Raw genomic sequence first — 72,089 nt, 5'->3', positions numbered from 1 at the left:
GTAAAGAGCACCGGTAACAGCTAATATCAAGCATCTCAAGTGGGCTAGTGAGATAAAGAAGAGAGTCTGGAAAATAGAGGTTCGCTGAAGAGGACAAATAGTATTTGTCACCCAGCTAAATGAGGAAGCTTTCTCGGGAGGAAAAGGCCAGTGCAAAAATAAGCACAAGCCTCGAGCCTGTGAGACAGAAAGCTGAGAAGAGGGGCAGCTGGTCTGTTACTGGCTATCTCTCTGGACTTAGATTTTCCCTTAAGGAGTACCTCTCTTCAGTGTCAGCTTGGTGGCTCTGCCTCTCAAGAGACCCAGCCTCTAAAAGACACTAGGCTTCCAGTAAGAACTAATAACAAAAGAATGGAGAGATGGTTAGGACCTGGGTGCTAGATACCAAGTGGCTGACAAAAGAACTGTATAGGGGAGTGGGGAAAGTTTACCGGATGCAGGTGGTGGCCATAGCTTTAGCCTAGTGGGTGGCCAGGGCCCTGTCCCAAGGTGGCCTCAGGTGGTAGCGCTGAGCAGGCTGACTTCCTGGCAGGAGCTGCCCTGTGAGTGAGTAGCTGTGGGTGCGCTTAGCACTGCCAACATGCAGGTGGGTGCGGGCAGCGGAGACCCGAGGCGAAGGCGGCACTGCCCACGAGGCTGTGGTGGGCAGCGGGCTCACAGCCCTAGCGAGGCTGCCGGGGCAGTGGCAGGCGTCATCCTCGAGGATGCTGTCCCACAAGAAAACCAAAAATGAGGTGTCTAAGCCAGCTGAGGTGCAGGGCAAGTACGTGAAGAAGGAGACGTTGCCCCTGCTAGGGAATCTCATGCCTTCATTCATTCGGACGGTCCAACAATTCCAAGATGGACCCAGATTCAAGTGCTAGTACTTTCTCAGCTTCTGGAGATGGCATAGTTTCAAGAAACCAGAGTTTCCTGAGAACTCAAGTTCAAAGGATGCCTCATGAAGTAATGAGAAGAAAAAGCAACAGACTGTCTGCACCATCTTCTTACCTTGTCAAGAGCCTAGCAGATGTTCCTCAAGAACATGACTCATCAGAGTCATTTTTAACAGAAGTTAATTTTGATGTTGAAAATGGAGACTCCAGTTCTCGATATTTTTATTCAAATAACTTTTTTGATGGTCAGAGAAGGAGGCCACTTGGGGATCGTGCACAAGAAGACTACAGATATTATGAATACAACCATGATCTCTTCCAAAGAATGCCACAGAATCAGGGGAGGCATACTTCGGGTATTGCTACATCTTTAGGAAATTTAACTAACCATGGATCTGAAGATTTACCCCTTCCTTCTGGCTAGTCTGTGGACTGGACAATGAGAGGGAGAAAATACTACATAGTTCATAACACAAACACAACTCATTGGAGTCATCCTCTTGAGAAGGACTTCCTCTTGGGTGGGAGCGAGTGAAATCATCAGAATTTGGAACCTATTATGTGGGTCACACAAATAAAAGGGCTCAGTACAGGCACCCCTGTGCTCCCAGTGTGCCTCGGTATGATCAACCTCCACCCATCACGTATCAGCCACAGCAAACAGAAAGAAATCAGTCTCTCCTGGTCCCTGTGAACCCCTACCATACTGCAGAAATTCCTGACTGGCTTCAGGTTTATGCCCGAGCCCCTGTGAAACACAACCACATTCTGAAGCGGGAGCTCTTCCAGCTGGCTGACCTGGACACATACCAGGGAATGCTGAAGCTGCTCTTAATGAAGGAACTGGAGCAGATTGTTAAGTTGTATGAGGCCTACAGACAGGCTCTTGTCACTGAGCTGGAAAACCTCAAGCAGAGGCAGCAGTGGTTTGCCCAGCACCATGGCAAGAAGTTTTTAAGTTAACTTACCACAAGCCAGGTTTTGTAAGAGCTTTATAATATTTTCAGATAAATGACTGCAAACAAGTTCTTTGGTTAATAAAGGCAACTTGCGATTTGGAATTATAAAATTCTAGTTTTACATATATTATCAATTTTTTTCTTTATTGAACCAAGAAAGTTTTATCACTTAAAAAGCCAATATGGCATATACTACGAAATCCTGTTAGGAAACTGCTTTGGAGACTGTGAATGGAAAGGAGTACAGGAAGAGACTGTCATAAATGACATTAAATAGGAGTGGACACACCCTTCTTGTTCCGAAAAGGAAGCAGACAAGAGCACACTGTGAACAGCGGCTCCTTGTGGCGTCAGGTGTTTTCTGGATTGAGATGGTGCGACCACTGCCATGGGTATAGTTCAAAATAAAAACAGGGCATGGAGCCTTTATGGGGACCAAGGTGTATATGGTGTGTGTGGTCATCTACTCACACCTCCTCCCTATGTGAGGTACACCTTTGAAGGAGGGAGATAAAGCCTTTCAGGAATAGAGTCGGAGATACAGGCATATAATAAATACACGTCTCAGTCAGTGCGCAACTGTTGCTAATACTGCTTCCTTCCTTCCTTTGAGCCAGAGCACATGAGTACAGTCAGCAAGGCTGTGGTGAGACACAGCACGGGCTTCCTGACCACAGGGAATACCGTCTTCCATCAGGCTGGGCTACGTGCCAAAAGTGACAATCAGGGATCCAATGAGGAATCTTGGTGACTTAAGTAATTTCATATTGCCTTTTTTATCTTTGAGAAGTCTTTGTCATAAAGGTTTAGAAACAGGTCATTCCTTCCTATTTTTTCTTGCTTTGGGCTTAATAGTTGTTCATAACTAGTGCCGAACATTTGATTACAGATAAACTTATGGAACTTCCAGCTGTAAATCTAGAATTCTTGAGTTTCATCATAGCTCTTCAGTTGCGCTTACAAATGTTGTGACTATGTATATATTTTAGTTCTTTTCCTAAATATAAGGACCCTTTTTAGAAGTGACTTTGAATTATTGATAAAATTTTGTGTTTGATTTTATGCAACAAGTTATAAAATATATTTTTGTGGAAAGAAAAGAATTGTATGGCTCATCTGCTCCCTGGAACACCTTGGTGAGCTCGGAAGAAAAGCCAGATTTAGTGGGAGGGGGAGTTTCTTCCAGGGTGTCAGGCATGCCTGGTGACCTTGAGCCAAGAGACCAGGAGAGAAAAGCATTTGAGCCTCTAGAGTGTTGAAGGGAGGCTTGCCCAGGGGCATGTGATCTGACTGAAGCCTTGGGTATCAGAGTAATCTATAGTCAGGGATAACTGGGTCTATCAGTCACAGTTGAGCTGGGCTTCCTGCCTCTTACATCCAATAAAAAGATTGCTAACACTGGAGTTCTGATCTTCAGTAGAACTACAGCCCTTCCCATGATTCTGAATTCCAAGACTTCAGTAGCAGTCCCTCCCCCCAGCCCTTCACCAAGCTGTCTCACTTGGTTAAAGGCCCTTGGAAAAGAAAACATTGATCTTGACCTTTGCCACATCCTTCAGTTGGAGTAAGCTGAAGAGCCTGTGCCAAGACTTTCTCCTGATATCATCCTAGGGTAAACATAGTCAAAGCCTGTTCCAAATTCTGACTGGCAAAACAAAGTTCCTCTCAGTCTGTTGCAGACTCTCTCTTGACCTCTGGGGGCTCCCATCCCCCCCTAACCTGGGGTATTTTGACCACTGGGGCAGGAATTGGCTGCTGCGGGGATAGGATCAGAGGCACTCTTCATGTCAATGATAACTGACAGGGAAGGTGACTTAATGCTGGAGACCGACTCCTCTCTTGCAATAGGGCCAGCAGATAAGGAGAGGGAGGCAGGCTCCCTCAAAGAAAATATTTTTAATGAACGCTCTTCTTCTGTGAGCAAGCGATGAAGGTCTGGCCACTGAAGGCAGGGACTAGAATTTTTTGGGGGGCCAAAGGTCTCATAATAGTCTTTAAAACAATCACTAAATCCGTGCTACCTTTTTGCTGTCAAAGCATAAGTACCGGCAGGTGGCCCCATCTCCTTGAAACTACTCTCGCGCTGCTTGGGCCTAAGCTGCGCCACTGCCCGAGTACAGACTGTAGCTCGCTTGCTAGCAGGCTATGCACCTGCCACCCTCCTCTTCTCCTTGGGGAGGAGGCTCAAGAGAGAAAGACAAAACTCCCTGGCAGAAAACAATTTCTCTCAAGCAAATTATTTCCAAGTTATGCACCAAGAGGACCAAGTAAAATTCTTTGACAAACAAAACAAGCAGTTCCATGATCCCAAACACAATCAGCAGTACATGATTTCAAACACAGTCATCAGTCCAAGTGCAAAGAGGAAACAAAGCCAAAAAGACCCTACAATACCAAAGAAAACAAACAAGACAAACAAGACCAAGACAAGGCCTCATATACACGATTTCTACAAATGCCTGATACTTTAAATACCTGGCTGAAACTTTAGCTGCCTCCGGATTAGGTGGACTGTTTCTGATTCTACCTCCCAACGGGGTTCTAGAGTGTCCTCCAGATTCCCTCCCTCCTGGGCTTGTGGCCTGTGACAACTAGCATGTCTGCCTTTCATAGCCATAAGCCCCTCATGGGACCAACAGCGGCCACTAAGGGGACTCTAATTCCTCTCTGAAGGGACTCTAACCCCTCAGAAACATTTTGGTCTCACCTGGCCTGAGACCACCACGAGGGGACTCTAACCCCTCTCTGAAGGCACTCTAACCCCTCAGACAGTGGATGCAGACAACACAAGATAAATTCGAGAAAACATGACACAGAGACAAAACAGAAAGTAATACAGAACACCGGACACAGATTTGCTTGAGCTTACCTCTAATCTCTTCTCCAATTGTGGTCGGGGAGCACAGTTCCCGGCCAATGCACTAAATGTCGTAAGACCCACGAATTGGCCTTAACTCAGGAGCACAACCCCACAGAACACAACTTGAGAGAGTACTGCAATGGCAAGACGTTTAATGATCCACGTACATGGGGTTGCTCATGCACATGGGAAGAGGCAACCCCAAACCCAAAAAGCACACAACTTTTATTCATTACCGAGGGCAGACTTCAGCAACAGGGTCATCTGGCCCATTCTCATTGGTGGTACACAGGACAAAGGATCTGGTCAGGTATTGGTTGGCCTGCTCAAGGGTCTATTCATCACTCAGTTGGTCACTTTCCTCATCAAGCCCTACACCTGGCCTTGGGCTAAATTGGCAAGTCCCTTAGAAGGGGGAGGAACTGGTTGGTTGGACAGGGTCAGGATGACATCTTGTGGTTGTTATTGGGATTTACCACAGGCAAGGGGAGGGGGATCTGTCTGAGAACAGTTATTTTTGCTTTGTCTTAACTTTAGCTCAGTCAGAATAGCCTGGTCTTCTGACTCAATATTGTGATGAACAAAACGTTGTCATAACATTAGGCAACCTGACGTCAGATGTATTCCTCAAAACCTTGCTTTTACAACTTTGTTTCTCATATCTGTGAAACTATGAAACTTTAATTCTTCAGTAGCTCTCTACTACTGCTCTAGATCCTGCCTATATCCTGCCATACTACCTAACACATTGATATGGGACTAAGCCTCTGGAATAAGCCCCTGGATAAGCAATCCCCCAGTCAAAAGCCTCCTTTTCTAAGAGTTGTCTTAATCATGGTGTCTCTTCACAGTGAAATGAACATTGACTAAGACAGAGTCTGGGGTATTACTGTTACAAGCCTGACATGCTGTTTGTTGGATGAATGTGGAAAATTTGGGGACTCTGGGCTAGAATAGCAGTCAGATGCTTTAAGTGGAGCTAACTGGGCAATCCTAGAAGAACAAGGGAGGCAGTGCTGTGTGTGATTTGAACTAGGTAGCCCAGCTCAAGAAGTTTCAGGTGGGAAAAATATTAGTGAGAGCCCTAGAGACTGTTTTTGGGATACTTTAGTGAAGCATGAAGCTGCTTTCTGCCTTTGTCCTAAAATTTACCTGAGGTTGCATTGAAGACTTTTGGATTAGTGGCCTTGGCCAAGATTTCAAGAGAGCGTAGTATTGACATAGTTACTAGCTGATACTCTTATGCAGATATACAATAAAGAGGGATAAGTGGGATAAGTAGGAGAAATAACAGATGAAGAGTTTGAGAGAAAATGGAAACAGTAAATGTAATGGAGGTAAGTCCAGTGTTCAAGGAGATTAAAAAGTGTCAGGAAGAGGCCAATGCTAGATGGAATCGTGACATCAGGGCAAGACCTCACCAATGAAAGCTTCCAATGTGTGAAAGGTAATGTAGACAAGCTTAAGCAGTGAATAGCAGCATCAGCAACAGAAAGCTGAGGCAGATGTAATTTTAAAGGGGGTCAAATTCCAGCCTGATTAAGCAGCAGAATTGGGCAACATCAGTACATGGCTTTGTCTTTAGAATCAAAGATACAAGAAAGGATTTGTAGAATCTCCTGCTAAGAAAAGCCTCTGCACTTTGGCATGTGTAAGGGTTGTGGCCCTGCATGAAGGCTCAGAGAGTCCATTGCATGAAACTGTAAAGGTAAAGCCTATATTTCTAGAGACACCTGTTAGAGATATGAAATCCATTGGGGAAAAGATTACAGAGTTAATTAAAATTACCAATAAATGAATTTATTAGCAGGCCAACAGTCTTAAACCCAAATAGAAGGTGTGTTATGTAGAACCAGTTAGATGGTAAAGGGAGGCATCTCATTTGTGTGAGATGAGAAGCTGGGTGAGAAACTGCTTTTATGCCTCTCAGCTGTGAGGCTCTGTTTCTCTCCCCCTGAATCACCAATAGAGTGGTTATCTCACTCCCTGGTACACAGCAACATGTGGGTTTAAAAAGCAAAGGGATTGATTTATTACCTCATAGGAGTTTTACAAGTTTGGTGAGGATGGTCCAGTATTTCCTCACTAGGCTCTCTTTCCTCTTTTTGGAATGGTAATGTATATTCTATGACATTGTATGTTGGAATACGTAATGTGCCTTTTGATTTTGATTTTACATAGATGGCAGTTAAGAGATTGCCTCGAATGTCAAAAGAGACTTTGGACTTTTAAACACTGTAGAGACTACGAAAGATACAGAGATCTCTTCATTGTTGGTAGATGTAGGCCACTGGGGATAGGCTTTGAGGTTTCCAAAGTCCATACTAGGATCCGGTCCTCTGGCTCTCTGTCCATGGGTACGATGTCGAATTCACCTACTGCTCAAGCACCTGCCTGTGTGCTACCATGTTCCACAACATGATGATGAGAGGTTAAACCTCTGAAACTGTAGGGATGTTCTGATTAAGTGCTTTCCTTGATAAATGTTGCCTTGGTTTTGGTGTTTCTTACAGCAATATAACAATGACTAAGACTTTGAACCTTGATATCTGAACTGTTATATCCTATCTATCAAAACAACCACTCTAAGAACGTATCTCAGAATCAGAACCACTCCACCAAGCCTGAGTCTAAGGATGCTGTCTGTACATCTAATACCTGTAGATGTAAATTTCCCTACCTTGTTGTAACTGCCCATAAATGGTTGCTTTTATATATCTGGAAGACCATATTATTTTGGGGGGGATAAAAGAATATTACTTTTCTTATTAATCCTACAAGATACTTGACAAATTCAGTAGAAGCAGGGTTCATTTTATTTCACACTAAGGGCACAGTACATTAGCATCTACATCAATGGCTTTGTACCTGCAGTTGTCTGTTCCCTGTCATGGCTATCAGAGGTTCCTGGTATTACACTCTCGTGAGTCTCTAGCCAAATTATGTGATGCACTCTTGAGATGTGACAAGAGACAAATTCTTCTTGGAGTTTTTGTGTCTGTAGTGGTTTTGTTTCTAGGCTTTAAGGGTCTTCAGTCTGCAAATGATAATCATTGTTTTTTTTTTCCTCCCAACTCACAAAGAACTCAGGAACTTGTCATGGACCCAAAGATCTCGTGATGCCTGCTCTATTTCATGATTCAAAGGAACAACCTGGGTAAGAGCAACTTAACAGGAAAAATGGTGTCTTCTGAGTCACATCTCAAGAGTCCAGCACATTATGGTGGGGAAATCAAGGCAGCAGGAGAGTAAAGCAGATGGTCAAATGACCTCCACAATCAGGAAACAGAATAAATGCATGCATGCTTTATCGACATGTGAAGCAATGCATGCCATCTGTTCATGTGTAGACACACGTGAGACAAAATGGGAAGGAATGTACTGTATAATCACACTTGTTATGGGTATTAATCTCTGCTCCCGTGAGGTTGAGCTAAGCAGCTACGACATTAGGGAGGAACTGACACCAACAGGCATGAACTTAACATGGCCACAGACAAATATTTGAGAAGAATGCTAAAGGAAAAGGCAGCCTTCATTGTTTTGAAGCAGAAAAATCCAAACTTTCCTTTAATTTATGGACTTTCCAAGCGATAGAGTCAGGGCCGCCCAGACTGTATCTCTTTGGGTCACTTTTTAGGGAAATGATCAGTAAATCTACTACTTTGCAAATGGCCTTTACGATACCACCTAGATTCGTGTATAATGATGTGACTCCTGGATGTGTACAGGTGATACAGGGCGCTTCTGCCCACCTCCCCTGCTTCCCACCAGGGAGCAATCTTGATGCATGTTCCAGCGAGACACAGACATAGCAGGAAGGACATTCTAGAGTAGAGCTGAGCCACAGTGGTGAGCCCAGAGCCAGTTCCTGTGGGACGTGCAGCTTGGACCAAACGTGGTTTCCTTCCATATTGATTCGGGTTTGTGTTTTACATTTGCTTGTGAAATCACACTAATATATATATATATATATATATATATATATATATATATATATATATATATATGTGTGTGTGTGTGTGTGTGTGTGTATTGTATGTATATGTATATATACGTATATATATAACGTGTGTGTGTGCGTGACATGCATGTGTGTGTATGTGTGTGTATGTATATATGTATATATATGGAGGTCAGAGTACAGCTTGCAGGTATCAGTTTCCTCATGTGTTACAAGGATCCCTGACAGTGTTATAGCAGCATGGCAGTCAGGGAAGTGTACAGCAGTGAGGAGGTTAGAATGACATCTTGGGTCAGCTTGACTTTGTTAGGCCAGATCAAACTCCAGGAGTCTGGTTTGCAGCCTGCATATTTCAACACAGTACAGTTTGGAGACAAGTTTCCAGGCCACAATCTTTCCCATTCTAGGTCCCCAGACAATCAACATTCCAATTCCAAGGACACAATAAAGTGTAAGGTGTGACCACATAGAAACTTGCTTGCAGGTTTCATGTGACCAAGAAGGTGGGCTCTACAGCTGAAGCCCTAGAGTCTTCTATAGCCTCTCACTGTAATAGCAGAGAGGTCAGCAGGCTATCAAGTACATCTCCCCTAAAGATGGGTTCCATTCCCTGAGAACTAAACATAAAGGTCTGGAGACAAAGAGTCAAGGAAAAACATTGGTCACCAAGCATAGTGAACATGTGTGGATTTGTCTATAAACAAGTTGAATTAATAAAAATCCTCAAAGCAAACAAGAACAACCTACTAGAGGGCTGGAGAAAGACTCAACCATTAAGAGTTGAGACAATTCTTACAGAGAACATACGTTCAGTTCAAAGTATCTACATTAGGAAGCTCACGACTTACAACTTCTACTCAAGGAATCTGATGCCCTCTTCTGCCTTCTTCAGGCACTGCACACACACACACACACACACACACACACACACACACACACACACACACACACACACACACAGAGTACAGAACTATCCTCCCAGATAACTATAGCCACCATCTTCAGGAGTTCAACTGTGCTTGCTTGTAAAAGAGGATCCTAGAAAGCTTTCTTGAATGGATAACTTCCCTCACAGGAACAAGAGGCAAGAACCCTCATAGGAATCACTTGAATATTCAGTCACCCCTTCCAACCAGTTGTGTCCAATTCTGCCCCAACTACACCATTGACTTCAGGGTAGTTTTGTTCAGTTTTTCCCTAACTGCGCAGTTGACTTAAGGGTATTGATGGCCAGAGAGAGTTAGAGCATATAATCTGGGAAGGACTAGGGGAAGGGGCTTCATCTGCATAGCCTCTCTTTCAGGCCCTCAGACTCTGTCTCCTGCTTTTGACCCACGGTGAATGTCTCTTCCTCTTCCACATGAGAGAAGAATCACAGCACACTTGTGGTTCTGCATCTGGCTTACTGCACTCTCCACCATGACCGTCAGTTTTCCCCATCTTCCTGCAAGTCACCGGATTCCTCTTTCCTCTTTATTGGCAGAACAGCACTGGGTGATAGGGTGTGTGCATGTGCATGCATGTGCATGCATGTGCCTGCATGTGCATGTTTGAACATATGCGTTGTATTTTCTTTGTTTATGTGTGATAGACCCAGGCAAATTGTTTATCTTAAAACTTATTCACAGTGCAACATTTTGGCCTGGAGAAGTGGCTCAGGGCTTAAGAGCACTTGTTTCTCTTGTAAAGGACTCAAATTCAATACGAACACCCACATGGATATACTTTATCAGTCATGTACATGATTATAAATTTGTTATTTCCTCTACACCTTCTGGTTACTAGAGTTTAATCTTTTAAAGTAATTCCCGTTATCCCATCCCCACATCCCCATTAACCTTTACATTGACTAGAGGGCTACAGTGATGTTTTATGTCTACTGGAATTAATGTCCAGTTAATGCTAAAGTTGGTGTCCAGTTATTCTCTAAGGATCTAATTACTGCTTTCTTTTCAGTATGCATCTACCCTGATAAAAGTCCAAGGTCCTTTTAGGGAAGAAAGCATGACTGTGCATGGTGCCAGGGAGTGGGGAGGTTTCTCCTAGTAGAGGCCAACTTCCCTTCCATGTAAACTGGCTCAAGTCTGGGAATTGGTTTTGATGCTTTTCTAATTCAGTCTACAATTTCAGATATTTGACTTGGAAGTTTTCTGTTTATATAGATCAAGTGAGAGGAGTCAGTAGGCTCATCTGCTTTATTTGTGGCTGTGGTCTGAATTAGCCATTTCACTATTGTGGGTCTGTGTGAGTCACACTGTTCATTCTGTCACGTTGACCCTGCTGTTTATTGTGATAACAGAGTTGTCATGGACTCAATGGTCCTAACCCTTCAACATTTGCAAGTCGTGATTCCCAATATGGTGATATTCAGAGAAGGGGACCTTCGGGAAATTATTAGATTGTGAGAGTGGAGCTTTCACCCTCATAATTAGTGTCTTTCTAGGAAAAGCCCAGAGACCTAGTATGAAGTTTAATCAGTTTTACACTTCAGCAGATCCGTGCATCACCAAAAGCCACAGAGAACGGAGGATCATTTCCTGAAGCTCTGGAGCCTGACTCCTGTCCAGCAGTGCCCTGGGCTGGACTACTGCTCCAGTCTGGAATTTAATCCACATGGAAATGATTTGGAAGGTGGGACTGTGGCTTTGGTGGGTCAAAGAGAATGGAACATTGTGCTATTACGTTTCTCTTATATTTTATCATTTTAATTTTCCACAGTTATTCTCTGTTCCCGTGTCTCTCTTCCTTTTGTCCATTTTATTTATTCATTCTTTGATCATCTTGCCCACCTCATGTTCCTCTCCCTACTTCATCTTCTTTCTCTTCTTCCTCTTTTGTAATTCACTTACTCCAGTTAGAGCTGTCTGTCTGCATGTGGTGATGGGCCACCCATTGGTGTATTTTCTCAATTTCTTATTTTTCAAATGGTTTTAAAAATATGGCAGTACTTATATTCTTGACTTTTGCTGCCACCATGTGGTAATCTCGACACAAACATGTCTAGAACTTTATTTAGCTATTATCTCATTATTATCTACACAATGCTAATTATATATTTGTCTATTCATGTTTGTTATATTTTCATGGCAGAACTACATTTACTGTGCTAGATTTTTAACTACTATTTTGAAGTATACACCTACCTCAAACAAAAGCAAAATGCAGTGTAAAATTTGAGTCCTTCCTGTACCTGGGGGCAGGAGCAGGAGTTTTTCAGCTACTTCTGAGCAGGACAGGAACACACATAGGGAACACACAGTAAATAACAAACAGCAGCACAGACTATGACACATGCATCTAGCACGTGTCACTTGAAGTATAAATGAACAAAATGATAAGTAATAATTAAAAAAAGATACACATTGACTCTGGAAACACATTTTCCATCCTGTTTCCTTACCTAAATGGAGTCTAAAAATTTTTGGGGGCAGGAAGTTTAGCCTAATCTTCAGAAACGTTCCACTGTTAAAATCTCTTAGGAGACTTATTGTACTGGCTGAAATAATTTTTGCTATCCCTAAAAGTTAAATAACAAATGTTCTAAAGAGGTTGAATATATTTATAACCAGTCTGCCACAGTTTCCAGGAGACAGATCTGTTGTCCCCTTCCCACCACAGTGCTGTTCTTCATTCGTTGCCCTCCAAGGCCACCCGTGATTACACTACTGTGATAAAGACCCTCAGCCTCAACACATTTCTTCAGTCTCATGGTGAAATGAATAAACACTATCGTCTTGCTTCTGCTCGGACAGCCTTTTATTTACTGGACCATGCATCTGCCACAATCCACTTAGAAAAGGAAAGTTTCATCTTGATCCACTGATTGTCCCTGCCTCTTCAGGTTCCGTGCTGAGGGGGCAGAGAGGCTACAGAACACACAACCCAAATCAAAGCTAAATCAAGTTCTTACCTTATGGCCCCCAAAGCAAAACAGCAAGCCAGTGAGGAGTAGCCAGGTCTCACTAGCACTATGAAGACATCATCCAGCTCTTCAAGGTCCCATCACCTCCAAAAAGGTCACATCAACAACTATGGCCTTTACAGCTGGGTATTTGTGTTCAAGGTTTGACCCTCAGCCTGTGACATGCTGCTTTGCCACAGTCTCCAGAGCAACAGAATAACTAACTGTTAGGGTCTGAATCTCAAATAGTTCCAGAGGCTCATGTGTATAAACACCTGGTCATCAGCTAATGGTTCCCAGATTCAGAGGATGCCTGCCTGTTCTGGTGGGAGCGCATGTTTTGGTTCAAGGATGCAAAACTTGTGAAATGGATTCCTCAGACACCATAGGTCAAGAAGCAAACAGAACTTGGCTGGCCTAGAATTCTTAAGCTTCATCCCTACTGCCAGTTTTAACCTATATTCCAAAGATTTTTACACCCTTGCAGAAGAGCACCAGCTTGGGACCAACCGACTACTCAAACACCTCAACCTGTTGGAAAAATTTCTTATTCAATCTTTATGTCCTCTTTTACACAACTGAATCGATTTATCACTGTGGTCTTCAACATGTCTCCCTGCCCGTCACTCAGGATAGCCATTTTCCTGACACTAAAAGCCTCTTTTTTTGTCTTTGTAAAAAGTGTTTTTCCCAGGATGTATTATATCTCTTGCTTTCCTTCTGTGTTAGAAATTGAATCCACAGATTTGAAAATGGTCAGGTATTTTTTTTTACCATCAAACCATATTCCCTGCCTTTGGATTTTTTGAGAAATGATCTTGTTATGAAGTCCAGCTCACTTGGCACTTGCAAAAGGAGCATGGGTCACTCTTGAATTTGTGACTCTCCTGCCTCATCCTCCAGAAATGCTCTGAATGCAAGCTGGAATCCACATTTTGTGCTTGCAGTGTAGTCTTGTGTCACTAATACATCCATGGTGATTTTCCTATGGAGGCAAGGTTGCCACAGGGGTTATCCATGTCCGGAGCTCTGTTTTATTGAAGCAGTTGTAAAGTGTTCCCCATGCTCACAATATGTGTGCTTCTGTGTAGATGTCATCTCTGTTCATCCAAAATGTGGAGTATAGGGCAAAACACTGAGTACGGAGTAAATGTGGATTAAGTGGAGAAATAATCACAGATAGAAACTTGCTAGAATTATGTATTTATTTATCAAGCTTGTTCAGTATTTGTATTTCAGAGACAAACACAAATCACCTTCTTGAAGGTTCCCTGGTCTGGGGATTCCAGCAATGCCTTGTCCACAGATATGAGTTTCAAACATTTTGGTCGTCTGTGTATGGGGAGAAGAAAACAGCACGTGATGAGCATAATGTCACTGGGTACAGGCAACAAGGTTCTCTGGTGGAAAGCATTGTGGCCATGGAGGAGAATGGGATCCATCATATATTCTACCATAAACTACTATACATATTACTAAAGAAGTTACAGGAGTCTCCCAGGGTTAGTAGACAATCCAAAGGTGCACATTCCTGCATTTATGTTCAGTGAGAATTGTCTGAGCTCATCTAACAAAAGTTCAGGGTAGTTTTGAGAGGAAGGAGATCAAAGGAAAGCATGTTCGAGGAGTGCTAGGTGCTTACCTGAGCTGCAGGGGCTGCTGTATTCAGCAAAAGCCACTTCATCTGAAAGACATGGGGTTAGAACCTGAGAATGGGAGTTTTGAGAAAGGGGTGTGTGGAGGGAGGTGTGTGTGGAGGGCGGAGTGTGTGGAGGAAGAGGTGTGTTGAGGGAGGTGGGTCTTGAGGGAGGGGTGTGTGGAGGGTAGGTGATGTGTTGGACTGACCATTTTCCTCCATCAGGACCTGAATGATTGCTAAAAAGTCATCTCTCTGGGGATATCAGGCAAACCAAAGGAGGGAATTTCGCCCCTTGAAGCCACTGGTTGACATTTTTATCCTGGGTTGGCAAATGACTCAGTGGACAAAGGTGTTTGCTGCCAAGCCTGATGACCTTAGTGAGTTTAGCCTTCGGGATGTGCATGGCAGTAGAGAGCCCATTTCAGCAAATGGCCAGCTGATCTCCACAGGCAACGTGATGTGCCTACCTCTCACAAAATAAACAAACAAATACAACAACATTGGAGTAATTTACCCTGTGGAGAAAATCAAACACTTCTCCCACAGTGTTTGAGCAGAGTACTAGCTGCAATCCTTGCAGACCTAAGTCCTTTCAGATTGCATTCTATGTTTCTGTTTTCCTTTGCTATTTCTTGAATTCTTCTAGTCTGAAATGTTTGGTCTATATCTCTTCCCTTGACAGAAAGTCCTCCATTTAATTCCCCAGCTCTGGCATTGTGCTCTTTCTTTGATCACCACTGAGCACACGGGCTCCAATTCCCTCTCTCCTTTCTATTCCCACTCTAATTATTTGTGCAATTCTTCCACTTTCCATTGCTGTATTTCTAAGATTTGTGTGTCTTTCAACATTTAGATCCCACTTTGTAAAGTGTTTGGTCTCTTGGGTTACTTGGGCATGTTTGGTCCCACATGGTTGCCTGGACAAACAGGAACAAGTCATGAGTGGCTGAATAAACTGAAATTTTATAAATGGTTGTCTAGCCTACATAATATGTCAGGGTGTGAAAAACAATGGTTTTTACTAGTGGGTGTGATTGCATATGTCTGTAATATTAGCATTTGGGAGGTTGAGTCAAGAGGACTGAGAATTTGGGTCAGCCTGGGTTACATAGTGAGAAAGTGTTGTTTAAAAAAACCTCAAACAACAACCAAAACAACAAGTTTCTTCAGGGTCATCTCGCTCACCTGTCTCATAGTAGTCATACACTTTCACAATGGCAGGCTGCAGGTTCTTTACTGGGATGTCTTGTTGAATGATGAAGGAGAAGGACAGTGTCTGATTGGTTACCTGGGAAAGAGAGAAAAATGATCCAGACTCACAAAAGGGGCCAGTGTTTTTCCTCAGCCTGACTGACTTATGTGTTGGGTAGCATTTGCTCTCACACTCACTGTGTTCCTTAACTGCCCACCTACGTGGATGCTGAGATAGATTTTAGAGTGTAGGTGGGAGGAACTGAAGTACAGGTTCCTGGGACTATGTGAAGGTTTTCCAGTCTATTAAACCATCCCAAAAATCCATATTCCTCCTTAATGTATGATATTTGACTTTGTTCATTGTGAGGGTTAACCCTTTGACTTGCCAAATGCTAAGTCCCAGTGCTAAGTCCCTAATGAGGAAACAAGACTTAAAGATTTGTTTTACTACTACTACTACTACTACTACTACTACTACTACTACTACTACTACTACTATTACTGTTTTCTGTGTGTGTGTGTGTGTGTGTGTGTGTGTGTGTGTGTGTACTGATGGAGCCCAGAAGAGGGAATCAGATTCCCTGGAACTGGATTTAAAGGGAGTGTGAATTGGGTTGGCTTCAGGGAACTGAATTCTGATCTTCTGCAAGAGCAGTAAGTGCCCTTAACTGCTGAATCAGGTCTCCAGGCCAGAGAGAAAGAACTCACAGCATCATCTAGTAAGAGCGAACATGCCTCTAATTCTAATTACAATTGTTAATTCCTTTAGAATTACTTCTCTTCTGCTATGTGCCTCCCACATAGACTCACCAAGAAAGATTGCCCACCTGGGCATGTATAGGAAGGCGGGAAGGACCCTCACCTGACCCACATAGATCAAGGACTGCCATCTCGGCAGATCTAGGGAGGCAGGAAGGAATCGTACCTGGTCCAAATATAACAGGACGTTGTTGGTGGTCACTTCTGTTCTGCTCACATGCCCTAATCTTTCAAGCTGAAAATGAGAGAAAACAATGAGTTACTGCAAAAGCCAAGGCCTTGGGGGGTGAGAGAGGTAAATGAACTGTGGGGTAGTGGATGATAAAAAGGTGATGTTATTGAATTCACTTAAATAGATGAGAAAAATCTTTTTCAGTAAGAATGAAAATATATTTAGAAATTGTGACTGCTACTCTACTAAAGGCCTGACTGAATATGAACTCACTGAGTAATAGGCTTTTTTGACTTTTGTTCAAACATTAAAAGTAGTCACCCATCTGGCAGTTCTTACCCCATATTGCCTGTGCTCTCTGTTAATGATCTAAGCTTGTTGTTAATTTTCATAGTTCTTAAAACATCTGAAACTACACCTGCAATTTTGCCATTTATCATTTTCCCATGAATCATCATTGACCAGGTTCATCACACTTTAAAAGTTATCGTTAGATAGCTTGTGGACTCAGTGAACTCAGATCTCTTTCTTATGTTTCTTGTGCTGGCTGCTATCACAGTCCATACCGACACCAGCATTTTGACAAACCCAAGTGTGTTAAATTAACGGCTTTGACATGGGTTGACGTAATCATGACGGTATTGGTAGGCTCCTAGTCTGAGGATACAGGGAACACAAACATCTCGTCTCTGCCTACCTTCTTCACTGTTGGTTTCAATGGGATGAAACCAGAGAGCATCTTCACATCAGCAATCACCATGTTGGAGGCTGGACGGCTCCCCGTGTAACTACAGACCAAAGAAGTGCACAGGAGGAGTCATTTTAATAGTTTGAATCCTGCCTTCTTTGAGTTCCAGCAGTAATTCCTGATATAGCCTGTGTGATATTTTCCATATCTTAAAATATATGGCCTTTATCGTAAATATAAGTAGTTCTGAGAATAGATTGCATAAGACTATCATGTGCAGAGTGCATTAATGGCTGGGTCTTCCAGGCATGCTGGTAAGTCAGCAGTCTGCTTAGCTAGTAAGAGACCTAATGTCAAAAACAAGTATGTATGGAACCTGAGAGCTGATGGTTGAGGGCTGATATTGTCCTTTGTCACATGCACATGTACTCGTATGTGCTCATGCAGACACATACACACACACACACACACACACACACACACACACACACGGGCACACATGAAAATACAAATGCACAGGCACACACTGGTCCACACATACACACATACACACAGGCACATGTACATGCACATGTGCACACCAACACACACACACGCGTACACACACACACATGCCCATATGTATAATAAGTGTAACTATGAATGTATTCTCTCCATACAGGATCCCTTTTGTTTCTGCAGTTGAACCTCATTGATGGTTATATTTTGTACAAAGTTGTTGATGAGTGTCAGAGGAACTGACTATCTCTCTCCATCTAGAAAAATGGAATTATGAAAGACCAGGAAGGCTATTCTTTGTTGGTGAGGAAGAATAAACCATGTTAAGGGCTCCTGAAAAAGAATGATGTATTATTTTACAACAGTCGTGGACTAGAAAGGAACCCTAAATGCAGACTAATTAGAAATTATAATTTTACAATTCCCCATTGTTCACTTTGTTGAAGCACAGTATTTTCATTCATTTATTTTAACAGGCAAAGCAAAATGTTAATAAAGAGACCCACTTTAGGTATCTTTGAATGCGTCCCATGAAGAGTGTGAGGAAGACAGCCCTATAGTAGCTGAGAGACAGAGACAGAGATAGATGCTCATACAGAGACAGAGACACATGCCTATCTCATACCTGATTTCTAGTGAGATCTGGAAGCTGTTCTGGCCTTTGGGGTTGTTACAAGTCAGGGGTACTGTCTGCACCTTTAGAGCAAATGCAGGCTGCTGCTTCTCCAAGGGCACATTATATCTCAGCGTGGTCTGATAAGTAGTGAACAGAAATATATCACCTCCATTGCACTGTGTCCTTGGATCAATTTCCCCCAATTTGAGCATAGTGTGTGCAAAGTCAGACTTTCCATTTAGGGGAAAGAGGCTCACAGCTGCATACCCACAACTTCCCAGCATCTTACCTGAGCATACACACATCCTTCCCCTGACACACTGACGGTATAGTTCCCAGGAATGTATGGTAATGAGACCTGCTGCAGTAACAGACGATTACTCTTGTCTACTTGGAACTTTTGGGAAAATGACCCTGAAGATTGGACGGTCACCGAAGGAGTTTTCTGGCTTTTGGAAAAAGTAGCTGCTCCGTATTTGGACAGAGCATCGAGGGCCACCACAGTGTCCTGGCAGGAATGAATGAAAACGTTCAGGATAGCATCCATTTGGAAGGCCTTGAGCTCTTCCCAAAGTTTGCTCTAGCTGTGACAAACTGTCATGAAAATTCTATCTCTAATTATTTGAGCTCTAAACATTATTTCAGGCTTTAAAATAGAAACATTTGAGGGTCAAAAACCTCCACAATGTCTTCCTCCTTAGAGTATCTGTCATATGCAAATCCTCCCTAGCCAGAGGAAATAGATTAGATTTTCCTCCCAGCATTCATTGTTTTTCTCCTTTGTCCCCAACTCCCATGGTGATCAACTCCATCTCTCCACAAAACCACATCCTTGCTCTCATTGACAAACTTGTTTCTGCACTTCCTGAGGAATCAAGGACCCATAGCCAAGTGCCTGTCCTGGTTCAGTCTTATCACATAGAAAAAACTATGGTCTAGTGTTGTCCTTCACTGCCTTGTTCTTCAGTGGCATACTCTGTTCAAGTGACCTCCATGGTCCAGAAAGGATCTCTCTCACACGATCCTTTCTTATCCTAAGAGAACTTCAGCTGCTAACCTAAGAACAGGGTTCAGCAAGAGAGCAGAAACATTAAGCAAGGACTTTATGATCACAACAGGGACTGTCTAGTGAAAGGAAAGAAGAATAGAACTGAACTGCAGAGCAGGGTGGCTAGTATCACAGAAGTTTTCTTTCTAATACATTGTATTTATCCTTTAGAGGACCCTGCCATCTCACTATTAACTCTGCCATGGTGCCAGAATAACTGCAGCATGGATTATAGTCATTGTGGCAGATGTGTTTTGGAGGTGGAGATGTTATTACCTCAGGACAGCCCTGGTGGTTCCCAAGTATCAAGAGGTAGCAGAACCTCCTGCCAGCTTAGAGAGAAGCCGAGAGTGATCTATCCTACATAAGATTAGGAGAGCCTATCAGGAGAAGGGAAACAGCTGACCTAAGGTCAGTAGGGCAGCAGACATGTCGGTTTGGTCTTGGGTCTCCGTATGCTGTTCTAGGGTGAAGGAGCTATGTCTAGGGAGAGGGAACTATGCCTAGGATTCTGGATAATCCAGGATTTTGGCCACTGTTTTATATTAACGATTGGATCTGGGTTAGGAAGTTCTCAGAAACATAGGCCTGTTTCATCAATCCTGGTATCAAGAGAACTCCTGTGACTGGGTACAGGAACTAGGGCAATTTATTGTGGAATTCTATCATTACCTCACTTCCTACAGATGCAAAATATCCAAGAGTAACATTTCCTCGTTCTTCTCTTCTCTTCACTTTTTTATGGTTCCTGTGTCTCTTGTTCAAATCCCCTAACCCCATGTGGACTTTAAAGGAAAACCACCGACCTGTGTCGAGGAGAAGCCACCATAGGAATTCTGCTGCTTTGTGAGCCACTTGATGGTGCCCATTGACAAAGCCAGGTCTTCAGGGGATGGGGCTGGCTGGGCAGTGAGGCGAGCTAAGACGACATAGGCACTCATCTCTACTTCAGCAGAGGAAGCCTGGGGTGTGTACAGATAACCCTCTGATTTTGTGGGTTTCTGAGGTCTTTCCCAGTGGATGGAGTTGTCTTAGGGTAAAAATAGAGGAAAAAAATTAAAATTCTGAGTGGTGATTGAGTATAGGATTATATGTAGAAAGAAAGAACAGTAAAAGTTTGTAGAAGGTTTTAAAGTTTTCACTCACAATACACCCAGGTTTACTAATTTGCAGTAAAAATCTGCAGGTGGTGGGGATGGTTGTGACTGAGAAAGACCATGGACAGAAATATTGTGTTGTTAACTAAATTAAGTCCTCAATGGTTCTCTAGCACAGCTGTTGAAGAATCAATAGCAGACAGGACTCTTTTACTCATTAACTCCCTCACACCCAACAAAGGGTCACTTTTTCAGCGTTCAAACCAAATGACTTATTAAAGTTTGCCAATGGGTTCAGAGTTTCAGTTGAAATAGCAAAATCTCAAAGCATCTTTCCTCTGTGTGTTCTTCAGAGTCTTTGTTGCTCCAGATAGGAATGCATGTAGCAGAGAGAAATGCTAAGCTTTAACTATGCTCACCATTGTAACATAGTTATACTTGTGTGCATTCTACTGTGATATTACATTTGTTGGTTTTGGTCACACTATCAGGAAATGCCAAACAGAAGGCTTTTGTAGAGAAGGAAGACTCATTTTGAAATAGGGCAATCAAGGAGAAACTTCAGCGTGGCATAGAGCTGGGACTAAAATGTAATGCTATTTCCACTCTCCATGTGCTCCCCTGTTTTCCTTCAAGGGGGCTGGATGGAGATAAACTTGAGAACACACATTCTTACCTTCCTTTATAGCTTCCTTATCAAGGGATTTCAGGATTTCATTTCTCTTCTCCTGGTTCCCTGCCAGAGCGAAAGCATAGGCCATCAGTGCCTTGGTGTACACGAAGCTGCCATTTCCTCCTTGCTCTATGTTCTCCCAAGATGACTCTAGGCAGCTCAGGGCTTTGGAGACAACGGGATCCTGTTGGCAGAACAAGGTAAAATGAGCTATTTGGGAAAAAAAAGTGTCCTAGCAGATCCTGGGACAAATATGGAGGCTACTATGTTTACAGTTTTCAAATCAATCCTCCCTCTTCTCTCCTCCCATCCCCTCCCACTCCTCTCCTCCCTTCCTTCCACCTCCCCACTCTTCCTCTATCCCTCCCTTCCTTTTCCCTCCCCCTTCTTTCTCCTTCCATCTCCCTCCCTTCCTTTTTCCTTTCCTTCCCCCTTTATTTGCTCTACACCCCCTCTCTCCACTCTCCCCTTCCCTTCCTCCCTTCTTCCTCTCTATTCTTTCTTCCTCTCTCACCTTCCCACTACCTACCTCCCCTTCTTTCTCCCTCCCTTTCTCCTTCCCTCTCTCTCCACCCCTTCCTTTCTCCCTACCTTTCCTTCTTCCATTCTTTCTTTCCTATCTTCTTCCTGTCGTTGATTATCTGTCTACCTCTCTACTATGTTTTGGGAGCCATTCCTTTTTATAAACTATGTTTCATTTAAGATACAGATGAACAGGGACAGTACCAGAGGCTGTGATTTCAGGTTGATTTTTGTAACATATCCAGGATTTTGTTGAGCAAGTGGATGCTTATTGATGAAATCTGACAAGTGCAAAGCATTGTAAACAATAATAAAAATAAAAGCTTCCTCTTGGCTTCAGAAAGGATAGAAAGCCACAGACTTTACACCAGTTTGAATGCTGGAAAGCAATGTGGCACCTACTGTGTCTGGGAGTGAACTTTCCAGAAGGGCCATGGTTATATAGGCAGAGAGGGTGATTTCATCATCGACTCCCCCCTGCAAACATCAAACGAGTGTAGTCGGCAAAAAATACAGCAAGCAAGAAGTCTTCCCCGCTCATGGCCAATCCAGGTATTCAATGGAAGTTCCCATTTACATCCCCATTATGAGAAAATACATCCCAACCTATAGGATTATTCCTCCCCATGATAAGTAGTAGGACTTGACCTTGAGGAGTTACTAGGTCACCATGCTTATAAGCACTTCAGAAAAGATCACCTTCATGGCATTGTTGAGCAGTGATCCGGAGCTCCTGAAGCAGCCACTGTCCTTCTGCTGCTTGGAGAGCCAGGTGAAGGCGTCGGTGATGTGTGATTCGTCGATGAAGATGAAGGCTCGAGCTTGGGCAAAAGACTTGAGCACAAAGGCTGTGAGCCTGATGGGGGAGGGGGAGTGTGGAGATGAAGCCTTTGTTCTGAGGCAGCATCTCCACACATGGGTTTCCAGGGGCTAGGTTCACACTCATGAGCAATCAGTCTAAGCATCTTTGAGCAGGACAGCTGGACAGTGTCTCTGGCTACTCCCAAGTAGTCTAACATTCCTTGGTCCACTTGGATGGAGACGCACTAGGTGTGGTTTCAGGTGCTTCCTTCCTTCTTTCTCGTTGCTCCTATATTGTGCCCTCTGGTGTTTCTCTAACATATCTGCATGCTTATCCTAGGCTTCCCTTGACTTCCTATATTTCCTTTTGTAGAAAGAGGAATCTCCTTTCCTAAAAGCCAAAGGCATATGTTTTCTGCCTCAAAAAATTAGGTCCTTTTCTTGGTTTATCTCCCAGTCACTTTTTCCTTTGTCACCTGTTGGTTGGTTGTCTGTGTGTTTTATCTCACTAACACTGTCCTTTTGTTCTGTTCTGGTTTTTTGTTTTGTTTTTAAATGAGTAATTTTTTAAAAAAGATTTATTATTTCATGTGAGCACACTGTCACTGTCTTCAGACACACCAGAATAGGGCATCGGGTTCCATTACAGATGGTTGTGAGCCACCATATGGTTGGTTACTGGGAATTGAACTCCGGGCTTCTGGAAAAGTAGTCAGTGCTCTTAACCGCTGAGCCACCTCTCTAGTCATCAATAATACATTCTTATGTAATGTAAGGTTACATGAAGACTGGCAAGAGTTTTTCAAGTCTCAGTTATGAGCATCTTTGAAAGTTCAGTAAAATATAGCCAGGCATGGACTGATGAACGATCGTGGAGAGAAAAAGCCAGCTTACCAAAGCCATTAAAGCACATGGTGCAGAGTCAAAGGCTCAAAGGAATCTTAGTTCTTCAATTCATGATTTGCACTACCTCAAACATGTTCCTCTCAGGCCCAGGCATCCGCTAGATTTCAATGAAATTAGATGCATGTAGATCTGTCGTGAGGAAAGAGTTGAACAAGGCCAGGTACACAGTGGACTCCTCTTACCAAGTGTTTCCTTGACCCTGGCCATTGTGATCCCCAAAAGCACTGTAGGAGCCATCTTTGTGTTTGTAGTTCAGTTCTCTCTGATAACCTGGAAGAGAACGCTTTGGATGTATTCTAAGGAAACGATTACGGCAGAGACTTGCAGGTTGTAAATCTGAAGTCAGAGATACCCTCACATACCCTGGCTTATAGGACTGACCAAGAACACTGCTCAGCTCTCCCATCCAATGCTAAGCCCATTTGTAGAGAGAATGTTTACAAGAACAAGGCAGAGTTTCTGAGCCTTACTGACCAGCTCTGAGGTAACCAAGGGCCTTGGACTTGATCTTCTCTGTCAGCTGTTGAGTTTCATTCAGATATTTCAGAACATAGATGTTCGGAGCAAAAAGGACCATGTTCTGCTCCCCACAGCCATAAGGCATTTGGATAAGATTTTGTGTGTTTTTTATGGCTGAACTCAAGATATCACCTGGAATTGAGAGGGTGGGACATCAGAATAGCCATTATCTTTAAGAACAAAGTAATGTCTTTAATAGAATCCCTTCTCAGTGATGTGAAGGAGTTTAATGGGTGACATGTGCTGGATCCCAGTGTGTATTGAAGGGATCAAGTCAGAAGAAGGCTGTGAAAGAGATCAAGGGTTGTAGTTCGGAAGCTCTATTTGAAATCATGGTGGGGGCAGGGCAGTGGTAGTGAAGATTGTTCCAAGTCCCCCAGGGCTGGATTGACTCACCCATCACAGAGAAATGTGCTCTGGCTGAATCTTTCACTACTGTTGGTGGAAGCAGCAGAGACAATGTTTCCGATAGCTCAGCATCTTATATGCAAAACAGACAGGTAGATGATCATCTCTGTTCTCTGCATATCTAAAGTGCCCTAAGATCAGTGGCTTCAGAAGTGCACCCTAAGCTTTGATTTCTTGTCTCTCTCTTGAGGTTAAATATCACAAATCCACATTTCCTGGTACCACAGGCTTGTCAAGCTCCACTGCCTTCCCCTTTATCACCCATTGCTTTGAAGCACAGCATCTGTCCAAAACGAAATGTCTAAGCCTCTGTGACCTGTGTCCCTCTACTTCTATCAATGCCCTAATTAGTTATTTTGATAAACACATGAAAATATGTTATTTATTGAATTCAGGTTTAGGAAAACCCTGCTTATGTCCCTCTCCTATTACTCTACCTCTCCCTCTCCTGTCCCTCTCCCTCTCCTTCTCCCTTTCCCTATCCCCCTTCCCCTCCCCTCTCTCTCTCTCTCTCTCTCTCTCTCTCTCTCTCTCTCTCTCTCTCGTGTGTGTGTGTGTGTGTGTGTGTGTGTGTGTGTGTGTGAACTTTGACATAAGTTGTGTTTTCTGGGAATGGGGAAACTCAGTTGTGAAAATCCTCCATAACACTGGGCTATAAGCCAGTCTTGTAGCTTTTTTGTAAGTAATAGATGTGACAGGTCCTGGCCATGTGTGCACCATCTGTGGTACATAAGAAAGCAAACTGAGCCAGAGCCGAGCAAGCTAGGAAGTTGCATCCCTCCATAGCTTCTGCTTCCAGATCCCTGCCTGCCTTCACTTCATGATAGACAGTGATCCTTTAACCTGCTCAACAATCCAAGTTGCATTGGGTACTGGATTTTAGCACAAAGATGGAATTCTAAACAAAGCAATGTCTGAAGAATCATCCACCATGTCAGAATGAGTGAGTGAATAAATCCTGTGCTAGCTTTTGTTCTTTCTGGTTCCCTGAGGTGCTTGGGAGGCTCTCTGTTCTCTCCCTTGCACCTGTCATGAACGGCTTCCTACTGCCGTAGGTCAGTAGTGGGTAGATTACACTGTAATCAGTAACTGAGGGAACGCACAATTGACCAGTGGAAAGAATAGGACTTTTCTTATCCTATCTTTAGCTTTCTTTATGCTATTGACAAATGTGTTCTGAGTAGACACCACAAGCACTGGCTAAGAGAGGTGCTGGCCATAGAGCCATTATCGTGAGTAAACAGTCCCTGACCTTAGGTTTGTCCCTCATAGGGGATACTGAGCTTCCTCTTGTGTCAAGTGTTGCTATATTTCTTTTGCAATTGTTGGCTTCCAGTGAGGAGCAGGGATAAAAGAGCAAGGTATAAAAACAACTACTAGAGAACAATGTTATACTAAGTACACACCACGATTTAGCTTGGCTTATGTATGAATTTTTCAGTCATATAAATCTTTGTTTTTATTTATGATCTAACAAAAAAACAAATATGGTGTTTCCCAAGATATTCTCTATATTCACATCCCTCCCCCCTTTTAAAAGAAAATTTCAGTTGTGACCTCTTCTTAGTCTCTCCCTATCTATAACTTTCTAAGTATTGAGATTGAAGAAGAGGCTTCTGTATTCTAAAAGTAAAAAGGGCTACAGTGTGAACAATACTCTTGGGAACTGTATTGGGTAAGTGATGATCTTGATTTACAAGACTCAGTTTTGTTAGTTTTTTTAGGGTATGTAGATCCTGATTTTCTTGTAGGAATATTGCAAGATCTCTATGTAGGTGACTTAAGTTACTATCTCATTACTATTTTGAAACATTCTCACCTGATGCACAGAGCAGTGAGCTGAAGGTATGCTCTTTCTTGATTCCTTCAGGCTTGAACAAAAAGATAGGAAATTAAGACATGAGAAATCACTGAGTGTGTAAACACTGAGTGTGCAAACACAGAATTGCAGGATGCAATTTTTGTTTTGTTTTGTCTTTTGAAAGACAGTTTACTTGTGAGGCCATGGGCTGGAATGGCTTCAGCATGTGAGAATTTTGGCATGCCAGATCAAAATGAAGGTAATAGGGAAAGATAATAAAGAAAAAAGGGCGGAGCATAATCATTAGAAAGAGGTCTAGCTTTAGGAAGATTAACCAGTTTAGATTATCCCCCCTTACCCCATGCTTCAGTTAAAAGACTAGGAAGGGAAAAGAAGACAGAACACATATAGATTTAAAAGCAGGGTCTCGATAGCTATGAACTATGTCAAGGTCATATGTTAATATCTTTTATTTTCATGTAAATATAATCAACATTGCTCCCTTTTCTGGACTCTGAACACTCCTGACTGAAGAAGTTTACTCACCTCAACTATCAAGACCTTGACTACTGTGTCCTTTCTCCCGGTTTCAGGAACGGTGGCCACCTCAGAACCACAGGGCCCTGGTGACTGTCGTGCTTCCGCAGACACAGAGAAATTCACATTCCCTGAAACACATGGTCCAGAATGCTGAGTTCAGATCTGCCAGGTATTTGGCATCCACCAAAGGCCCATGATCTGCAGGGTATCTTCAGTTCTATGAGTGGGTCAAGAGCTTGTCTTGTATTGAAGAAGTTGCTAAGCATAGGCCAGAAGCAGCAATGACTGAGAGACTCTTGGGAACCCAGTGAGAAGACAATAACTGAAGGAACCTTGCTACACTCACCTCTTCTGGGTAGAGTCCACTTACAAAATGTTCACTCACCTAGAGATTTGGGAGTTACCAACCAGGATGAGGTGTGCCTCCCATTGGCACCAAGGCAGTAAGAATCTTGATTGTTCTCCACTGGGACAGCTGTGAAATCAGGAGAAGCTTCCAGCAGCACTGCCATCTGTGGCCCCACAGAGAAAAGAAATAGTAAACTAAATAAATGAAAAAAAAATGTTGCCATAGAAGGAGAGCATATCATGCATGGGGATATGTAGGCAAAAGAGTCCAGGAGGCAACAGAGGACATGCCTAAAATGTCATGTAAGTTACACAGAGGGCTTGCCTAGATTTCATCTGCAGATATATGTTTAGAACTTTATTTAGCTATCATCTATGTATTATCTACACAAACCATTGAGGAGATAATTACATATGTATCAATTCATATTTGTTTTATTTTGATGGCAGAACTACATTTACTGTACTAGATTGTTAGCTACTATTTTGAAGTATACACCTACCTCGAACAAAAGCAAAATGCACTGACAACAACCTCATATATCTATGTGAACCATGTCCTTTGATGGTATACAGAGGCTACATGGAATATCCTATCTCTGTCAGTAGAATAAGTGTTGTTTATTTAACTGGCCAAATCACCTAATTTTATGCAGTGTTCATATTGTTGAACAACCCTTTGCTCTCTCTCTCTATATGTGTGTGTGTGTGTGTGTGTGTGTGTGTGTGTGTGTGTGTGTGTAGCTAGACTCTGGGAATTGTATTAGCGTTTTGCTGACTGATCCAATACAATCTCTTCCTTCCTTTCTTTCTTCTTTTCATCTAAATCTTAGTTATAATTTACATACACTAATTGCTCTCCTCCTCTCTGGTCACACTTAATTCAGAAAGGTGTTTACCGGCAAGCTTGTAGGGAGGTAGTTCAGGACAGTGGCCTTGAGTGTGAAGGCTTCTCCACGGATCACAGAGTAGGGCATTGTGAGCTCCACAAAGAAGGGCTGGAAGGCTTGGAAAGATGCCACAGAAGAGAGGCCAAGACCAGTGTCATTGGACAGGCAGAGAGCTCCAGCCTTCCATTCAGTGATAGTGTCAGGGACTGTCATTTCCAGTTCAGTCACTCCTGAGGAGCTGGGAGAACGGAAGTGTGAAGCACAGAGAGAGAAACATGAGTTAGTTCTCTCTGAGATGATAACTGAGTGTGACGAGGCAGCATCCCATGAGCCCTTCAAAGGAGTGGTAGGAAGTGAACAGGGTAAATGCGGCTCCAGATGGAAGAATGAAATCTTGTTTCTCCAACTCTAGTTGGAACCGCCCAACATCTCCAAGATCATATGTTAGTGTAAAGCTGAGCAAAAATTTGAAAGTTTCTCTGAATTCCCATTTTCAAAATATTCAACAGTTTTATGATGTATATGGTCTGCTCCATGTATGACGGCCTCACCTACTACTCAACATGGTGATCCTGAATGGCTTTAACTATCAGAAAGTTCCATGATAATTTTTATGCACATTTTCTGGGAATGATGGAAATACATGTATTTTATAATTGGTGGGTTGATAAGCTATGGTTTTCTAAATGACTAATTTCCTTTGCTTATCATAAAAATTGTTGAATTAGAGAAATACAAGAAAATAAGGAAAAACATTTATACCCAACCCAAATCATACAAATGGAAATCACTTACTTTACTGTGACTAAATCCCAGATCCAGGTTTCAGGAAAATAATTCCTAATGGTCTCAATAACTGGATCTTTAGGTGGTGGATCTTTACGTGGTGGCTCTTGAGGCAGTGGGCTTTTCACTGCTACCACGGGCAAGCTCTCATACATTCCCCTGTCAGTTGAAGAATCCAAGGCCACAGCAGGTACTATTAAGTTACAATGGAAGAAATGAATACACAATGAGACACAATGGTACAGTGTTAATGTAGCTTAATCTTCAGTTTCTTCTTGACTGTTAGAAACTATTATGGTTACACAGGAAATGATGCCATGAATCACTCATTTTGGAGGAGACTAAGTAATATCTATGTCAAAAAGGTAAAACCTCGCCTAGAGCAGTTGGAGTTGGAAGGAACTATGAAACATATTTTCCTGGGTTGGAATTGGATGGTTAGTGAATGCTTAAAGATCTACGGTGCTCCGTAGGAGGAATGAATATCCCTAATGTGATCCTAGGTAACAGATCTCGTGGCTACAATGAGAATCACTCCAGACAAGAGCTGAATGATGTCTACATTGTCGTCAGAGATACTCTTGCCATCTTTTTTCTTTCTTAAGATCTGTAGGATTGACCCAATATTTTAATATGTTTTCCGTTTATATAAAAATTGAAATAGGTATAAGTACAAACTGTTGTGTTAGAAATAGAAAGTTTATTACCCAACAATCATAGCATTGGCTTGGGTTTGGACTGGCAAGAAATGTAGGAATTAAAGCTGGCGATTGAGGTTCTGTACTCTGCTTTTTCTCAAGAACGAGTATACATGCAGATTTAGTTAGGGCTTCACCTAAGTATTCCCTATTGACTTCTAAGCATGGAGTATCTCTCCCAATTTTTTAATTCATATACACACAGAGCTGCATTTCCATGGTCCTCCCCTGTGATCACCACAACCTGTACCCCGACCTCAGTCTTCATATTTGCCTTCAAGAACTATTTTCTAGTGTTTTACCTTCTTCACCCATCACCTTAACAGCTACAGGGATAGTTTCCCTATTATTCCACTGTTTAGAGTCCTCACAGTGCCTCAGGTTCTTTTGCTTTTAGAAACATGTGAAGACATTTCAATTTCCTTTCAAAACAGTATGAGGAAAATTAATACAGTCCAGTCAGAATAAGGTTTCATTTTATGTTAACAGTTATAATAATACATTTTAGTATTTAGAATATAAATGATAATAAAGATAAGGCTTCATGATTTCAAGTTATATTACAGAGGTAGAGTAATAAACCAGCGTGGTAAAGGTACAAAAATAGACATGTAGATCAATGGAACAAAATACAAGACCTAAACACACTCCTGTAACCACAGCCCTCTGATAATTGACAGAGATGCCAAAACGCACACCAGAGGAAAGACAGCATCTTCAACAAATGGTGCTGGGAAAACTGGATGTTCACATGTAGAAGAATGGAAGTCGACCTATATCTATGACCCTGCACAAAAATCAACTCCAAATGGATCAAGGACCTCAACATGAAACCTAAAACTGCCAGGGGAAGAACCATAGGCAGCAACCCTACAAAATGTATGTGTAAGACAGGACTCTCTGAAGGAGATCCATTCACTTAGAAATTAAGGAAAATACTTCACAAATGGAGACCTCACAAAACTGAAATGCTTTTGCACAACTAGGGAGCAAACAATTGAGTGAAGTGGAAGCCCAGAGAGTGGGAGAAAATCTTTTCTAGCTATACATCTGATAGGGAATAGATATCCCGACTATATAAAGAACTCAAAAAACAAAGCGTCAAGTAAACAAACAGCCCAAGATAAAAAGTGGGTTGTGTATCTGAAGAGTGGTTTTGAAACAATTTTAAAAGATTAAGACATATCTTTTAACAGTGTTTGCTATGCTAGCAACTAAGGAAACGCAAATTAAATCAACAGATTTCATCTCACCCCAATTGGGATGGCCAAGGTCAAAAGAATAACTGACAACAAGAGCTGGAGAAAATATGGGGAAAGGGAGCCCTCATTCACTCTTGGTGGGGTGCAAATGGTGCAGTCACTCTGAAAGAAACTCGGATGAGAGGAAGAGGGGAAGACTAAGTGATCAGTTGGTTAGTATATGAGTGTGATTTTTTTCTTCCTGTCCTCTCCTTTATTTGCAATGCCTGACTTTTCTGTCCCTTTCCTCTCTAATGCTTAGGGAACTCTCTTCACCTCTCACGACCCTTCTGCAAAAGTCCTTCCCACTTCACACAATGATCCTGTGTCACAATGACTATTGCATTTTTTGTCTTATTTTAACATTGACTTAAGGACCTCCAGCCTTTAACTTCCTTGTAGTAGCACCATACATCTGGGCACATTTTGTTCTGGTAAACTTGGGTTCTTTTCCTCTTACTCAGATGCTCTATGTGCACCACAATTTCATTTTTCCAGCTTCCATAAACAATTCACATTCATTTTGTTTTGAAAAGACTGATTTGTTATTTTACCTGCTAATGGAACCATGTCATAGTCAGTATTACAATATGTAGGAAGTTTGATCTTCAAGTTGGTGAATGCCATTAAACCCGTTTCCTAGAAAGAAAAGTACTAATCAAGCAAAATATATCAAAATTCTGAAAAAAAAAAACGTGTCTATAAAAATCTCAGTAACTATTTCACATACAGTTTTACATGTTCAAGTAGAATTCCTACTCAAATTGTGTGTCTCATACTCATGGAGTGCAGTGAGGAACATAGAGTTTACAGAGAGGCTCATGTGCAGGCCTTCTTTCTGCTACACTGCTGCTATTTTTAGAAGTTGTTCTCAGCCATGCATGGTGGCACATTCCTTTAATCCCAGCACTTGAGAGGCAGACAGATCTCTGTGACTTTGAGGCCAGCCTGGTCTACAGAGTGAGAACCAGGACAACCAGAGCTACATGAGAGCCTGTCTGTAAAACCATTAATAATAATGACAACAGTTAATAATAATAATAATGATAATAATGGCAACAATAATAATTATTATAACAACAATGTCAGTTCCTCTCTGTGTGCCAGTTTCCTCCATAAAGAGTAAAAACATAGTCTAGACTGTCCACTTTCCAAGGTGTAAATTTTGGAAGGCTTAGGAGTGAACCCGGGCACCACCACATGTTAGGTGGGGTGGTTGGCCAGTGACTCAGATCCTTGGCCTAAGCCTAAGATTCTTTACTAATACAGCTTTTCAATAAACCTAAATAATTCACAGAGCAGCATGGGCTCACCCTCACGTATCTGTAGACATCCTTTTCTCGGGCGATTGGTTGGTACATCAAACAATAGTCTTCGTCTTCAAATGGATCATTGGAACTTGCAATGAAGTTGCTGTCTTGCATACCTGGTAGATCATATATCTGTAAGAGACAGGAGATTAAGGGTGCATGTGGGGAACGTTTCTCCAGTTCGGTTCGGCTGACATTGTGGTTCCTGAGTTGACTAACTGGTTGGTTCCCACAGAGTCATCTTTCTTGGGCTTTCTTGGAAGATACTCAAAAAAAAAAAAATCACTGTGACCACCACAAATGTTCAAGAAATAGCTGTCCTCATCAAAAGTATGGGTACCCAAAGCAGGGAGAGGACAGAGTGGGCGGAGCAAGGAAACCCCACCCCTTTTAAACAACCCTTGCGCTTTAAAACTAATTTAAAACCGTATTTGTCAGCTAAACAACTGATCAAGAAATGTCTTTTTAAAAACAATTGGGGAAAGTAAAAATCAAAAAGAGAAACATTTTACCAGGATACTTTCCAAAGCATGTTCTGCACGTGCATCATAAAATCTCATCATTAAACTAATTAAATACTGGTGTAATTTATGTGTCAGTTTAGGACTGGTAAGTTCCCAGCATTATCGGAACTAAAGATTTCGGTTTTTAAATTTACAGATCTCCCTTACATTCTAAAACATGCTATTAGCCAGTGTCAATAATAATTTTTACACTATTAGTGATCATAAAATTATTCTTAATCAGTCCTGTTTTTAATTCAATATAAAGAAGAATTTTACTGTCGTTATCTTGAGTGTGACCCCTGTAAATAGTGCATGGTTTAATTTGTGCTTCTGAGAATTTTCAAAACAAGGTGAGAACCTTGCATTTTAAAATTTAAAATTTTAAACCACTATATATCCTTTTTTTCTTATTCTGGAGAACTCTTGAGACGTGCAAGATTCTATTTGTACAAACGGTTTCGTTTGGCTCCCACATGCAGTATGAGTCTGAAAAGCTCAGTCATGAACATCCAATGGGGACAAGCCACGTCTGGGGTAGGACAAGTCCAGTAAGAGCACAGAAGGCTTTGCAACTCAGAGAGCCTCATTTCCGTCTCTGTCTTCAGTTTATTGGCTAAAGTTTTTTTTTTCTGGTTCTTTTTTTCGGAGCTGGAGACCGAACCCAGGGCCTGGCTAAAGTTTTCTAATCTGTTCTCTGGGATTTTAGAGTGAAGAGCTCCCTTACAGACACTGTCAGCATGAAATGCAGTATTTTAGTGTTCAAGAGCTCTCGTGGCCGAACAAGCAATTTCATCAGAACTAGGGCCACTTCCGGAGCAGAGCCCACTCTGTTGAACAGAGGCTTAAGGTGACTCACCAAGGAAGGGGAGAGCTCAGCCTCAGGCTTCTGGAGCAGCACGCTTTGGTCCACAGCTCTCAGGCCACAGAGGGACTGAGGAGAAGCTGTAACCCGCATATGGGTTTGTGAGGCTGGAAGACTTTGGGATGGGCTGAAGCTCAGCTGCACCTGCGGGAAGGAAAATCAAGCTTTAGCAGGGGTTGGGTTCCTGCTTGCAGCCCTGAAACCTGCCACATGGAGTCACCCGGAAACTCTGCAGTCACATGTGTTTTTCCAGATTATGAATACTGTCAGAAACATAACTGAGGTTCATTGCTTCCTCTTTCTCCCCTGGGATTGATTTACGAAAACAGGAAATGTGTCAGTCAAACTCCAAAGCAACTAATGCAGATTTCGGATCCCTGAAATCTTGCTAATAGATCATTTTTGGTGTCTGTGCACATGTATGTGACTGAGATGCAATGCACACACGTGTGCAGGTGTATGTACCCATGCACCCAGCAGAGGCCAGAGGAGGGTGTGGGTGCCCTGCTCCCACACAGTGCCTTATTCTCTTGAGAATGTCCCTGGAACTAAACTGGCAGCAGGCAAGTCCCAGCAATTCTCCTGCCTCTAACCTCCACATCACTGGGGTTATAGGACCCTTTGGTCACGCCTGGCTTTTACGTGAGTGCTGGAATCAGAATTCAGTGCCAGCAGTGCTATTTCCTACTAAGCCATCTCTGCAGCCCTGAAGTTACACTTCCTCACTCTCTCTCCACCTCCCCTTTTTTCCTCTTCCCCCTATCTTCTCCTCAACATCTCCCCCTCCCTTTATTTTCCATCTCTGACTCTGTCTCTGTCCCTGCCCCTCTCCCTATCCCTGTCCTTCCCTCCTTCTCACCCTGCTTCCCTCCCTCCTTCCCCCCACTCCTCCCATCTTTCTGTGTGTCTCTTTCCAGTGAGGTTTTTTTGACAATTGTGTGTGTGTGTGTGTGTGTGTGTGTGTGTGTGTGTGTGTGTGTGTGTGCGCGCGCGCGCGCGCAGCCCTGGCTGTCCTGGAACTCTCTTTGTAGACCAGGCTGGCCTCAAACTCAAAGATCTGCCTGCCTCCTGAGAGCTGGAATAAATGGCTCACAACAAAAACCACCAACAAAATTACTCATTTTAAAGGACTTTTTTTTACAAAGAGTCTTATACATGGGGTAGAAAAATCAGTATTCTAACTGGAAATATGTCTACTTCTGCCTTTCTGTCTGTCTACCGATCATCTATCATTCATCTTCATCTCTCAATGCTTCCTATTTCATTTCAGTGAGTGAAGCAAATTGGTTTGCAGTGAAAGGGGCCGAGAAAGCAGATCAGAGGCAACGTTAACTACTCTAGACCAAGCAAAGCATAGATGCTCACCAGCAGACATAGTTTCAACGCCTAATGTGAACAGGTACTGAAGATCTATGATGCTGCACACATTCAATAGCAAAGGCCTTAGGTTCTTATCACACGTATAGAAAAATCATAATGAAACACTGGAGGGCAATAAAGGCACCAACAATTAATTGATAGGCCTGGGTCCTCTGACTGGATTATGTGACTGAGATCATGTGACATTAAGGGTCTATGAGATGACTCAGTGGGTAAGGCACCTGCCGGCAAGTCTGTTGACCTGAGCATGACCTCTATGACTCACGAATAAGGAGAACATGGACTTCTAAAACTTCTCTTTCTGCCACAAGTGTTCATTCACATGTGCATGTGCATACACAGATAAATACAGCACAAAGTAAGCTTCACAATGTTAAAGTAGGTACTAAGGAGTCCTTCTCCTCTCCTGCTGTCCATCTCCTTGTTTCCTTTCTCGTAACCTCTGACCATGTGTGTGGCTTGTGAACTCAAATCTGGCACTCTGGAACCGTTCTCATCTTTGCCAATAGGCACACGCAATGACTGGGTTTAGCATATTGATCTGAAATCTGTGTCTTTAAGACTCCCTCATTTTAAATAGAAATTTTAGGTAATAAATCCCTTACTTTGTTGCGAAGACATTTTTCAACTTGAAACTTTACAGAATCTGCAATCACTTCTCCATCAGGCAAGATGGTGTAGATGAGCATTTTAGCCACGGGAACCATGCTGAACTCCACAGGGATCTCCAAGGCGAAGTTGCCTTGTACTTGAGCTGGAGGGAATGGGAAGAGATGGTTGTGGGTCAGAATACTGACAGGAAAACACAAATAACTAGACACAGGGATTTGGAGGACTGTCCAGATGTGGGAGGCGTCTTCCTGTCCTGCGGTTAGTTGTTTGCTAATGATCTCAGGAGGGTATCTCAAAGAAAATCTCCCACCAGGATGTTAACTGTCAAAGTTATATTGGTTATTGATAGCCAATCATATACTAAACTCATATCTCTTTTATACCTCGGCATCCCAAACACCATGTTAGATCTTCCTGTTATAAAAAGGATGAGACAATCTTGGCTTATGTCCCTTTTATTATTCAGATAAAAGGAAGAATGATAAGAGAAAATCCTGGTACTCGGGGAGCTGAAAATTAATAATCACCTAGAGGAGCCAGACACGTTTGATAGAACAGGCATTGCTTTGTACTGAACTGGTTTTCAATGCAATGTTCACAGTATTCACATCTCTTCAGAGAACTTTGTGCGTTTTGAAGTCTCACTTATTGTTTCTGGTGACCCTGAGGGGACTCATAAAACTTCTCAAGATCGATGCTCTGATTCCCTCTTAGTGTTTGTTGAAGAACTGACTGCATATCTTATTGAACAGCTGAATAGTTTTTATAATTGATCAATGACAAGGAAGCCCCCTTTCGGTGAATTTGTTGAGTATCCACTGAGTGAGTATCAACCACTTCTAGAAATTACTTGAAAGTTATCTCTGACTGCATGGAGCACACAGGTTTACATCTAGAACATGCTATTAGTCAGTGTCAATAATAATTTTGAAGCTATTAGAGTGATCATATAACTATTCCTAACCAGTCCTGGTTTTAATTCAATATGAAGAAGAGTTTTACTGTCATTATCTTGGGTGAGACGCCTGTAAATAGTGCATGGTTTCAATTACGCTCCCAGCAGTTGATATGGCCATGAAGGGAGATGAATAATAGAAGCTAAATTATAGAAAATGTGTTTGCATGTGGTAAGTGCTCTTTGGGAAGGGAAGGATGACCAGAACAGAGCATCAAGATTACCAGGATTCAGTGGTGACTTGGGATTTTAAGGAGTGGGTGGAAGAGGCCCGATTAAGGGAGTGACAAGTGAGTCAAGTTTCAGTAGAACTGAGCAAATATCAGGAGATGACAGGGTGACTTCACTCAGAAGTCACAGCAGCTATGGTTTCCTGCCCAAGACCTTCACAAATGCTAACTCATCAATATTCCAGCACGGAAGGGGAGTGATTTGCAAAGACACATTATTAGCTGAGGAGCTAACACAGTTGATGGCTGCTGAGGGGAGAAGGAGTCAGATCTCTTCAGTGATGCGGCTCCTGGTAGACTGCCCATGTTTCAGGGACTGGCCCAATACTGTCATGTATGGGTAGCACTAACAGAATTCAATGGGTTAGGGAAAAATCACATAAAATAGGCAAGGGGCCTGGTGAGGTAGGCAGAGAGGAGTCGAGAGAGGGGGGATTAGTGCAGAGAGTGTATGATTAAAATACATTGGATAAATATATGTAACTTTCAAAGAATAAATAAAATGTCTTTAAAAGTTAAAATAAAGGACTGGAGAGAGAGTTCAGAACTGAAGATCACTTAATGCTCTTCAAGTTTGATTCCCACCACCCACACCAGGGTGCTCAGATCTCTGTAATTCTAGGTCCAGGATATCTAGGGGTTCTGATGCCTCTGGCTTTCATAGTACCTGTATTGACATGCTCATAGTTACCCACAAGCACCTCACACATAATTTAAAAATAATAAAAACGAATCAAATATATGTAAATCATTGTATCTAGAATGGGAAGGACCAAAGCTGACGTCTTCCAGATTATTACTATTTTTTTGGACAGACACTAAGATAACTCCTTTGCCATGTTGAGGATAATCTGCATGTGAGAGCACAGTTTCTGCACATGTGTCATATCTCACAGTACATTGTGTACTCAGGTGTTACTTATTCACAATAGATATTTCACCATGTCGAAGGATACTCAGTTTGGGACTCTGGGACTTTTCCCCTGAAGGTCATGGTATGAGTAATAACTCACATTATAGGGCAGAGCCATGAGATCCTACTGTGGAGAATGTTTACGGAGACACACAAACATGATGGCACTGCTAGTTGCTCAGTCATGAGATTCCATGGTGAGTATGTGGACACTCAGTTGGAGAAATGTTTCGGTGTGAGGAAACACTTACATTCTCCTGGCTCCACTTGATGAGTGTGGTTTCCAGTCTGGAGGATGCTGCCCTGGGCCATGACCTACAATGGAAAGTATTTTCCAAACTTACATCTGTGTTTTGCAAGGCTTTCTTCTAACTGTGCTAGAAGAAATAGAAGAATTTATTGTATTCCAGGCAGAAATACCCAGCCTAGATCTCAATGAGTCAGGAGAAACATGGTCTTTTCTTTTCTCTTTTTCTTTCTTTTCTTTTCTTTTTTTTCCAATTTGGAACCAGAACTCACCAGGTAGTGGAAAACAATCTGTTGCAGCACTCCCAAGACCTGCCCCTTCAGAATAAAATGCGCCTGAACTGTGTGGATCTGGTTGCAGGGCAAGACGCCAGCTTCTGTGTCGAGGTAGATGTAGCTCTTGCTGAGGGAGTAAACAGCATAGGCCGTATGATGTGCCTCTGCGTGTCTTTCTGCTGTGCAAGAGGAATGGATACATGAACTTTCCTCCTTGTGGTAGACCTGGAGAAACAAGAAAATACTATGCCATAGACTGCCTAGGCAGAATCTCTCCTCTGTGATGAATCAGCAGATTTTCCCATCTCTTTTAATGATTAAATATTTTGTATATCTTAATAAAAAGGGAGGGGAATTTCATTAAATGAATTGATGTCTAACACCCTGAATTTTCAGAATTGAGGCAAATATTTACACCAGGGAAGAGTGAAAAGGGAAGTAAATTTTTTATGAAACAAAGGAAGCATTTTTGTGTATCTAATACATAATGAAAAATGTTTACATATATAAATTTTAAGGCATAATGAATGTATGAATTAATGGGCTGATGAGAACCTTTTCATATATTAATGTAAAGTACTCTGAGTATACTCAGCCGCCTTACTACCCAATCCTATGTTTCGTGCTGACTTCCTTCTTCCTTAATAGACCCTCTCTACTTTCATTACTGTTCTTTCCCTAGATTCCACATATGGAAACAATTTCACCTAGTCTTATAATTTTTTCTTAAATTTGCAATTTATAAATCCATGCATCTCTCTATAGACAGGATAACCTTCTTATAATTATCTGAGTAAAAGTCCAATGTACATGTATTTCCAATTTTCTCTATCCACTCATGTAATGGTTGGCTATTCAAACCATGCCCAAGTTGACGAATTAATGATTCTGAGACTGAATTATTATAAATAATTGTCTAGTCCAAAACCTTGGCTCCTCCCGTTAGGTCATATTTAATTATCCTGTTTGTTCTATTCTGTTGGTTACCTTTTCTCAGTTTGGGGTTAAGCCCCCATGCTTGACTTTATCCCAGAAATCTTCTCTGTACCAGAATTTCTACCTCCCTGTTTCCTGCCTAAGGTAATAGGCCAACAGCATTTTATTGACAGGTGATGCTTCTATACATTGCATAAGAGAGTCTCTGTAAACACTCATCCATCACTAGGCATTAAAGTTGGCTCCATTGCCCAACTGTGTTGAGAACTGCTGAAATTGCCATGGGGATGTAGATCTCTATTATATGTTACCTTTGACTCATATGGACATGCATATGGCTGTGGCATGTCTGCACTATACACTGCTTTCATTTTGGATTTTTGTAGAAGCTCTGAGTTTCATGGTCACATTAATTTACCTTCTTACCAGCTGTGCATATAGGTTCTCATAACCTTGCTTTCCTAATGATAGCCATTTTGATGGGTGAGATGAACTTTCAACATAGTGTTAGCTTTCATTTTATTGAGAGCCAAGTGTGGTGAGCATCTTTGCATGTGTTTCCTGACCATTTGTATTTAGTGTCTTGAAAATAGATGATTTGTTGGGTCTACTGAGATGACCGTGTGATTTTTAACTCTTGATTCTGTTCATATGCTGTTTCACAGTTCTCAGCTTACAAATGTGAAACCACCCATGCATTCTTGGTAAGAAATCAATTTGATCATGGTACATATGATTTGTTTAATGTGTAGTTGAATTTGGCATGAAAGAATTTCATGCAGACTTTCCTTTAAAGTCCATTGAGTAAATTAGTCTGAAGGTTTCTTGTCACCATTTCCTCATCTAGTTGTGGTCTCTGGGTTGTTCTAGATTCATAGAATGGGTTAGGAGGCATTCCTTATTTTGAGTCTTTATGCAATAATATTTCTTTTTTGAAGTTTGGTTCAATTCAGCAATGAGTTCTTCCCAGTCTCAGCTCTAATTTTTATGGGTCCTTTTAATTATTTCTTCAGTTCTATTTCTCATTGCTGATCCATTTAGGTTCTTTTTAACATCCCTTTGGCTCAGTTTTGGTACAATATAAATATCCAGAAACTCACTTGTCTCTACTGGATTTTCTAATTTATTGGAATGAAAGCTTTCAGATTATTCTCTAAGAACCCCATGGATTTCACAGTATGTTCTGTGGTAGTTACCTCTAATTTGCTAATTTGGGTTTTAACTCTCTTTGGGTTAGGATAAAGTCTACTCAATTTCTTTTATCTTTGTGATTTCAGAATCATTGTTGGTTTCAGTGGACGTCTTTACTGTTCCCTTTTGTCCCCATCATTACTTTCAGCCATACTTATTATTTTATTCCTTTCACTAATTTTGTATTTGTCCTGTTCTAGGTAACACTTTGAGATACAGCGTAACACTATTTATTTGATAGGGATCTGATTATTTAGTGTAGGGGTTTACTATACACACACCTCTTAGAATTTAAATCCCTGTAGACTGTACAAATTCTGATGTGATTTTTTTAAATCTGGAAATAAAAAAAATCACCCTTCTGATATTGTCAATGTTCCAATGATCACTGTCAAGAGTATTATTTAGTATAAATACCTGTGTATGCTCTCTAGTTTGTCTCATTATTTATTTGTAATTATAGTGTTTTGTATCATGATAACATGATTTAAAATATTTGAACTGGTTTACATTTACTCAATGATCTAAAATGAGATCTATCTTAAAGAAACAACCATCAGTTGCTGATGGGAATGTGTATCTCATCACTATTAGATATTGTGCTCTGTAGGCAGATGCTAAGGCTGTGTGATGCAAGGTGCAGTTTAATCTGAGATTTCTTTGTACAATGATACATCTATCAATACACACTATATATGAAGTTACTTACATAATAATTTGCAGTTATACCTATTTGTTCTTTTGCTCTAGTCGTGTTTGTTTTTTATGAAAATCATTGAACCAACTTTTGGGCGATATACATTTATATGTGTATCTTCCTGATGCATTATTTCATTTTTAAAATGCTTGAAATCTACTTGTCATATATGGGCATAGTAATTAATTCTTATTTTAGAGTTTCATTTAGCTGAACTATAATTTTTCTTTCATTCAATTCAGTCTCTGTGCTATCATTTTTATGAGGTGAGTTTCTTGTACACAGCAAATAGTTGGATGTTGTTTTAAAATCTATTATGCTCATTTCTATTTTGTATGCAGAGATGTAAATTGGTATTTACTAACAGTACTGAATGTTACAGTACTATGTTTATATTTTTTTGATGGTTACATTAAGTTTATCTAGAAGAACAAAGCTGACAGAATGAAGATAAACTAATGATGATTAACTTACAGTGTGGTCTGGGTAGTTCAACAATAGTTGTCTTAGACTGTTGGAGAGGCTGGGAGGCAGGTAAGCATCCCTAGACTACAAGGCTGTGTGTCTTAGCAGTCCCAATCTGGTGTCAAAGGCCTTGAGGATGCCTGGATAGCCACTGGTCTCTAGAGCACATTGAACATCCAAAGCCAGCAAGCAAGCAAACAACCACAACAAAACTGGTTCAGATGTCTGCAAATGGTTGCAATAGCAATAGCAGTAGCACTGATAGTGAGAGGTGGAGGTGAGCATGGCCGTGCTAAAAGTGAGATCCATATTTATGGTGGGTCTTTGTATTTAAATTAACCCATGAATTTATTCACAGCATGACTAGAGGCTGACCTAATCTCTCCCTCAGAGGCTCGCTGCAGAGGTGGAGGTGATTCCACATCTTGCCAAGTTTAAGTAAATATTACCATCATATTGGTTTTGGATGCTCTCTGATATTTTCTTCCTCCTTTGTTCAGCTTAAAAGTTTCTTAGCTTAATGAATTGATAATGTTTTTTTTCCATTTTATCTTTCTATGATAGATTATTCTTTCATTTTTTTAAACTTTATTTATTTATTATATGTAAGTACACTGTCACTATCTTCAGACGCACTAGAAGAGGGCATTAGATCTCATTACAGATGGTTGTGAGCCACCATGTGGTTGCTGGGATTTGAACTCAGGACCTCTGGAAGGGCAGTCAGTGCTCCTAACCACTGAGACATTTCTCCAGCCCCTAGATTATTCTTTCTAACTTCTGATGATTGCATATTTTCTTGTTTTTCTTTGAGTAGTATTTCTCAAAGTATCTTTCACAATGCTAGTATGGTAGTCATGAGTGCCATTAATTTACTCAACTTTTTAAAAATATTATTTAGTTTAGTTTAAATGAATGCTTCTTCTGCGTGCATGTGTGTGCAACATTTATATGCCAGATGCCTGAAGAGGTCAGAAGAGGACATTGTAGCCCCTGAGACTGGAGTGATGGATGGTTGCAAGCTACCTGTGGGTTCTGGAAACTGAACCTAGGTCCTCTCAAAGTTATCAAGAGCTCAGAAATTTTGAAGTACTTCTGCAGGTCTGTATTGGGTCACATCTCATCCTTTGCCCTTCAATTTTCAGGACAACTTCATCTGAATATTAAAGTTGGTTACCAACTTTTTTTTTCTGTTTTATCTATTTATTTACTTATTTTCGACTTTAATTGTATCTTCCCAGGGTCCTAGCCTCTAGAGTTTCTGTGGCTAAGGACTGTTGTTACTTTGAAAGGTTTCTTTTTGTATGTTAGCTGGATCTTCTATCTTGCAGCATTTAGTAATCTTTTTATTTTTCTTTCTGTATTCTTGGCATTTTAGTTAAGAAGTTCTTTTCTAGTTGTCTGTCATTCTAAATGTGTCCTGTACTATCATGTCTGTATCTTTTCTCAGCTTGGGGAATGTTCTGTTCATCCACTGAGTGGGTTTCCATGACACTTGCTTGCATGTTACACTCTGTGCAATGCCAGCACCTTCAGGCCCTGTCTCCTAACTCAGTTCTAGAGGCCTTAAGAGTTGGGGCCATGGTTTTTTAGTTTTTCTTCACCACTCATTAAATGTAATAATTATTTTTCATTATCTCTATGCCCTGCTATTTTTCTACCATTATATCTAGTCTATCAGTGAAAACTTCTACTTACTTTTTTTTATTTAGGTTATTTTATATATTTCCATTTTTTAAAAAAAAGCCTTCAGAATTTTTGTTTGTTGACTTCTTTGGCAAAATCTATAATCTCTTCTTTATTCTATTGGGCAGTATTTGTGTGTGTGTGTGTGTGTGTGTGTGTGTGTGTGTGTGTGTGTGTAAGGTGTTGCACATGTGTCCAATTTTGTCATAAATAATTTTAAAAATCAGAACTGTAAAATTATTTATATAAATTTTCATTTGCTTCAATAGCTTTGAGTTCAGTTATTGAAAAATTAAGAACTTTGGGGTAAGTTTTTTTCATATTTCTTCTATTTTGATGCTTCAATTTAAACATCTCTTATGATGGCTATAGAACACCTACTATTATAAGGTCATTTTCATCATGAGTAGCCCTCTTTCAAAGGCTTGGTCTCCAACAAACCCAAGGGACATGGAGGACATTTCAGTAAATTCATCAACAACAAAACAAATCAGATGTATTGATGTAATTAAAAAACAATTAAGAATAGCCCCAAATTCCAATGCATAGAAAGTGGAAAAAACAATATAAGTTAAATGTTAAGTCAGAAAATAGAGGTAAACGTTATTACTCAAGCAGCAGTAAGGAAGTCTGAGAAAAAGAAAAAAAGGATTAAGATCAGAGAGAAAGGAAACAAGAACAAAGAATGAGAAAGAAAATCAGGGAAGAACAGAAGAGGAGTCTGCACTCCGTTATGAGGACTTGGAAGGAAGACTCTTGCAACTTGGGGGGCTGGAGGGATAATCAGGAGAGGAGGATTAAGTGACAAAATGTATGAAATTCCAGAATAAAGCCTGATACTTTCTATCCTCAGTAAAGAACAAAACAAAACAAAAACATAAAATTCAAAGGAGGAGAGGGAGAAGGATGAAAACCTGAAATAAGATCACGAAGGAAAGAGGAAAACCAATTTTCTTGACTTAGGAAGACACGGCGCTTTCCCTCAGGCTTCATTTCTAGGGTCACCAGGAGTCCCAGGAGAAGAATAGACAGTAGTGAGCCTTGTCCTATCTGAGATCCAGACAAGCCGATCAAGGCAGATGGTCAATCAGAAAGATGAGCACACCTGCCTCAGCCATTAACTGAGCTAAGATAATGTGTGCCGCTCTGCAGGGCTGACTTATGGTCACTGAGTCTATGTACGTATTTGTGTAGGGAGATGTTAAATAATGACGATGGGAGCTACGTGTGATCCAATCAGGCCAGCTAAACCAATTCTGATGGAGTTTCTCCTTACAACCAAGGAACCCTATCAGTCCACATGTGCGTGTGTGACTGCATGGACGGGTGTTGTGGTGGAGGACTAGAGTTAATTAAGTTTGACATCTTATCCTGTATGTGACTCTGAGCCTCTGGGTTTGGAGAAAACATCCAAAGCAAAGCTTTCTGAGTAATGTGACACTGACTGGCCACCTAGTAAGTGTCACACTACTCTTTCCCTCCTCCATCGAAATCCACACTCCACCCTATCTCTAGGTCCATCTGCAAAGGGACATGCTTTTCAGCTTCTTTCTATAAGAACTCATATAGCTTATGAGTTCCACCATTTAAATTTGCAGCCAGAGATGTGTGTAAGTCACCCCTGGCATTGCTGTCCTCACAGGGGTTCTCAGAGAGGGGCCTGCTGAGACAGCTGGGGAAAAGGCTATTGGGATTAGAGATGTAAGGCCGCAGGGTCTTCAGAGACCTCTCCTGGAAAGTCAGATAGTGAGCTTCTCTTCAAATGGCTCCCCTTTGTGACATATCTGACTAAGCTATGATATACAGGGGGGACTCTGTCAAATTCCAGCTGACTGCAGATTGCAGATCTCTAGAGTTTTTGTATTTCCAAATTGCATTTCTAGAAAGTGTTGAATCTCTCTCTATCCTCTCCCCACCCCCCACCCCAAATGTGCATCTCAAGTAGGAACTAGTGTAATGTCAGTCACATTCAGTTACACAACAAGTATCTCTTGTTTGAGAAAATGGGCACAACATATTTGGGTAATGAATTTGAGGATACACAACAAATATCCTTGACTAAGTAGATGAAAATGAACTTTAATCATTTTTTTTGCTTCAAGGTCCTAACTTGAGATATTTCAAACATAAATAAAGTAAAAGAGACTATGGAAAATAATTGTATTTAAAATGTGTTCACAATATATGCTGATACTTCTATGAGTGCTCAGAAACTTTTTGTGTTTTGCCTAAAAATAAGAGTTTGGCATGAAACTTTTTTTTCATTAAGCTACACATTGAGCTCAAGCTGTTGCAAAGTCTCACCTTGTATCTTATGTCCTCCTCATTTCTGACTTACTTTGATATTGAGGGAATAGTCTGAGATGCCGCTGGTATCTATGGAGAACTTTGCCAAGCCATGCTGATCAGTGGTAGTAGCATTGGTGTAGCCAGCGTCTCGTGCTTTGATGAGGACCTGCTCATTTGGAATAGGATCTCCCTTGATATCCACTAGGCGGACCTAAATTGAACAAGGAAGGAAAGTATAGTCTAGGCATGGGTATATGACACGGAAGAGAAACCCCTGTTTCAGTATTATACAAAGACTCCAAAGATGCAGTCACTAATTCACTAATTTTCTGAAAATCTATACCTGCAGAACGAGCTATGCTGTGAAAGTACAGAGACTGAAGGTATCATACTCTTAATTTCATAACAGATGCTTTTATATGCTTCCTATTTTCCTATTATTCACAAGGGACCATCAATGAGCCCATCCTGTAAAACACTGCAAGTACATGCTCTGACACCATCACAAGAACAGCTTGTGAGGGAGCAGAGGCTACCAGCAAGCATGGGTGTGTTATGAATATGTAGCTCATGTTGCTTCACCATTGAAACACAGTGATACTCTGGGGTTTAAGGTTTTCAGGCGCAGCAGTTATAAACAAAAACTCTGCTGCATAGGTTTGAGATTTGGAGCCTCTCGATAAATTTTCCTAATCTTCACTTTAGTTCTGGGAATTGAACTCGTGTGCTTGGCCATGTGAAATACAAACTCCACCACTAAGCTGTGCTTCTAGTCTTGCAACCCATGATGTCAGAAATGCTTAACATCAGCAGAACAGCCTTGAAGCACCTTTTACAGTTCTGCCACCTATGAAGCACAAAGCACCTTACTTTCACAAAGAATGGGATCCCGTGTCTGAAGTGTGAATCTGCTTTCAAAAATAGGAATTTGTTTCTGGTTCTTTCGACTTCAATTCTTCCAGATCCACTGAACTCTGACCCTGAGGAAGAAAGTAGTGATGACATTGAAGGCCCAAGCTGGTTAGAGAGTTGCTTGCTTTCTGCATCCTCTGAACTACCATCGATGTGAAAAGGTGTCAGTTTTCACAGCGCCATCTTCTATATTCTTACTCACATACCTGTCCCTTCTTCTGTAACAGTTGCATTCACATGGAAAGCCTGGTGCATTTTGAGGTAATTTTCCTTTAATTGGAACTCAGTGATGTTCACTTCTTGTGTGCTGCAGCCGTTGTTGTCTAGCTGATATTTAAGATAAAAGCAAGGTGACAAGGCACACTGGTCAGGTTGATGGTCTACTGAAACCCACACACGAGGGCTTCTATCAGAAAGAGAGTGCTTAGTGCATAGTCTTCTGGTTCTAAGCCTGGGACTCAGCCTAAACGCTGTGCTGCTGTGTGAGCATGACCAGTCCCAATGCTGTCTTGGCTTGGTCATCCATAAACACAGTGATTATATTCTAAGTATCCACTTAGTACTTAATCCATCTATTAAGGAATATTAAGTGTAATACAATATCAAAATTATAATATACAGAACACTTAACTTGCATGCCATTAGAACTTAATAATTATTTTCTATTATTAAAATATCAAACACAGGCATGGATGTAACTCAATGGTACTTTTTACTAGCAGACGTGAACCTGCTGGCTTGATACCTAGTGGCAGCAAGTAAAGTGTAATCCATTTTTAGAGTGAAATGGTACTCAGAACCTGCCGTTCCTTCGATGAATGAGAATAGCCTTCATAGGAAATAATTGACATTATTCTGAACTGTGAAAGATAAGAGTCACCAGGACCATTATTTTGTTCCAAATTAAAGTTTAGCTAAACGGCTTACTCTTTTTTTTGCCATTTTCATTGTTACAATTATTGTCAGTATAGTAGTAAACTTTACATCATTTAAATTGCATTGCTCTAACAACTTTGGTTTTCTGCTGTTGTGGCAGTTTATCTGGATCCCTTTCTCCTTTCTGGGCTGCCTTGTTGATGTAGCCTCAATAGAAGATGTGCCTAGTCTTACTGCAACTTGGTATGCCAAGGCTGGTTGATCTCTTTGGGAGGCCATTCCTTTTCTGAGGAGAAAGGAAGGAGGAGTGAAAGGAAGTGAGAAGGTGGGACTGGGAGGTGAGGAAGGAGGGGAAGCTGTGAAAAGGATGTAGAGTAAATAAATTATTTAATAAAAAAATGAAATACAGGAAACAGGAAGAATCAGGGAAACATGATATGTACAAAGGGGCACAGCTCTTCACTAACTGAATCCTAGGATATGCAAATTGTCATAATGCTGGACAAGTAATAGTGTAGTCTTGGAAATGACTGGTGATCTCACAAAGGATTTACGCCTGCAGAGAAAGTTCTGAGTGCTATCTATTCAGAACAAGACTGAGAAAATCAGCAACAGATGTGATGCTTAATAAAAGATAAATAACGTCCAATAGTCATAGGAATGAACACATAATTATCAACAGTAACTCCAAGTATAAATGATTTTAAGTCTTTAATTAAGAGACACAAGCTAGATCCTTTTCTGCAGAAATGTGAGTGGGAGGAACTGGAACACAAGATCAGAGAGAGAGAGAGAGAGAGAGAGAGTTGTAAGAAAATGGCAGGCAAGCCATCCATGAAGAAAATTGCAAGCTTCATTAAGGCCAAGCTGGAGAAAACCAAAGAGCATGAGAAGAACACCAGCCAACCAAAGAGACCACTCAACAAGAAAAGAGGAGTAAAATTTCCTAGAAGCCTAGGAGGATTTTCCACCTCGCCTCATCATTTCTGAGACCCGTTTCTGATGGGGAAGATGGACAGACACAAGCCACAAGCTGTACTGTGAACCCACCCAGGCACTCCGTTTTCCCTGTGATATAGAAAATTATTTGTATGATTGATGAAAATAAAATGCACCTCGTGGCAAAAGAAAAAAAGCTAACTAATTAGACTCTAAAGAACACACACACACACACACACACACACACACACACACACACACACACACACACACATCAAAAATGAAAGGCTAGGAAGGGATAGATCAAGAAAATCCAAGTTGAGAAAAAGAGAAATATCAATACTTATATATGATAGAATTGACTAGTCCAAATTTAGTTACAAGAAATAAAATAGTCACTACCTATTAGTGAAAGGAATACCTACCCCCAATTACTGAGTAAACATGTCAGTGCATTACAGTTCATAAAAGAAACACTACTAAACAAAGGATAGATGGGTCCCAGTACAATAATAATGGGTGATTTTACCACTACACACTCATTAAATTGATCATCTGGCCAAAAAAAAAATAATTGTTAGGGTGTTACACAGAAATTTCATCTGAATTTAATCTTTCCATCTGGAGGTAGGCTACTGAGACTCAGGACATAAACAAGACTTATAAAGCTCAGGACATAGAAACTGACAAGGCTCAAGAAGTTCCTAAACTGAAAAAAATTGTAAGGCTATAAATAGGCTAACAGAATTCATGTCCACCAAACCAGCTCTACTGAGAATTTTGAAAGGAGAGGAGAATAAGCAAAGCTAACAGACTTCAGAAAGAAAACAAATGAAACTATAATTACTGAAACATAAAATAGGATTAAACATAAATAGCACCAAAAGTAAACTGACAGCAATCAACACGCACCTTTCAGTGATAACTTTAAATATTAATGGCCTCAATTCTCCAATCAAAAGGCATAGGATGGTTGGATGGATTAAGAAACAAAATCAGTCTTGTTGTTGTTTTCAAGAAACTTACTTTATCTTCAAAGGTAAACACCACTATGAGTGAAGGGATTGGAAAAGTATTCAAAGCAAATAACCAGAAATCAAGCAGAATTACTATTATAATATCTGACCAGTCTAATTTCAAGCAACAATTAATTAGATGAGATGGAGTGGGACACTTTATTCTGATAAACTGAAAAATTAACTGAAAGACACTACAACTATAAACATAGATGAACCAAGGTCTAGCACACACGCTTTCATAAAAAGCATACCATGTGATTTCAAGACACAGATGAAACACAATTCAGTGGTTATAGTTGATTTCTGCACCCTAATTTCTCCAATAGGGCATCTGGACAAAAAAATAAGGGCAGAATCATCAGAATTAAATAAAACCAATTTATCATTTTGCCCTAACAGATATTTATAGAACTTTCCACCGAAACACTAAAGTATAATTATTCTTTGAAGTAGTGAAAGGAATTTTCTCCACAATAGATGATGCAGTGAGAAACAAAGAAAGTCCGAAAAATACAGAAAAGTTAAAATGACCCAGTGCACCCTATCTAACCACAATGCAATAAAGCTTATAATCAATAGCACAAAGAATTAAAGAAATTGCATGAATTCATGAAAATCAAACATCACACTACCTAATAATGAGGGAATCAAAGAACTCAAGAAAAAGAGTTTTAAATCCTGGAATTAAATGAAAATAAAAACATGACACAAAAGTCTCTTGAAGATATTCAAAGCAAGAGAGATATAACTAGTTCTGAGTGCTGCTTAAAATAAGGGAAAGATTTAACACAAATAAATGACTTGATAATATACATCAAGGATTCATTAAAAAAAGAAAGATCAATCCAAACTCTGTATTAGCAAATAGGAAGAAATAATAAAAACCAGAGCAGAAACTAGTAGAACAGAAAGAAGGAATACAAAAAGTGAGACAGTTATTTAAGAAGATAAGATCAAGACTAATCTTTGGCACAATTAACCAATGAAAGAAAGAAAATGACCCAAATTAATAGAATAAAAATATGCAGGGTAATATTATACAGACATTGAAGAGATTTGGACTGTTGTTGTTCAAAAACCTATACCGAATTAATTTAGAAAACTTAAAAGAAGTGGACAGATTTCTACATTCATCCAAAATACAAATGTTAAACTAAGAAGAAATGGATAACTTCAACAGTCAAAAGCACTCTATAGACAGCAGCCTACTACTGTCATTTTCCTTAATCAATATAGTCCTTTACTAAAGTCTTGTCCTTACAGATGCATGTGGGTCTCACCTCATCAAAGAACCTTATTTTTCCAGAGATGGAGACCTTCATGAAGATGTACAACCCATCAAAATGCAGAATTGCCTAGGATTACCCATCCCCAACAATGCATCTCCAACATAACCCTACATTGAAGGATCATGGAAAATCATAGAACAAGAGTCAGAAGATTATAAAAGACCAGAATGCCTGTTGCAAAAATAGTGTCCTTCAGACACAACAGGGAAAGACACCCATAAAAATCTCAACAATGTGCTTGCCAGAAGAAGATTTAAATAATGGTAAAACAAGTTAACCTGCCAATGCGGTGGAAAGGGGAAATTCCACAAACCCCACACCTAGATCAAGAGCTATAGGTAGCCAATAACTGCTGAGAATGACTAAGATAAATGTAAAAGTCTGTGGGAGTCAGGAGTCACTTGGCTCTACAGAAAACATGTCGGTAAATTACAAATGGCATCTCCCATAACAGTGGGTTTTATTGACCAAGAAACTGCTCAGGATAAAAGTCTAGAAAGGCAGAGTCTGTAATAGTTCAGGTGTGGTCTTGTGTCCTTTGTTGAGGAGACAAGCTTGTGTTTAACATTCCTGTTTTCTCTAATGCTTACAGTGAGCAGAAGAGCCTCATGCCCTACCCATCTCGTACATTGTGGGTGAGGCTACAACCTAGTACAGCCAAGTCAGTCTAGAAGATCCTCAGAAAATGAGAGGTCAAGGTACCATATGATCCACTGTCAGGAATCTACAAAAGGAATCTATATCAGTATACTAAAACATGCTCCCATGCATGGCTTGCCATTTAAATGAGTCATAGACAAGAGAGTCCACCAGATAAACTGATAATCAAAACCAAATAGGAGAACATTAGGGATATGGAGATGACCACCTTTTACAAAATATTCCAGACTCTGACACACAACAGGGCATGCTTTCTGTCCTATGGAAGGTAAAACAGAACAGAACCAAAAGACAGCAAAACAGTGGTTCTACTTGGGAAGAGCAGGGGTCTGGCAGGAGGACAGATGGAAAGAATGGGGTAGGGATTAAGGGAGGTAATCAAGGACATGACATGAGTGAATGAATATATCATAAAGAAGCCTGTTGATTTGAACATCTATTTATATTTTATATGTGCTAATGAAAATGCACCTTCAAAGAATAGTCTACAAGGCACAAAAGTAGTGGAGGTTACCTAGGAAGAGAAGAGGACACAGAAGAATGAGGACCCAAGAGAACAGAGGTGGCAATGGGACAAAGGAATATAGTTAAAATACATGACACTCATGTATAGAAATGACGTAAACATACTATTTCATATAATGAATATGTGCTCAAAATAAATTTGGTGTCCAAGTAAACTTGTTGAAATGTGCCTTTAACAGTGGTGGGTCTGAGGATTGTCACTTCTGTCAGTGTGGTCTTCTGGGCATTGCACACATGCCTGGGCTACTGTTCCATCCCTGCGCTACAGTCCAAGGTCCCAGAACATCCTCTATCAACATCTGGCTATGTGTTTCCTCTCATCTTTGCTGTGTGCTTTTCTGTTGGTTAACCTTGGATATTTAAAAAAAAAAAGGCCTTTGAACAGATTCACTCACCCTGGAGTCCTCTTCTTTGCATGCAGACTTTGTCTCAGAGCTAAAGGTTGGATTTCCATGGCAAAGACTTATCTTTACATGTCCTGGGACAGGCTTCCCATAGGTATATCTGTCACAAGATAAATTCACAGAGACCCAGGGTCTTTCTAAAGAAGAGACCCACTGTCTTCTCACTGAGTCTGTGTGGTTTCATAATGGGCACAAACGTGGACCACCATTGCCTCCTCACACATTCTAAGTGTATATGCTAAGAATTAGCAGTGTAAATAAATGTATTAATAAACAATAAAACATAGGTTCTTGGCTCTATTAAGAACCTAGGAAGACCTGGTTTTCTCCTTTTTGTGGTTTGAAAAGATTAAGTAACCAAACCAGGATCCTCAGCTACTAGATGATGGGGCTGAAATGAGTGGGGAGGATGGGAAATGACTCAGAACTTAACGCACCTCCTCAGTCCTTGGCCTTTGTCCTATGGTTTAGTTTTTGAGCTGGTTCACTGGAATGACAAGCCAATGTAGGCTGGGGTGTGGGCCTTCTGTTTGATTCAGGCACATACTGCAAGTTCCTTCTTTATGGTTCTAGACTTAAATAGAACTTTTATTGGTTGTAGTGCAAGGTCCTCATTTATCAAGTCCAGAAATTCAAGCAGAAGGCTGAGATGCCTAAAGGTTAAACTTGGGTGGCAGTGGTTTGGGGTGGAGGCAGACAGAAAGCTCTTGTCTCTCTGTTCTTTCTGTCACACCATAAGAAGGCAGGGAGATGCCTTGACTTAGTGCTTATGTTCTCTTCACATGGGTCAGTGGATCTTATTATGTCCCTTCCTGTCTCCAAAGGCAGGAAGTCTTTACTGCCTCAAACAATTGATTTTATCCACTGATATCAGCAATGCACGCAGCGAATGATTGCACTGCGATTGATGCAGAGCAGTAAAGGACACAAACGAACACCACAGGGGAAATGTGGGGGAAGGACACAAGTGTAGCATTTCTACATATTCTAAAATGAGGCATTATTCCAGGGATCTTCTGTGTCCGAGTACATTCTTAAGGAAAGGACAGAAGCAGGTAACTCACGTTGCACAGGCAGTCACATTGATTATTTCATCGTACACAGAGATGGCGTTTGGGACCTTCACGTCGACACCAAATCTGGGAAGCACTAATGTGGGAGAGAGAGAGAGGAGATGCTCAGAGAAGAGATGTGAAATGTGTTGTCTTGTTGCCTAAATGATCATTCTCTGTCCAGAAATGGAGATTTCACATTATTAAGGCAATGTCCTCACCCCCAATAAAGTTAGAATGTTGAGTGGTTATGTGCTATATCACTTCTTGCAAACCACAGGGATATCTACTTGATTAACAAACAAACAAGAACACAAGTAATTTGCTTCTGAAAAATCCCAGAACTTTCTGGAAGTTGGAGATGGATAGCCTTAGCTAGAGTCAGAAGAAACCGAGCCTAAAACCCAAAGTAGTTCATTCTATGATAACCAGAAACCTATGACACCCACTTTCTCCTTTTGGTTTTCCCAATCCATACCGAATTCCATTACAGTGAAGGAATGCTCTTCCTTCACTCCTGACTGTTTGAGAATCACTATCTTGTAGGGGCCCTGAATGGGCTCTGCTGACAGGCTGAAGGACAGTTGCTTAAGCCCATTCTCAGTCTTAACGTCTTGCCACTGCATAATTCGGTTCATTTTCGGATCCTGTAAATGAGGGTGTAAATTTCCCAAGTCAGTAAAGTTTTAAGTATTACAATGCTTTTAAGATCACTGTGTTGGGGGGCTGGGGATTTAGCTCAGTGGTAGAGCGCTTGCCTAGGAAGCGCAAGGCCCTGGGTTCGGTCCCCAGCTCTGAAAAAAAAGAACCAAAAAAAAAAAAAAAAAAAAGATCACTGTGTTGGTGATGGAAGCATTTGGGACCTTGGTTATATTTCTTTGGGGAAAAAGAAATAACAGTGAAGTGGGAAATAGCAAACTCATTATCTCGAATGGCAGAGGGCTGCTGACCCAACAACATTCAACAACGTTCCACCATCAGGTTACTTTCATCAGATTGATTTCTCTCTGATTATGAAACATTTAAATTTCTTACCTCAATGTAAGCCAGAGGAAACTGAAACACAAGGAAAACAACGTTAGTTTAGAACAGCAGGTCACAACCCCTTTGGCAAAACTGTTTTCAAAAATGTTTACGTTACCATTCATAACCGTATCAAAATTGTGTTTATGAAGTAGCAACAAAAATAACAAAAAAATGTGTTTGGGGTTCCCACAACATGAGGAACTGGATTAAAAGGTGGCAGTATTAGGAAGGCTAAGAACCACTGATTTAAAAATGTCACCCACACAGCAAATCCAATAGATTTATAGCATAAGCCCTAGAATAGGGTTTTCAGCCAAAATTTGATGAACATAATATCCAGTTAGAAAGTCAATTGTAAGCCTATTCACCACCATAGAGAACTTTTCATTATATTTTCTAGAACTCTTTGAGTCATATGAATCACTCAATAGATTGGAACTCACAAACAGAAATTTGAGGGACATCATCAGTAAGATTTCTCTGATGTTCTGGGAGGCCCACCCTGAGCCTTTATGGTATGGAGATTACAAAATGCATGTCCAAAGCAGGAATATTTTGAGGGGAGAGGGGAGGGTGTGAGAAGGGAGAGAGGAAAGTTAACCAATACTAAGGATCTGTGAAAAAGCCAAGTGGAAATTCACTGCTGTATACAGGAATTAAGAAACATAAGTTAGAAGGAGAGGTAGAAGGAGGAAGCATTGCATGTCTAGATGATGCTGTACCTCAGGGTCAAGGGTCACTAAACAAAGGACTCAGTACTAGGCATGAGGTATTACTCAATGACATGTTTGTCAGGAAGGCCCTAGAGATGCCCCCAAAATCTTGTTACTCTTCTTGATTGCCTGCAGTAACTAGTTGATAATATTCTATTGTGGAAGACACCACACACCTTAGATAAATGGTGGAGAGAAATGAAGCTGATACTGTGGCTTCCTCCCTGCTTAGCAGCTTTCTCAGTGCTACAAGGTACTGTAGAGATTGCTGCAGGAGAGCAGACATCTATGGTCTCATCCAGCTGAGAACCCTATGATATATAACACCAACCTGCCAGGTAAGATGTGCCCATGCAATAGGGACACTGTAACGCCCACCTCAGCCGGCAAGGAAGACACAACATAGTCGGATTCTTCTCAACAGCCTTTATTGCAGGAACGCCTCATTGTTGATATGGGGACCCCGAGCAACAAAGGCACTAGCCTTATATACAAAACAGGCTATGGCTGTAATTTTGTCCTCTAGGGATTGGTGGAGCATGAAATACCTCATTAGCATGAATATCACCCCAGCCTTGTTGATGCTGGAGGTATGCCAACACATGCGCTGTAAGGTTGTTTACCACAAATGACCACCTGATGTCAGCGCCATCTTTTTATCTATATGTGCTGCTCCCTACAGGACACAACTTTAATGGTGGCAACCAACCGAGCTCTGATTAGGTTTGAATTTTGTTCTGCAAGATGGAGTTCATATCAGGTACTGAAAACCCAGTCAACAACCCATGACTGAGGAAGTCTTAAGTCTAAGGGTTCAGAGGTTGGGGATGATACTTTGGTTTAGCTTAATTGTCATGGTGCTAAGCTGCCTTCTTAATAACTTATGCTTATATTCATAGACAAATACTACATTCAGCTGGAATGAGAAAAGTTTCACTGCAGTGTAACCTGGCTTCAGGACACTAGATACCCTCTATTTTCTGTGTGCCTTATTTCCTGACCTTCTGAAATAATTTGTACGTAGGACAGACACCTTCCCTTTCCTGTTCTAACTTTCACCTTTAAGTACTGAGGAAGAGGAAGAGGAGGGGAGGAGGAAGAGGAAGAGGAGGAAGAAGAGGAATAGGAGGAAGAAAGGAGGAAGAGGAGCAGGAGGAGAAGGTGAGGAGGAGGAAGAGGAGGAGGAGGAATGTGCAAATTGTACTTTGAATTTTATAAGTTTAGGATGAAACAAGGGGGGGAAAAGAGGTACTTGTTGACTTAATACACTTTAAGAACATTACTTGATCCAGACAGGCATGAGGGCATATGCATTAACAGTAGCAACCTTGGCAGAGGCAGAGGCAGAGGCAGAGGCAGAGGCAGAGGCAGAGGCAGAGGCAGAGGCAGAGGCAGAGGCAGAGGCAGAGGCAGAGGCAGAGGCAGAGGCAGAGGCAGAGGCAGAGGCAGAGAGGCAGAAGCAGAGGCAGAGGCAGAGAGGCAGAGGCAGGTGAATATCTATGAATTCCAGGCCATCCTGGTCTACATAGAATATTCCAGGTCAGCCAGAATTACATGGTGAAACAAAACAAAATAAAACAATAGACACAGCAAAGTAATTAAATTTGTGAAGCAAAAAACTATTCACAGAAGTCCTACATATGATATCTTTTAATCTCATCCTTGAGGCCCCGGACTATGTGGCCAGCAAAGAAAACTAAGGTATAAAAACTGTGAGTGAAGGAGTAAAACTGCTACTATCAGACTGAGGGACGAAAAATTAGACCAGTTCCTGGCAAGTTCACAGATTGAAAGAGGAACCACAAACAGATAATAAAAATGGTGAAATTCTGGCTTCCTCCCCACACTCCTGATCTCAGAAAAATGCCTTAGGGCTCTACCTCCTACTACTAGGGCAACTCTGTAGTAGACCAGTCTGACACAAGGCTAAGACCAGGACACATTTACCCTAAAGTTTCTGTCTTTGATCAAACTGATCAACCATAAATTAAAGAAAGAAGACCTCTCAAAGATCTTTAAAGGCCTCAGTCTTAGAGAGAGACAGGACTTGCCAGTCCCCTTCTACAGAGTCTTCTCACCCATGTGCCTGCTCTGTGTGTGTGTGTGTGTGTGTGTGTGTGTGTGTGTGTGTGTGTGTGTGTATGTGTGTCTTGACCTCTGGTAAAAGCCTTTCTTCAGTGGCTGATTTTGTCTGCTCTGTGCTCAAGATTTTTCCTTCCTTTTAATTTTTCAGTGGCAAAGAAATGAACCTAAACAGTAGTAGGGAGACCACTTTATAACCATCACACAAAACCTATCCGAATCCAAGGTCAGTAATTTTTACTAGTGAATTCAGAAAGATCAGCATGATAAAAAGTAATGGGACACTTTGAAAAATTTTAATTCCACTGAAAATGTAGGTAACAAATTATAAATTCTATAAACTCCATTCTTTTATGAAAAGTATGGTTTAGGGACTGAATTAATTTCAGTTAAGAAATCCAGTAGACCTAAGAATAACATTGTAAACCATAAGGAATATATTTTAAAAGTCTAAAATAATGGGTAGATATATATGTATTAGACAGAAAAGTTTAGTATTCATTCTCTTTCCAAATCAATATATATGTTATAAATATGTCAATCAAATCTCCAAGGCTGATTGTAGAAGTGCAACCTGATAGTAAAATTTATATGAAACATCCAGGAGCAGTTGATGAAATTCTGAAGAAAAGATTAATTCATGGAAGAGAATTTACCCTAAATAAAAATGGAAGTGCTCTCCTCTGAGAGGCTCCACATAGCATCTCAGTGAAGCAGATGCAGGTACCGACAACATTGGATGGAGGTCAGGAACACTTATGGAAGAGTTGGGGGAAGGATTGAAGGTCACAAAGGAAGTACAAACCCCATGTAAAGACCAACAGAACCAACAAACCCCAACCGTGGGAGCTCTCAGAGTCTGAGCCATCAGACAAAGAGCATACATAAGCTAGAATGAGCCTCCATCCCCTCACATCCCCAACTCCATGTGTAGCAGATTGGCAGCTCAGTCCTCATGGCTACCTTGTCTGGCCTCAGTGGGAGAGGATGAGATTAATCTGGCAGACTTGATGTGCCATGGTGGGGGAGATACACAGGGGAGGCCTCACCCTTTCAGAGAAGAAGGGGAAAGGAAGGGGGAAGGGACTCTGAGGGAGGGACTGGGGGGTGGAAACAGTGTTTGGGCTGTAAATTAACTAATTAAAAAGGAAGAGTTGAAACTATGATGTCCACTCCCCTTTGGGGAGGTGAACAAAGGAAGGGAGACACAGTTGGCAATGTTCTGGCTGCCAGTATAAGAACTTGGGTTTCATCCTAGAATCCACATAAAAAGCAGGCACAAGTATTTTCTGTAATCCCAGCTGGAGAAGCAAGCAGAACAGATAGATCTTGAGGGGTCACTGGCCAGGCAGCCTAACCTGACCATCAAGTCTCAGGGCAGGCAGAGGCTGTGACTCAGAGCCCAGGTTCTATGGTACCCTAAATCAGACACCTGAGACTGTCAGATTGTCTTCTGGCTAGCACACATATACAGATACAAACACACACACACACACACACACACACACAGACATAGACACAGACACACACACACATACACATACACACAAACACACAACTAAACAGTACTACACAGCCACACAAAGTACTAGAAAGTGAGTCAACAACTGGGGTGGTTTGAGTAGGAGTGACTTCCAAAGATTTATGTGATTAAATGTTTGGCCCATAGGGAGTGGGATTATTAGAGGGTGTGGCCTTGACAAAGTACATGTGATCTTGTTGGTAGAAATGTGTGGGTGGTCTTTGAGGTCTCAAATGCTCAAGCTACGCAGTGTGCTGTCTGCAGATTAAGATGTAGAAGTCTCAGTGCCTAAAGTACCATGTCTACCTGCTTCAAGCCATGATGATAGTGGACTAAACCTCTGAAATATTTTTGGTTTTTGTCTTTTTTTGTTTTTTATAAGAGATGCCATAGTCATGGTGTTTCAGCAGAATAATAAAACCCAAAACAACATATACTGGAAAGTTTACAGCGTCATAAGCCTACAGAGGTAGGCAAGGGGATTGAGGGATTGTCCAGCAGAATCATGCACACACACACACACACACAAATGAAGGATGGAACTAGATGTAATGATCTAAGTTGAGGCAATCCAGACATAGAAAGACAAACATGATGTCTCTTATAAGCAGACATTAGCTGTAAAGTAAAAGGTAATCATACTTCAATCCACAGTCCCAGACAGGTTAAGTAATGAGGAGGGCTTTAGGGGATGCGTGGATCTCCCTGGAAAGAGAAAACATAATAGATTTTGCAGGTGGACTCAGGGAGGGTGGGGATGGAAACAGAAGGGATCCGGTCAGGAAGGGAGAGAAGGAGGGGGAGAGTATGGGGCGAGATGAATGGAATAGGAGACATTTAGAGGGTGGTGTGGAAACTTCCTGGAATCTATGAGGGTGACCTTTGTGAGGACTCTAAGTAATGGAGGATAGGGAGCCATCTTCTATGACCAGACAAGGCTCCCAGTGGTGGGGTTGGGACACCAACCCAGCCACAAAGCCTTTGACCCACCCCTGTCCTACCAGCAAGAGGTGCTGAGGCAATGGGGGCTCAGAGCTCGTGGGAGCGGCCAACCAATGACTGGCCTAACTTGAAGCCCAATCCATGAGAGGAACCCTATGCCCCATACTGCTTAGAAGGCTAGGAACGGAGAAACCGCCGGAACCTGAAGGAAACAGACCGGATAAACAGTTCTCTGCACCCAAATCCCATGGGAGGGAGAGCTAAACCTTCAGAGAGGCAGACATGCCTGGGAAACCAGAAGAGACTGCACTCTGCACACATCTCGGACGCCAGAGGAAAACACCAAATGCCATCTGGAACCCTGGTGCACTGAAGTTCCCGGAAACGGTGGCGCAGATCTTCCTGGTTGCTGCTGCCGCAGAGAGCTCGTGGGCAGCACCCCGCGAGCAAACTTGAGCCTCGAGACCACAGGTAAGACCAAATTTCTGCTGCAAGTGACCTGCCTGGTGAACTCAAGACACAGGCCCACAGGAACAGCTGAAGACCTGTAGAGAGGAAAAACTACACGCCCGAAAGCAGAACACTCTGTCCCCATAACTGGCTGAAAGAAAAGAGGAAAACAGGTCTACAGCACTCCTGACACACAGGCTTATAGGACAGTCTAGCCACTGTCAGAAATAGCAGAACAAAGTAACACTAGAGATAATCTGATGGCGAGAGGCAAGCGGAGGAACCCAAGCAACAGAAACCAAGACTACATGGCACCATCGGAGCCCAATTCTCCCATCAAAACAAACATGGAATATCCAAACGCACCAGAAAAGCAAGATCTAGTTTCAAAATCATATTTGATCATGATGCTGGAGGACTTCAAGAAAGACGTGAAGAACTCCCTTAGAGAAACACAGGAAAACATTAATAAACAAGTAGAAGCCTACAGAGAGGAATCACAAAAATCCCTGAAAGAATTCCAGGAAAACACAATCAAACAGTTGAAGGAATTAAAAATGGAAATAGAAGCAACCAAGAAAGAACACATGGAAACAACCCTGGATATAGAAAACCAAAAGAAGAGACAAGGAGCTGTAGATACAAGCTTCATCAACAGAATACAAGGGATGGAAGAGAGAATCTCAGGAGCAGAAGATTCCATAGAAATCATTGAATCAACTGTCAAAGATAATGTAAAGCGGAAAAAGCTACTGGTCCAAAACATACAGGAAATCCAGGACTCAATGAGAAGATCAAACCTAAGGATAATAGGTATAGAAGAAAGTGAAGACTCCCAGCTCAAAGGACCAGTAAATATCTTCAACAAAATCATAGAAGAAAACTTCCCTAACCTGAAAAAAGAGATACCCATAGGCATACAAGAAGCCTACAGAACTCCAAATAGATTGGACCAGAAAAGAAACACCTCCCGTCACATAATAGTCAAAACACCAAACGCACAAAATAAAGAAAGAATATTAAAAGCAGTAAGGGAAAAAGGTCAAGTAACATATAAAGGCAGACCTATCAGAATCACACCAGACTTCTCGCCAGAAGCTATGAAGGCCAGATGATCCTGGACTGATGTCATACAGACCCAAAGAGAACACAAATGCCAGCCCAGGTTACTGTATCCTGCAAAACTCTCAATTAACATAGATGGAGAAACCAAGATATTCCATGACAAAACCAAATTTACACAATATCTTTCTACAAATCCAGCACTACAAAGGATAATAAATGGTAAAGCCCAACATAGGGAGGCAAGCTATAACCTAGAAGAAGCAAGAAACTAATCGTCTTGGCAACAAAACAAAGAGAATGAAAGCACACAAACATAACCTCACATCCAAATATGAATATAACGGGAAGCAATAATCACTATTCCTTAATATCTCTCAACATCAATGGCCTCAACTCCCCAATAAAAAGACATAGATTAACAAACTGGATACGCAACGAGGACCCTGCATTCTGCTGCCTACAGGAAACACACCTCAGAGACAAAGACAGACATTACCTCAGAGTGAAAGGCTGGAAAACAATTTTCCAAGCAAATGGTCAGAAGAAGCAAGCTGGAGTAGCCATTCTAATATCAAATAAAATCAATTTTCAATTAAAAGTCATCAAAAAAGATAAGGAAGGACACTTCATATTCATCGAAGGAAAAATCCACCAAGATGAACTCTCAATCCTAAATATCTATGCCCCAAATACAAGGGCACCTACATACATAAAAGAAACCTTACTAAAGCTCAAAACACACATTGCACCTCACACAATAATAGTGGGAGATTTCAACACCCCACTCTCATCAATGGACAGATCATGGAAACAGAAATTGAACAGAGATGTAGACAGACTAAGAGAAGTCATGAGCCAAATGGACTTAACGGATATTTATAGAACATTCTATCCTAAAGCAAAAGGATATACCTTCTTCTCAGCTCCTCATGGTACTTTCTCCAAAATTGACCATATAATTGGTCAAAAAACGGGCCTCAACAGGTACAGAAAGATAGAAATAATCCCATGCGTGCTATCGGACCACCACGGCCTAAAACTGGTCTTCAATAACAATCAAGGAAGAATGCCCACATATACTTGGAAATTGAACAATGCTCTACTCAATGATAACCTGGTCAAGGAAGAAATAAAGAAAGAAATTAAAAACTTTTTAGAATTTAATGAAAATGAAGGTACAACATACCCAAACTTATGGGACACAATGAAAGCTGTGCTAAGAGGAAAACTCATAGCGCTGAGTGCCTGCAGAAAGAAACAGGAAAGAGCATATGTCAGCAGCTTGACAGCACACCTAAAAGCTCTAGAACAAAAAGAAGCACATACACCCAGGAGGAGTAGAAGGCAGGAAATAATCAAACTCAGAGCGGGAATCAACCAAGTAGAAACAAAAAGGACCATAGAAAGAATCAACAGAACCAAAAGTTGGTTCTTTGAGAAAATCAACAAGATAGATAAACCCTTAGCCAGACTAACGAGAGGACACAGAGAGTGCGTCCAAATTAACAAAATCAGAAATGAAAAGGGAGACATAACAACAGATTCAGAGGAAATTCAAAAAATCATCAGATCTTACTATAAAAACCTATATTCAACAAAACTTGAAAATCTTCAGGAAATGGATAATTTCCTAGACAGATACCAGGTACCAAAGTTAAATCAGGAACAGATAAACCAGTTAAACAACCCCATAACTCCTAAGGAAATAGAAGCAGTCATTAAAGGTCTCCCAACCAAAAAGAGCCCAGGTCTAGACGGGTTTAGTGCAGAATTCTACCAAACCTTCATAGAAGACCTCATACCAATATTATCCAAACTATTCCACAAAATTGAAACAGATGGATCACTACCGAATACCTTCTACGAAGCCACAATTACTCTTATACCTAAACCACACAAAGACACAACAAAGAAAGAGAACTTCAGACCAATTTCCCTTATGAATATCGATGCAAAAATACTCAACAAAATTCTGGCAAACCGAATCCAAGAGCACATCAAAACAATCATTCACCATGACCAAGTAGGCTTCATCCCAGGCATGCAGGGATGGTTTAATATACGGAAAACCATCAACGTGATCCATTATATAAACAAACTGAAAGAACAAAACCACATGATCATTTCATTAGATGCTGAGAAAGCATTTGACAAAATTCGACACCCCTTCATGATAAAAGTCCTGGAGAGAATAGGAATTCAAGGCCCATACCTAAACATAATAAAAGCCATATACAGCAAACCAGTTGCTAACATTAAACTAAATGGAGAGAAACTCGAAGCAATACCACTAAAATCAGGGACTAGACAAGGCTGCCCACTCTCTCCCTACTTATTCAATATAGTTCTTGAAGTTCTAGCCAGAGCAATCAGACAACAAAAGGAGGTCAAGGGGATACAGATCGGAAAAGAAGAAGTCAAAATATCACTGTTTGCAGATGATATGATAGTGTATTTAAGTGATCCCAAAAGTCCCACCAGAGAACTACTAAAGCTGATAAACAACTTCAGCAAAGTGGCTGGGTATAAAATTAACTCAAATAAATCAGTAGCCTTCCTCTACACAAAAGAGAAACAAGCCGAGAAAGAAATTAGGGAAACGACACCCTTCATAATAGACCCAAATAATATAAAGTACCTCGGTGTGACTTTAACCAAGCAAGTAAAAGATCTGTACAATAAGAACTACAAGACACTGAAGAAGGAAATTGAAGAAGACCTCAGAAGATGGAAAGATCTCCCATGCTCATGGATTGGCAGGATCAATATAGTAAAAATGGCCATTTTACCAAAAGCAATCTACAGATTCAATGCAATCCCCATCAAAATACCAATCCAATTCTTCAAAGAGTTAGACAGAACAATTTGCAAATTCATCTGGAATAACAAAAAACCCAAGATAGCTAAAGCTATCCTCAACAATAAAAGGACTTCAGGGGGGATCACTATCCCTGAACTCAAGCAGTATTACAGAGCAATAGTGATTAAAAACTGCATGGTATTGGTACAGAGACAGACAGATAGACCAATGGAATAGAATTGAAGACCCAGAAATGAACCCACACACCTATGGTCACTTGATTTTTGACAAAGGAGCCAAAACCATCAAATGGAAAAAAGATAGCATTTTCAGCAAATGGTGCTGGTTCAACTGGAGGTCAACATGTAGAAGAATGCAGATCGATCCATGCTTATCACCCTGTACAAAGCTTAAGTCCAAGTGGATCAAGGACCTCCACATCAAACCAGACACACTCAAACTAATAGAAGAAAAACTAGGGAAGCATCTGGAACACATGGGCACTGGAAAAAATTTCCTAAACAAAACACCAATGGCTTACGCTCTAAGATCAAGAATCGACAAATGGGATCTCATAAAACTACAGAGCTTCTGTAAGGCAAAGGACACGGTGGTTAGGACAAAACGGCAACCAACAGATTGGGAAAAGATCTTTACCAATCCTACAACAGATAGAGGCCTTATATCCAAAATATACAAAGAACTCAAGAAGTTAGACCGCAGGGAAACAAATAACCCTATTAAAAAATGGGGTTCAGAGCTAAACAAAGAATTCACAGCTGAGGAATGCCGAATGGCTGAGAAACACCTAAAGAAATGTTCAACATCTTTAGTCATAAGGGAAATGCAAATCAAAACAACCCTGAGATTTCACCTCACACCAGTGAGAATGGCTAAGATCAAAAACTCAGGGGACAACAGATGCTGGCGAGGATGTGGAGGAAGAGGAACACTCCTCCATTGTTGGTGGGATTGCAAACTGGTACAACCATTCTGGAAATCAGTCTGGAGAATCCTCAGAAAATTGGACATTGAACTGCCTGAGGATCCAGCTATACCTCTCTTGGGCATATACCCAAAAGATGCCCCAACATATAAGAAAGACACGTGCTCCACTATGTTCATCGCAGCCTTATTTATAATAGCCAGAAGCTGGAAAGAACCCAGATGCCCTTCAACAGAGGAATGGATACAGAAAATGTGGTACATCTACACAATGGAATATTACTCAGCTATCAAAAACGACTTTATGAAATTCGTAGGCAAATGGTTGGAACTGGAAAATATCATCCTGAGTGAGCTAACCCAGTCACAGAAAGACATACATGGTATGCACTCATTGATAAGTGGCTATTAGCCCAAATGCTTGAATTACCCTAGATCCCTAGAACAAATGAAACTCAAGACGGATGATCAAAATGTGAATGCTTCACTCCTTCTTTAAAAGGGGAACAAGAATACCCTTGGCAGGGAAGGGAGAGGCAAAGATTAAAACAGAGACTGAAGGAACACCCATTCAGAGCCTGCCCCACATATGGCCCATACATATACAGCCATCCAATTAGACAAGATGGATGATGCAAAGAAGTGCAGACCGACAGGAGCCGGATGTAGATCGCTCCTGAGAGACACAGCCAGAATACAGCAAATACAGTGGCGAGTGCCAGCAGCAAACCACTGAACTGAGAATAGGTCCCCTATTGAAGGAATCAGAGAAAGAACTGGAAGAGCTTGAAGGGGCTCGAGACCCCATATGTACAACAATGCCAAGCAACCAGAGCTTCCAGGGACTAAGCCACTACCTAAAGACTATACATGGACTGACCCTGGACTCTGACCTCATAGGTAGCATTGAATATCCTAGTAAGATCACCAGTGGAAGGGGAAGCCCTGGGTCCTGCTAAGACTGAACCCCCAGTGAACTAGACTGTTGGGGGGAGGGCGGCAATGGGGGGAGGGTTGGGAGGGGAACACCCATAAGGAAGGGGAGGGGGAGGGGGAGGGGGAGGGGGATGTTTTCCCGGAAACCGGGAAAGGGAATAACACTCGAAATGTATATAAGAAATCCTCAAGTTAATAAAATAAAAAATAAAAAATAAAAAATAAATTTAAAAAAATTTAAAAAAAGAAGGCTAGGAAGGAGACGTTAGATGGCTCAGAGTCCTAGTGTAGAATGAAACATGACTAACTGAGGGGAAAAGTCAATGAAAGGATTCCTAATGATATCCTGCTATACTCATGGTGCCCTCCCCAGCTCAGTCTTCATTAGCAAAGCTTTCTCCAGCAACTTATGGGAAGAGATGCAGACACTCACATCCAAACAATAGACAGAGCTTGGGAAACCCTGAAGAAGAGTGGGAGGAAGGATTGTAGGAGACAGAGGGGTCAAGAACATCAAGAGAATGCAGCCCTCAGAATCAGTAAAGCATGACCCACAGGAGTTCGCAGAGACTAAAGTGACAATCATGGAGCTTGCTGGGGTCTGTGCTAGATTCTCTGCATGCCGTGCTGGTTTAGCTCAGGGTGTTTGTGGGAGTCCTAACAGTGGGAGTGGGTGTGTCTTTGACTCTTTGTCTGCTCTTGGGACCCTTCCCCCCCCACTGAGTTGTTTTGCCCAGACTTTATATGAGGGTCTGTACCTAGTCTTATTGTATCTTGTTTTGCCATATTCAATCACTGGGAGGGCTACTTTTTTCTGAAGGGAAATGGATCTGGAGCAAAGCGGAGGTTGTGGGGAGACTAGGAGGAACAGGGTGAAGGAAGGCTATGGTCAGGATGTTTTGTATGAGAGAAGAATAAATTGTAGAAAAAAGAAAAATATATACATGGTAAAATTATACAACAGATTATTGGAATAAGTAGAACTTTTAGAATCTCCAAAAAATGGTGTCTATTGTAATTTGCTATTTGTAAAGGAGAAAGTAAGTAAAAGTGGATTGACATTTTGTTTAATTTTTAAGTATTTCTTTGAGACATTTTTACAGTATTTTCTGATGATATTCACCCCTTCCAGACCTACCGCCCTTCCCTACATACCTGATTAGTGTTCTCTCCTTTTTTCTATCCATTAAGTATAATTTGTGCTGCATACCCATATATTCTTGGACATGTGGACTTCCACTGAAGGATGGTTGACTTAGCAGGGTCTATCCTAGTAAAGATAACTGACTTTCTCCCAGTAGCTGTCCTAACAAGAGCTCCTCAGCTAGGGGTTGGACTTCGTGTCCATCTCTCCTCTCCATGGCAGTGTTCTGCATATGCTTGTGTATGCTAATGCAACTGTAAATTCATATGTGCAGCCGCCAGGCTGTGTTAGGGATTGTTCCCTTGCATGCATTCTGGATCTAACAGGATTCACCTCTGCCTCTTACGGTTTTTCTTTCCTCATGACACAATAATCTTGGTGTCTTGGGAGGTGAGGATGGGATTTAGATGTCCAATTTAGGATTTCATATTCTACAGTAAAGCTGGTACAGACGGGATTCATCACCCCTATGGGCTGGCTTCCATACAGCTGGAAGGTGTGATGCATAGTATCAGAGGGGGAAGATAACAATCATCCTCACCCAGTTATGAAGCCTATAAACTATGAGAATCACTGTCCAGGTAAGACATGACCACTGGAGCAATAGTAGCACAAATGTCAAGGAAGTAACCAACCATTGTCTGACTGGACTTAAGTCCCACTGTGCAAGATGAAACCCACACACTTGGAATCATGGGCTTCACACATCATAGGCCCCATGTGAGAACACACTATCATTGTGCTGCTAGAGGACGCAGTATTAAGACAACTGTTGTTGATTTATCTTTATGTTTCTAGATTAAAGCATCCCTCATGCCTCATCAGAGAACCTTCTATTCATAGGAGAGAGTATTTAACACAGATACACACAACTTGCCTAAGCACAGAGCACAGGAGACTGAAATGCAATTTTATTCTTAGAGGAATTCATCTAGGGAAGAACCCAAGTGTTAAATATGAGGTTATAAAATAATAGAGACTGTGTGAAAAATATCCCTGTCACACTAGGAATAGATTTCTGAGGGATGGTAACAGAATCTAGAAAAGAAATGACTGAAAAACCTAAAAGGTTCTATACAGTATAAGGCTCCACAGAGTATGAAGACAATCCAGAGATACTTATCCAGTCAAATGGAGTCCAAATAAGGACAGTCACATATAAGGAAGCCATAGGATGGCCAATGGTAGAAGAGCTGAGGCTATAAAGTGGCAAAGGAACAGAATAGAAAAAAGGGCTAACCCATGTCTCAGAAGGAGCTGGAAATTAGAATGTTGCTGTGACATTTTGTCTTGAAGAACCCACCAATACCCATAGGTAAAAAACTCACCAACTCATTCAGGGGGTGTAGATTTTTATCCATAGAGACAACCCGAAATTTAACTGGAAAAAGAGAAAGAATTTTCTAGTGAGGTCCAAAGACCCAGGCCTTCTTCACACCATGTTTAGGGTGGTGTATTAATTCCTTTGCCCACCGTGGAGCTTCATACCTGACTGTCCTGGCTTGTACATGGGCTTATCAGTCTGGACAAAGACAACACTTTCTTTGTTCTTCACAAGCACCACACGCCTTTCGCTGAATTTATGCTTAGCCCCTTCAATGTTGATGTCGAGTGACTCCTCCTCTTCAGAAGAGGGCAATCTAGGGATCTGAGAACGACAGGAACACAGACCCTTCACCATCTCCCTCTGCCTTTCTTACATTACCTCATTAACCTTTTCTCTGATGGAGGTGGAGGCACCATCAGTTTCTGTTTAAGTATTACATGGAGGGAAAAATTGCCATGAAAAGAAAAAGAAGAAAAGAAAACTGATTTTATGTAAGTCAATGGGAGTTTATGTGAACAACAAAAACACAGTCATCTTTACAGAGTAAATATAATCTTCATTGAAAATTACCTCTAAGACACAAAAGAAACTTAGCTCTAACTCTCAAACTGAAGTAGAGAATAAGATAATGTATTAATGGTGGTAAGAATTATGTCTTGAGGATAGGTCCCAAAGAAGAAACCCATCACTTATTCAGGATCTCAGGATTATGCATAGGAGCTGTGAACCTAATTATCTGGAGTGCTGTTTGAAAGTTTATTAACTTACTAGCAGGAAGTGCTATGAACTGGAGAACCCTTTCTTTCTCTGGTCTGTGGGCTTTTTGAGGGAATTCAATGGGACAAGTTTTGACTTCTCATTTTGTGGTGGAATGATGTATTCTATTTGTTTATTGGGTAAATGTTCTAAAATCCTATTGTTTTGAGATCACAGATATGTTTCTAGAATAACATTTTTTGAAACATGTATGGGTATTGTATGTACATACTCACACGCATGTGCATAAGTATGTAAACAAATCAGGACGGGTACTTAGTACTCACAGTGAAGGAAACACAGTGGAACAAGTCCTTGTCAACCACAAGCTCATCGAACAGTTTTCTCGTTCCCCTTTGAGATATCAAGGAAGCTGTCACAGTCACTGTCTCATTCAGATGGTATAGATGCAGGCAGATTTTCTCAGGGGTCTCGGTGTAGAGCTGGGACGGGACCAGCACCATATACTTCCTGGAAAGGAAGGGGTTCCGGACAGCTGACGACAGATGTCATTGTCTATAACTGGAGTTTCATCACAGTCACCATTACCATCCATGTTTCAACAGTCTGAGATGGCAGGTTGACAGTGTGGCAGTGTCACAGTTTGTCACACAGCAGAGTGGCAAGACAATTATTAGCTCGTCAATCACCACCTTCAGCAGTGATACCTGCCAGGGCAGGTTTGAATGGCATGTACTCCCTTCACTAAGCAACCAGCATGCACGTTCTAGAAAGGTTTATTTTTTAAATGAAAATCCAGGAGGAATAATTGTTCTTTTCATAGAAATTTATCATGATTGTTTTTCACTACCATTTTAATCCTTAAAAATAACTCAATACCCTATTTTTTATTTTGGGGTACTTTTCAAATAAAGGTTTATGATGTGACTGTGAAATTCAAACTTGCATAATTTACCTATGTTACACTTGAGCAAGTGCCGAAGTCTGTCTGTGGGAATCATTCTTTATCTTTTCCTATAATTAGGGATGTTTGCCCTCCAAATCTAGCCAGTCATTGCTATATCACACTATGCAAAAATACCACTAGTTTGCTTTTTAATTTTACCACCTTAAATATATTTTTCTGGTCACAGATACAAATAAAATCACTCAACAATATAATCCTAATTATATGGTTATTTTGACCATCAAATAAAAAGTTCTATTGGTAGTTTAATCCAAAGTCTTTGATCGTAACAAGAGTATTGTTTTAGGACACAAACATCCACAGGGTTCTGATGTGCCAGACATCTCATCCGTCTCATGGTTGAACCATAGGCTACACATTTCCAACCCATTAAAATGCTTGTTTACAAAGTGCTTAAATAGTTTCAACACCTGAGAATTCTCTGATGATTGGGATTTGAGACACTCCTTGTTCAGTAATAAGAGGAATACTATTCTAAATCATACCACACAGTTTAGTAACACTGGTTGCTTTAGAATTGGAAAAAAGATCACCTAGAATCAGGTAAGAATTGTATGTGTATAATTGCAATCATATATACATATACACACACATAATTGTTAATTAAAAAGTAAAAAGAATTTTGTGAGTTTTTCAGGGAAAGGAACTGTGAATGGAAATGGATAGTTTCCGATTGGAGGAGGGATGATGTGGAAGAGGGTCTTGGTGGTACTCACGAGTTTCCATTGAGCAAGGAAGCAAAAGGCAGGAAGGCAAGAAGAGCTGAAAAAAGGCACAGCTGAGCCTCTCTGTCCTTCTTCATGATGGAAGGACAGGAGGACAGGACGACAGGAAGACAAGAGGACAGGGCTTATGCTGTCCTCTTCCTTAACACTGCTTCCAGAGTCCTCCAATCCACAGCGGCTTATTTATGAGTCCTCTCTGTAAACAGAACTCTGCCCAAGGTGTTCAAATAGCAAAATAGAATATTTGTTCTCTGTGAATGTCACTGTGTTCAGTGCTGGCCTGAGCACAACTCAAATAAATTACACCAGTTGCACGAAATGTGCCAGGGGATCTGTGGACAGTGTTGGTAAAGGATCAAGGACACAGATTTTGCTTAGTCTGAATTAGAGCAGACTTTCTCAATTTAATGACCAGTAAGCCTTCTCCGTGCATGACTCTGCTATGATTGTGTGACATTTACCACCTCACTCTCTTCTACTCACTTAGAATCTAGTAGCACGCTCTGGGATGTGGCATCTCCGTTTCTCTCCTTTCTTATTTGAGAGTCACTAGAGTGGTCCAGGTTGGAGATTTTAAGTTCTCCTGGCTCTGATCATTCAAGTATCTACTTTTCTGTGTCTTGTGTATAAAAGGGGACTGTGGAAACTGGGCAAGCTCAAAAACTCCTCTGCTACAAGTCACTGTGCATGAATCGTCTTTGTTAGAACAGAAACCTCATCTAGAAGCATGCATCTATCTCTGCGGTTTACTAGGAGGCCAAGTGTAACCTGTGCAACTACAGGTGATTGTGTAAAATGATGAGGTACCAGTATTTGGGACGCAGCTCGGTTCCTTTGGAAGGTTATTAAGTATGAGTTGGGAACCACATTAGAATTTCTAGTCTAGGTCATAGGGCTGTTTAGTTTTGCAAAGATCCTGTGACATTGGCTTGAGAGTGAGGCGTAGCATAAGCTGAATCAACATTAATGGTGAGGCATTGAGTAGAAAGAAAGAACATGCTAGAAGGGCATGCAATGGAAACATGTAAGGGATGAAAAAAATAAAACTTATGCCTGGCAGGCTGGTGCATGCCTTTAGCCCCAAAACTCAGGAGGCAGAGGCAGGCACATCTCTGGGAGTTCATGAGGAGAGCCTGCTCTACAAAGTTAGTTCAGGACAGCTAGAGCTTTCACAGAGATATGCCCGGGTTTGAAAGGAAAAACAACATAAAACTTATGTATTTCATTGCTGGACCTCTGAACCCAAATTAATCAATAGGAAACTAGTGCTAGATGCAGGCTTGCTGGGTAACTTGAGTTCAACCTTAGGCCAGGCTCTCTAAGATGGAGCCTGAACCCAGGCTGGAGTTGGTCTGGTCTCTCACACTGACCATGCGAGTCAGAGACACCCAGGTGTGGGAGAAACAGGACATGCATCAAGATTTATTGTACATTTTAGTGCTTCGAGTTATGTGTGAAGATCCTAATACAAGAAACAAAAACAACATGAGGCAGTTTTGCATTTTAACTTAAAAATATCAGTTATGTCTAAGGTATGTCGATCAAGAGACACATATTTGCCAGACATACTGAAAACAAACAAAAACTATCAGAAAAGATAGAATATTGTGCAATGGTGGATATTATGTTTAAAAGTTTAAAAATTAATACAAAACAAAATGGCTCTAACCTGTGAGCCCCACTTGCCCTAGGACAGATGACATTCCTAGAATGTGAGAATTATACCTGGAATTACCTGATTTGTTTATGTAAGATAACACATCACGTGTTTTCACTCCTGTAAACAAGTTTGCTTGCCTCTGACAGCATGAAAGATGTGTGCTTTTCTGCATGTAGGCCGGATGTGTGGCTGGCTGCACTTAAGCATTAAGTACATACCCTTGTTAGTTTTGCCTTTATAAACCCCTTACTAATTTAATTTATAGCTACATCTTGAGAGTGCTCTCAGATTCTGTCCTGGCATCATGATGAGTATCTGGTGCTGGGAAAAACTGTCATTTCAGAAAGATTAAATGTTAATCAATGTTTTTCTCTTTTTCCTCTCTTTCATGCCTTGTGTGTCTCTCTGTGTGTGTGTGTGTCTGTGTCTGTGTCT

At 41.2% G+C, this 72,089-nt stretch overlaps 1 protein-coding gene and 2 pseudogenes across 3 annotated transcripts; 2 read left to right on the top strand and 1 right to left on the bottom strand.

The window, feature by feature from the left end:
• The first annotated feature begins 704 nt into the window (after positions 1-704).
• Sav1-ps1 (salvador family WW domain containing protein 1, pseudogene 1) lies at positions 705-2,839 on the top strand (annotated as a pseudogene).
• A 10,912-nt stretch (positions 2,840-13,751) lies between these two features.
• Positions 13,752-70,168, bottom strand: Mug1l1 (murinoglobulin 1 like 1). Of its 3 annotated transcripts, NM_001037975.2 has the most exons (36): positions 69,986-70,150; positions 68,629-68,812; positions 67,747-67,906; positions 67,587-67,639; positions 53,669-53,689; positions 53,112-53,280; positions 52,646-52,730; positions 51,573-51,681; positions 46,076-46,196; positions 45,828-45,937; positions 45,007-45,168; positions 37,691-37,918; positions 37,423-37,486; positions 35,067-35,215; positions 33,076-33,225; positions 31,717-31,845; positions 30,958-31,042; positions 28,474-28,657; positions 27,688-27,916; positions 26,826-26,952; positions 26,447-26,568; positions 25,919-25,970; positions 24,088-24,171; positions 23,647-23,823; positions 23,355-23,442; positions 22,165-22,321; positions 21,868-21,942; positions 20,947-21,127; positions 19,980-20,203; positions 18,415-18,633; positions 18,135-18,262; positions 17,021-17,111; positions 16,318-16,386; positions 15,384-15,486; positions 14,202-14,243; positions 13,752-13,891 (listed from the first exon to the last, which is right to left on the bottom strand). In NM_001037975.2, exons 1-36 carry the CDS (start codon positions 70,069-70,071, stop codon positions 13,875-13,877), a joined length of 4,434 nt encoding a protein of 1,477 aa, NP_001033064.2. In that variant the 5' UTR covers positions 70,072-70,150; the 3' UTR covers positions 13,752-13,874. The 3 variants fall into 3 exon arrangements, with proteins under 3 accessions (NP_001033064.2, XP_038963365.1, XP_038963367.1); XM_039107437.2 differs by lacking the exon at positions 13,752-13,891 and having other exon boundaries at positions 14,149-14,243; positions 69,986-70,168; XM_039107439.2 differs by lacking the exons at positions 13,752-13,891; positions 14,202-14,243; positions 15,384-15,486; ... (3 more) ...; positions 18,415-18,633; positions 19,980-20,203 and adding an exon at positions 21,670-21,746 and having other exon boundaries at positions 20,997-21,127; positions 69,986-70,168.
• Positions 47,385-47,956, top strand: LOC108350755 (thymosin beta-10 pseudogene; annotated as a pseudogene).
• Positions 70,169-72,089: the final 1,921 nt, after the last annotated feature.

Source organism: Rattus norvegicus, chromosome 4, assembly GCF_036323735.1.
Source record: "Rattus norvegicus strain BN/NHsdMcwi chromosome 4, GRCr8, whole genome shotgun sequence".
Lineage (NCBI taxonomy): Eukaryota > Metazoa > Chordata > Mammalia > Rodentia > Muridae > Rattus > Rattus norvegicus.
Note: the sequence above shows the minus strand (reverse complement) of the source record. Positions and strands in the feature narration are given on the sequence as shown.

Bases quoted from the DNA above. Each gene is read 5' to 3' on its own strand.
- Mug1l1 (XM_039107437.2), bottom strand. From the start codon at position 70,071: ATGAAGAAGGACAGAGAGGCTCAGCTGTGCCTTTTTTCAGCTCTTCTT. The intron at 46,197-51,572 runs GTGAGTGAATCT...CTTAAATATCAG, and splicing joins GCAAAGAAGAGGACTCCAGG to CTAGACAACAACGGCTGCAG. The intron at 18,634-19,979 runs GTCGGTGGTTTT...CATTCCTGCCAG, and splicing joins GTGGCTTCTCCTCGACACAG to GACACTGTGGTGGCCCTCGA.